This window comes from Apium graveolens, chromosome 6 (genome assembly GCF_009905375.1).
Source record: "Apium graveolens cultivar Ventura chromosome 6, ASM990537v1, whole genome shotgun sequence".
NCBI lineage: Eukaryota > Viridiplantae > Streptophyta > Magnoliopsida > Apiales > Apiaceae > Apium > Apium graveolens.
Genome location: NC_133652.1, coordinates 300,840,750 through 300,912,838, shown reverse-complemented (window position 1 = coordinate 300,912,838; position 72,089 = coordinate 300,840,750). Strand labels below are relative to the sequence as shown.

Below are 72,089 nucleotides of genomic sequence, written 5' to 3'. Positions count from 1 at the left end.
AAAGGAAAGGGTCAGTTTTTTTTGTAACGGTAGGGAGCTGACAAATCGCAGAGAAAAAAAAATATAAAAACTTCAACGGTCGGCTACAGGCGCGTGAAGCGCAATCACCAAGGGGGTGTCGCGCATTTCGGAAATGCGTTACACACCTGTTGCGCATTTAGCGAATGCGTTACAGCCCTTGTAACGCATTCATGTAATGCGTTACAGCCCGTTTGTCCACATTAAATTTGATTTTTTGGGAGTTTCGTAACTCCGTTTTGGGCGTGCAATATATCATTGGATTCGTTTTTCCGAGACGGATCTAATGGGGTGGTCAAATATTTTTTATATATAAGTTTTGAACTGTTTATATTCCCAAAAGTGTATTAAAGCATGTTTTAATTATTTTAATTGCTTTTAAATGCTATAATAAATCCATACATCATTATATCAATGTGTGACATGATATTACTTGCATGCTTACTTGTTTATTTATTTTTATATATTAGAGATATGCCTATGTTTATCATGCGATGATAAATTTAGGTGAACTTAAATCAAAATAAGGCGTGCTCTAGAAAATCTAGAATATGATTCGTTTCTTGCCTTAACAATAATATTATGAATACAATCATGAGATTCTTGTGTTTAGGAAACACGTAAATAAATATGAATTTTCAATATTGAGAGAAAGGATGATTCTGTCAAAAGCAGATTTCGATCTATAAGAAAAGGGTATTAAGTGACGCTTCTTGACAATGCTCCCACCGATCTGGGAATCATCTGATTATCGATTATTGATTTGAAATATTTAATTTAAAAGGAAGAATCTCTTTATAATATGATTATGATTGTAACATAATATAATCCCTCTAAAATTAAATAATCTCAAGTAGTAATTGGCCAATGACACAACGAGCTTGTGCGGTCATAGCCTTCCAACATGGTAGAAAGTAGTTCTTATTTTTAAATCATTATCGTTTCGTGCTACAGCCGAGGGATTTGAATTCGAAATAATAAATACTTGTCTATTACATAGAGATGTGTACATTGAATTAGAATCGAAAGGTCGTTACGTGCTGCAGCTGTGGGCCGTTGGAGACTGATTCAATTGTACGAAATGTTGGATTAGACTTGACTTAGAATATTGAGTCTGTCGTGCTACAGCCGTGACTCAATTATTCAAGAGGCTAAAGTTTTATTAGGGAATAACATAAGATGTAATTGACAAGAGTTGTCTGCCTATTGAACATCACATGACATTTCGTGCTACAGCCGAGGTTGTCTGATGGAATGTAGGATCCCTATTCCCACTAGCATTATGAATGCTTAATTTTTCACTTAGGGGGTTGTATAAATTAGATAAACTAGTGGGAGCCACTTATGAATAAAGACCCGATTCATATAGTGTTTTGAAATGAAATTGAATATTTGCTAAGTGTTGTTATATGTTCATCATTTACAGATTTACTATATACGTTATATCTTCTGCACCATTACTCTGGAGTATACTAGATGCTCACAAGTTGACTGGTCCTAATTTTGCTGACAGACTTCGAAACTTGAGAATTGTTCTCAGGGTTGAGAAGCTGGAATATGTGCTTGACTCACCTAAGTCTGCTGAACCTGCTGACGATGCACATAATGATGAACATGTTGTGTATCGTAAGTGGATAGATGATGCAAATGTTGCTCAATGTATCATGCTAGCTTCCATGAACATTGAGCTGCAGAAGCAGCATGAGTATATGGATGCTCACACTATCCTTACGCATCTACAAGAGTTGTATGATGTGGCAGGGAAGACAGCTCGATATGAGATGTCGAAGGAGCTGTTCGGTTGTAGGATGTCTGAGGGATCATCTGTGAATGACCATGTACTTAAGATGATCAATTTGATTGAATGTCTTGGACAACTTGGTTTTAACATGGATGGGGAACTGACTCAAGACTTGGTCTTGCAATCACTTCCGGGTTCATTTTCGCAGTTTGTTGTGAACTTTCACATGAATAAGCTGGAAGTCAGCCTGGCTGAACTCCACAACATGTTGAAGATCGCGGAATCGAATTTTCCCTCTAAGAAGAGCTCTGTTCTTCTAATTGGTGAAGGTTTCAATCCTAATAAAAGGAAGAAGAACCCTTATAAGAAGAAGAAAGTAGGTGAGAAAAAGCCGGTTCCACCAATAGCTGAAGACCCCAAGAGCAAAGCTGTTTGCTTTCACTGTAACAAGGTGGGGCACTGGAAAAGGAACTACAAGGTTTACCTTACAGAATTGAAGAAGAAGAAGGGTAGTGAGACTACCACTTCTATTTCAGGTATGTTCATGATTGAAGTGAATATGTCATTAAATCAAATTTCTACTTGGGTATTAGATACTGCCTGTGGTTCTCATATTTACAATTCGTTGCAGGGACTAAGGAGAAGTAGGACTCTTGAGGAAGAGGAGGTGATTCTACGGATGGGAAATGGAGCAAGAGTTGCTGCTGAAGCTGTAGGATCATTTCATTTACATATGCCTATGGGCAAGACTATTGTTTTAAATAATTATTATTTTGTTCCCTCGATTGTGAGGAATATTATTTCTATTCCAATGTTAGACTTGGCTGGATTTTCGTTTGTTATTCAGAATAATAAATGTTCAATTCTTAGAGATAACGTTCTTTATGGAAGTGGTATTTTAAATAATGGTCTGTATGTATGTGATGTAGAGCATAATTTACTACAAATTGAACATACTAATAAAAGAAAAATGGATGATGAAAGTCTCACTTTTTTGTGGCACTGCAGACTTGGTCATATTAGTGAAAATAGACTGCGGACATTGCATAAGGAAGGGTTACTTGACCCCTTTGATTTTGAATCATATCCTACATGCGAGTCTTGTCTATTGGGCAAAATGACCAAATCTCCATTTAGTGGACATGGAGAGAGGGCTGCAGATTTGCTAGGATTGGTACACACAGATGTATGTGGACCAATGTCTACGCAAGCCATGGGTGGATTTTCATACTTCATTACTTTCATAGATGATCGATCTAGATTCGGATTTGTGTATTTGATGAAACACAAGTCTGAAGCCTTTGAAAAGTTCAAAGAATATAAAAATGAACTGGAGAAACTAACCAAACATAGTATTAAAACTCTTCGATCAGATCGAGGTGGTGAATACTTGAATGGAGAGTTTCTAGTTTATCTCAAAGAAAATGGTATAGTCTCCCAGTGGACTCCTCCATATACTCCACAGTTGAATGGGGGGTATCTGAAAGGAGAAATCGAACTTTGTTAGACATGGTTCGGTCCATGATGAGCTATGCGGATCTTCCAGTATTCTTGTGGGATTTTGTATTGGAAACCTCAGCATATTTACTGAATAAGGTGCCTTCCAAATCTATTCCTCAAACTCCATATGAGATATGGAAAGAAAGGAAACCGAGTCTTAAATACGTTGAGATTTGGGGATGTCCAGCTTATGTCAAGAAAGTTGACCCTGATAAGCTGAAATCTCGATCCGTAAAATATAGTTTTGTGGGAAATCCTAAAGAGATTTTAGGGTATTACTTTTACACCGATCATAGGGTGTTTGTCTCCCGACATGCTACCTTCTTGGAAAAGCAGTTTATCCTTGAAGGAAACAATGGGAGCAAAATTGAACTTGATGAAGTTCAAGAAGCACAAACTACTATGGTTCAAGTGGAAACACCTCTTCAGACTGAACAACCTTCTGTGGAACAACCCATTCGTAGGTCAGGGAGAGTGTCTCGCCAACCTGAGAGGTATTATGGCCTTGTCATTGAGAATGACAATGAGTTGTCAATCATTGATGATGACGACCCTATGACCTATAATGAGGCTATGAGTAGTGTTGACTCAGAGAAATGGCAAAGTGGCATGAAATCTGAAATGGAATCTATGTATACCAACCAGGTATGGACTTTGGTTGAAGCACCTGAGGGTGTGAAGCCTATTGAGTGCAAATGGGTATACAAAAGAAAGATTGGAGCAGATGGCCAGGTGGAGACCTATAAGGCCAGGCTCGTGGCAAAAGGATTCGGACAAAGGCAAGGGATTGACTTTAATGAAACTTTTTCGCCTGTAGCCCTGTTAAAATTAATTCGGATTTTGCTTGCGATTGCTGCTTACTACGACTATGAGATCTGGTAAATGGACGTAAAAACGGCCTTCCTCAATGGGAAACTTGAAGAGGAAGTGTATATGACACAACCAGAGGGTTTTCTTTCCAAGGGAAATGAACACCTAGTGTGTAAGCTGCTACGAACCATATATGGTTTAAAGCAAGCTTCTCGTAGATGGAACATCCATTTTGATGAGACAATCAAAGAGTTTGGTTTTAGAAAAAACATAGATGAAGCATGTGTATACAAGAAGGTTAGTGGGAGCGCGGTAACATTTCTTGTATTGCATGTGGATGACATACTTCTTATAGGAAATGATATACCGATGTTGTAATCAGTCAAAGTGTGGCTATCGAAGAACTTCACTATGAAGGACTTGGGAGAAGCATCCTACATTCTCGGTATGAAGATCTATAGAGATAGATCTAGAAGAATGATAGGTCTTACCCAGGGTACATACATCCAGAAAGTGCTTATTCAATTAGTGTGACGAGCAGATATCAGTCTGATCCAGGTGAAGACAACTGGAAAGAAGTGAAGAACATCCTTAAGTACTTGCGAAGGACTAAGGATACTTTTCATGTTTTTGGTGGTGGATCTGAGTTGAAAATAGAGGGTTATACTGACTCTAGTTTTCAATCAGAAAGTGATGATAGCAAATCCATGTTAGGGTACGTGTTTACTCTGAATGGTGGTGCGATTAGTTGGAAGAGTTCCAAATAGTCTACAACGGCTGACTCCACAGCGGAAGCAGAAAATATAGCTGCAAGTGAGGCTGCAAAAGAAGCCATTTGGATGAGGAAATTTGTTTCTGAGTTGGGAGTTATTCCTAGCATTGAGAAGCCTATTGTGGTGTATTGTGATTACAACGCAGAAATAACACAAGCCAAGGAACCTAGGTCTCATAAAAATTCCAAACATGTTTTGCGACGCTTTCATTTGATTAGAGAAATCATTGAAAGAGGAGATGTCAAGATTGAGAGAGTTGACACACATAACAACGTAGCAGACCCACTCACAAAGTCATTGTCTCAGATTCACTTTGATCGTCATAAAGAGAAGATGGGTATTAGATACCAGGATGATTGGCTTTAGTTCAAGTGGGAGATTGAAAGTGTTTATCCTAAATCCAATCATGTATGATGAGTTAGCAAGACCTTTCTTGTATTCCTATTTGATTTCATTGAAATTAATAAAAGACTTGTTTTGGTTTTATTATGGGCTTTATCTATTTAAAGTGTTTTAAATAAGATGCTCCATAGTTTAGAGTAAATCTTCTAGAATTATAATGAGATTATAATAGTGAGATCTAGAAGATGATAAATCTAGACTTAAACAGTTCCGGATCATAGGATAACTAATCGGATGTTAGTGGATCCACAAAGATTGGTACATACTATGCTTGCTCCCTTCAGGAGGATGTATGTTCTCATAGGCATTTGTGTGGTGATACTATAGCTAGTATGTAGGTGCTTGTTAGGGAATAAGTTCACTGAACATGACTCGATAAGTTGAACAACTAATGGAGATTACTCACGTGTCAATAGTTATTCACTGAGTGATAGTTGTACAAGTGTCCTTAGACTTGAGATCGTTAAAGTTGTCTTGTATATAATGAACTGTGCTTTGGTTTAGTCCTTAGTCTCAAGGACATCCATTAGGTATATTCTGGGCAGAGGGATTTGTGTATAGAGATAGTTAACGTTAATAGAGGATCTACCCCTTCCAGTATAGGAAGAGAATATCCTATGTTATTTTTAGTAAGCGAGTTCTGGAATCTCTGGCCAGAGTGTATGAAATTGGAAAGGAGTTTCTAATTTGCATTAATATGAATTTTGCATTATGAATAAGAAATCATATGATTAAATTTGATAGGCCTGACACGAGATCCATGCCTTATATTTAATTGGGATATTGTAAGGGTAGAAGGAATTCATTGTATGGTAACTAGTCACTGACAGGTTCTTGGTATTCTAAGCAGTGAATTCATATCATCCGGATAGTCACGATATGTTGAGAAACATCACTTACGATGTAGAATAAATATAACTAATCAGCTAAATATATTTAGGGAATTTTAGTATTCATGTAAATAATTAATAAAAGTTTATAATTATTTATTTCTACTACTGGCATAATTTTGAACCTACAGGGTCACACCATAAAATAATATTTTCTTTGATGAAATAATGAGAGAGAGGATTATTTTCTAAATAGTTTAGAAAAAGAAATAATGATTTATTTTATAAAGATAAAATGTGGGGCTAATATATATATATATATAGATATAATATAAAACCCTAGGAGAGCCTTATAAATAGAATGAGATGGCTTATTCTAAAGGCACACTTGTTTTTGTGAAAAACCTAAGAAGAAGCTAGCCTCCATCTTCTTCTTCTCTCTCTCTCTCCCAAAACTCCATTTTTATAAAAGCTTTATTTTATAAAAGCTTCATTGAAGTGGATTATTCTTGGTGGATACCGGTAGAGTGCTTCACACACTGGGAAGCAACTGCTAACAACCATTTTATAAAGTTTCAATTTTTAAGGTATGGTTACGATTCCTCCGCTCCTTTTGATTTATACGGTTTTCTATATGTGCGATACATGGTTTTTATGGAATAATTGTTATATCACGCTTCCGCTCATCCGTAAATTCCTTCATGTATAAGTAAAAGAGAGAAAAGATTTTAAATCTTTTATCTAATTTTGTATTCTATACTCTCTCTCTTTTCTTTTATTCTCTCTATATTCTCTGAACGGTTATTACACATGCATTTTACCAAACACCTTTCAGGCATTCTTATTTCTCACTTCTTTTACAATGGCACCTAAGGATGTAATCTTTAATGGAGCAAAGTTCATCCCCAACAACTACACTGCCATTCTAACCAAGAGTGAAGTTCCGTCGGAACTTCATTTTGTTCAGGACTTCTTGGCTCATAGTGAAATAGGGTTCGCTTTGACGCATCCATCCATTTTATCAGGAACTCAAGTTCTGACGTTCTGAAGAACGGGACTTTATGATGATGGTGGTAAGGATGGGACTCCAAGCATTGTTTTTACAGCAAAGGAGGTGGAGTATGTTGTTACTCCGGCAACAGTCAGGAAAGCTCTACATCTACCTGAGAACTTCCAGTTCAGTTCTGCTGTTGACGAGCCATTGCTACAGCAAATGATGGCTAATTTAGGGTATGAGGAGAGTTTGGCAAAGTTGGGCCAACTTAAACGCCCACATATTCGAAGAGAATGGAGCTTTTTCTTCGATTGGATCACCAAGGCTTTCGCAAACAAATGTTCAAATTTTGACGTCATTCCAATTCTGACTCAACAAATTGGGTATGCTCTCCTAAACCAGTCTCACTTTGATTATGCCAAGACTGTGTTATGTTTTATAGGAGATAGAATGGAAGAGGACAGGAATGTAGTTTACTTTGCTAGGTTCTGTCAGTTAATTTACAGTTACTGTACATCAGATGAACCACAACTAGCAAGTGAACACATAGAACCTTTTAGGTTAGCAAAAAGGGCTTTTACTGATCTTTTAACTGCTGATAACAAAAAAAAAGTTCTAAGGCCCCTTAGAATTCCTTTAGCAGTAAAGCAAGCCCTTGTAAATGTTAATGCTGATACTTACTCTGTATTATATCATGATGTTCCACAACAACAACAACCACAACCACAACAGCCATCAGAACCTACTACTACCACTCAATAAACATACACATCAGAAGATGTCAGCCAGCCATCAGTACATAATCAAGTGAAGCCTTCTTCTTCTAGAGCAAAGAGGACTAAGACAATACCTCAGGCACAACAGAAAAAAGAAGAAGATGATTTTAAGAGATGAGTCTGATGATGAGGTACAGGTTCAACCATCAGAACCTGTTGCTGAAGTAGCTGAGAAGGTTTTTTCTCAGAAAGCTCAAGAAACTGGGAGTACTAGGCCTCTAAAAAGGCTTAGAAAGCTAATCTCTAATGATCAAGCTCCTATAGTCTCTCCACCAGCTAAGAGACTTAAAAAGCAAAAAGCAAGGTGGGTTGTAGAAGAATCAATCTCTGAAGAAGGAATGGAAGCAGCAGCTGTGGAAGGGGGTTAGGAATCTCTGATCCCACAAGAACCTACTGTAGTTGAATCTCTTCCAAGAGCTGAGCCAGAACTTCCTGAAGCTCACAAATCTCCAATCCAAAAGTCAGAGACTACTCCAATGCATACACCTCCTGTGTCTCTAATAAACTCTCCAGTACATGCTGACAACCCAGGCATAAGTCCTGAAATTGATATCAACAACTTGGATGTGCCTGTTGTCTTGTATCTGGAAGCTCCACCTACTTCAAATCTTTCTTAGCACACTCCACCAACAACTCCACTGCTAGATGATGATGACCATGCAGATGAATCTTCTATTGCTTCACATACAATCATTCTATCAAAAGATGATGATACTGAAGATTCTGTAAGTTTTGTTGAAGAAAATACTGGTGAAGCTGCTACAAATATAAATGCTGATACAGCTGGTCCTTCTGGACATGCAACTCCACAAACAGTTGGTAAAGCTGATTTGATTAAGAAGTTTGTGAGAAAGGATGCACCAGTTCCTTGGAGTGAAACTCGCAGAGGAAGAGAGTGGATCAAGGAGTGGAACAAAGTTAATTTTGTTCCTACTGCAGATGTTCTTGCTGAGCACTTGGCTAAAGCTGATGAAATGCTGATGAATGATGACTTCAAAGCACAGCTCAGAGTTACTGCATTGAGTACCAGGAACCTTCAAGGTCAACACTTAATAACTCAAGCCAAGGTGGACCAAATTCAAGATACAGTGACTAAGCAAACCATGAATGTCACATTGGACAAGAAAAGGTTTTTTAAGCCAGCCTTTGACCACATTGAGTATATAGAAAAGACTCAAGAAAAGCAGCAAGCTCAACTATCTGATATTTTAAAGAATCAAGCTGCTCAACAAAACCAACTCAATGAAATCCAAAACTCTGTGGAATTGCTTGTCTCCCTGCTTCTACCAGATGATGCCAAAAAGGGGGAGAAAGTAATTAAGTCCAAATGCACAACTGATCAACCACTGAAGGGTAAGGATGATGATAATGAAGACCAGGGAAACTCTGAAAGGAGTAGAGGTTTAAGTCAAGGCAGGGGTTCTTTATCAAGGGAAGCCAGAACTATAAGTCAAAGAACAAGTTCTGATACTGGTAAAATGATAAGTTCTGATGAACAAACTCTGAAACTTGATGAAGAGATCTCCAAAAGGTTGTTCCTAAAGGATAATCCAGGCATGGATATTGAAAGTCTGAAGGAAGAAGAGATTAGACTGAAAGCTAAAAATGACAAATCTAAGTCAAAGTCTAAAACTCAAGTCACAGCAAAGAAACCACCTAAGCCTAAGGGCATTGTGATCAAAGAGAGGACAAATACTGAGGCATCTAAGGCCAAGTCCAAATCACAGGTGGAAGTTGATCATAGATTCAAGGGTAAGGCAAAAGTTTATGAATCTGTAAAGATATATATGCCAACCATGGATCTGGAAGTAAATGCTGATGAAGATACAAATATGATTTTGAAGAAGAAAAGGAATATTCAAGCAACCTCTGACAGAGCTCAAGTTGTCTTGACATCAGAAGAAAAGGAAACCTCTGACATTGCTCATGTTAAACCTTCAACAGTTCTACTACCTGGATTTACTAAAGCTCAACAATTTTCTCAACCTATGAAGACTTCAACAAATGTTTTTCAGGGTAGATTGATCCAAGGGAAGGAAGCTAGAGATAAAAAAGGACTGGGTAATCCTGATGAGAAAAGAATAAATAACTCTACCTCAGATCCTACATCCCTTACTGAACCAGGAGTAGGGACAACCCCAGAAAGACTAAATCAATTAGAGTCTGTACAGATGGTTTACAACTCCAAGCTGAAAGAAGACATAATGCTTTATTTTTGACAGATGGGAGAGTATTCCAGATAAGAAAGGATGCAATTCGGTTGAAGTATTATGAAAAACTACAACATGTTTTATTTCTACTTCAAGTGAAGAACAGGTTAACAGATAGTGCTGCCAGATACTTAATATATGATATTCAAAGGCAGAAGAAACTTTACTCTGTAAAGTCTGACAGACCATACTATCCAAAGTACAGAGATCACAATGGTGATTTAGTTGAGATGAAGCCTAATATTGCCAAGATCACTACTTTTCTGGGTATTAAGGGTGTTGAATTTAATCTGGAGTCTGACAAAGATTATCTGATCAGACTGGATCAGGAGATAAGGAAAGCAAAGATTAATGATCTCAGGGCTGCTATCTTTTAGACAGGAGAAGATACAGCTGAACTTAAAGATGCTAAAAGGAGGATGATAAATGAACTTGAATATGCTGAGAGAACTCTTCTGAAGAACTATCTCAGAACAACTCCTGACATACAAGAGATCACACACTGAAGCCAAGTCAAGGACTACAACTATTAAATTTTGAAGGATATACAGGCTAAAGTTGATATCAGACTTTAAGGATGGTAAAAGCTACAAGGACTGTGAGTTGTAGTTATCTAGTCAAATTCGCATATGCATTTGTACTTAATGTTTTTGACATTATCAAATATCTATTGAACATGTATATTATGCTAATTTACAAGTTGGGGGAGATTGTTAGATATATTTGTGATGTTATGTCTAATAATGATTTGTGTTTAGTTTCCAGATCTTGACTAACAGGACAAATCAGGACTTAACTGGAAATCAGTACTTATACTTAAGATATGCATGGAGAAGAATTCTGTGAAGAATAGAAGACTTGGAGGAAAAGATAACTAATAGATATATTTTAGAATACATAATTATATTCCATCTCAATAATAGATTATCTTGTAACTGTGTGTTTATATAAACACAGCATAAGGTTTACACTAGAAGTGTTATCATTATCGAGAATATTATTCATTGTAACCCTAGCAGCTCTTAGTGATATTGTTCATCACTGAGAGAGAACAGTTCCATTGTAATACTGTTTTATTAATAAGATTATTCTTTGGTACATACTTGTGTTCTTAATTCAATTTGATTGTATTATACACTGTATTCAACCCCCTCCTACAGTGTGTGTGACCTAACAATCTAGTAATACATCATTGCTACCCAAGTAATAATAATTGAATCAGTGATCGATTAAACTTTTCGTGAATAATGTACAATATAATATAATCTCTTCAACCAAATATTATAGATTAAACTAGAGGCATGTAATGTGTCATCCTCATCATATTTTAATCCAAGTTTCCTTGATCAATGAGTATACTATCATATCAAATCAACATTTGAGCGTGGTCACGCATTTCATAGTCTAGCTCACACAAGAGGCCAATAATATCACTCCTAAAATAGGAGGGTTCAATCACATCTAGATCATTCATATTTCTCATACGATTCATAATATACCCAATGTCCACTTTTATCATTACCCGATCAAGGATAAATTTTAATGGAATCAATGTATATTAATTCTCGTATAAAAATATAATGACTTCAGGTCTAAGGACCATTACATCATTATCACTGTGAGAATTACTTGACACAACAGACATGTAGAATCTCACATCGGGTCTGTCCAGCACCATGTACATTTACATATGCCTGTATTTTCTACTTTAATATCACTATACCTATGATCAATGAGATGTGATCATCAGTCAATAAACATACCAGTCTTAATGCATTATTATTGTCCCTTAATAATAATACTCGACAAGGGACCTTTAGGAATATTGATACTATTCTCATAATCTTATTTCTAAGTCACGTAGTTAGAGATATAGAATTACATATCATATTTCAAGGACATTTATTAATCTAACATTTATATCGCAGTAAATTAAGAATTAATAAATTATAAAGGGAATAATCGATAGAACATAAACATTAATAATCCTAATTTCTTAAACTAAAACATCATAGTGTTGTCTCTAGGGCACAAACACTAACAATCTCCCATTTGCACTAGAGCCAATCACCCATGTATCTAATACTCATGGAACTAGTATGGCCATCGTGCTTCTGCTGCGGACAAAGCCTTAGTCAGTGGGTCTGCAACACTATCATTACTATGCACTTTACATTTATATCTCCTTGATCATTAATCTCATTAATAAGGTGATATCGCCTAAGGACATGCCTAAACAGTCTCCTTAGTTGTTTCAAAATATCAATATATCCGGCTTCCATTATAGAATCATCAATGTTCTTGCTGTGAACTATTCCAGCTAACATCACTTATGTTTAGACAAAACACAAAACAGACATAAACACGTAATCATCCTTGTCTGTCCAAAAATTAGGTCCAGAAACTAGCATCAGTGTAACCCTTTACAACTAGTTCCCAATCTTCTCCATACACCAAAAATAAATCTTTAGTCATCTTTAAGTACTTAAGAATATTCTTGAAAACAATCCAGTGACCCTCACCTGGATTAGACTGGTATCTGTTCGTCATGCTCAAAGCATACGAAATATCAGGATAAATACATATCATTGTACACATTATAGATCAAGTTGCTGACGCATCTGGAACTTTCTTGAACGGCCCTTATCATCTAATGATTTAGGGGGCAATTATCTTTTGAGATCATTATCCCATGAGACATCAAAACATATCCTTTCTTTGTCTCTTATATCATAAAATGATGTAATACTTTATCAATGTATGTACTCTGACTAGGTCGATTAATCTCTTAAATCTATCTCTATAGATCTTGATCCCTAATATATAGGTAGCATCGCCTAAGTCTTTCATCGAGAAACTATTTCTCAACCAAGTCTTAACAGCCTGTAGAGAAGGTATGTCATTCCATATATGTTATATGTTATCTACATATAATACTAGGAATGTCACATGGCTCCCACTAACCTTCTTATAAACACATGGTTCATCTTCGTTTTGAATAAAGCCAAACTCTTTGACCGTTTTATCAAAATGAATATTCATTCTCCTTGAGGCTTGCTTCAATCTATAAATAGATAGAAGCAACTTACAAACTATCTTAGCAAACTTTGGATCAATAAAATCCTCAGGTTGTATCATATATACATCATGTTCAAGGCTCCCATATAAGAAAGCAGTTTTGAAATCCATTTTCCAAATCTCATAATCAAAGTAAGCAACTATTGCTAACAAAATCTTGATGGACTTGACCATAGTAACCGGTGAAAAAGTCTCATCATAGTCTATACCATGAATTTGTTTGAAACTTTTTTTTGCCACTAATTGCGTCTCATAGGTCTGTACTTTACCATCCATGTCAGTTTTCTTCTTGAAAACCCACTTGCACCCTATAGGTTTTACCCCTTCGAGTGGATCAACTAAAGGCAGTACTTTATTTTGATACATGGATTCCATCTCAGATTTCATGGCCTCTAGCCATCTCTCGGAGTCTGAACTGTTCATAGCATCTTGGTAGGTGAGAGGCTTATCATTATTCGTAAGCATCATATCACCATCTTGAGTCAAAATAAATTCATAATTTCTCTCGGGCTCATGGTGAATCCTACTAGATCTACGAATAACCTGTGTTTCTTGGACATGATTACTTTCAACATTTTGATGTACATCCTGATCTTATTCCAACTCTGGTTCAATGTTATCATGTGGTTCTCGAACTTCATCGAGATGTATTATCCTCCCACTGATTTTCTTACAAAGTAGTTATCCCTCAAGAAATACAGCGGCCCGAGCAACAAACACTTTGTTCTCGGAAGGATTATAAAAACTATACCCTAGTCTCACTTGGGTATCCCACAAAATAACATTTATCTAATTTTGGTCCAAGCTTGTCAGAGGCTAAACATTTTACAAACGCTTCACGTCCCCAAATTTTCATAAATGACATGCTATGACATTTATCAGTCCATATCTCATATAGAGTATTTTGAACCGTTTTAGTCAAAACTTGGTTAAGTGTAAATGCAGCCGTTTCTGGAGGATAACCCCATAAACTGATTGGAAGATCCACCTGACTCATCCTCGATCTCACCATGTCGAAAAAGGTACGATTTCTCCTCTCAGAATCTCCATTCCATTGAGGTGTTTCAGAAGGAGTAAGTTGTGGTACAATATCACACTCCTTCAAGTAACTATTGAATTTGAGGCTTAAGTATTCTCCTTCACGATCTGATCGTAAAATTTTTATACTTTTCTCTTATTTGCTTTTCTACTTCGGCCTTATATTCTTTGAACATTTTAAAATAATCAGATTTATTCTACATAAGAACCACATATCCATATCTACTGAAAATATCAATAAATGTTATGAAACAGTATAAGCCACCCCTTGCCATCATACACATTCGACCACATACATCATTATGTATAAGTTCTAATCGTTCGGTGGCCCTTTCACCTGATCAGGTAAAAGAAGCTTTAGTCATTTTGCCAATGAGACAAAGTTCGCATCTTCCGTATGATTCCAAATCAAACTTATTCAAGTATCCTTTTATATGTAACTCAGAAAGGCGTTTCTCATTAATATGGCTTAACGACAATGCTAGAGGTAATATTTGATTTGAGTCATCTTAGAACATATAAATTGTTAACTAATTGTGCAACATTATAAGCCTTATCATTAAAATAGAATAAACAACTATTGTTTATTTAATTAAAATGAAAATCTTTCTTGTCCTGACAAGAAATTGATTTAATGTATCCCCTAAAGGCAGGCACGTAATAACAATTTATCAAGTTCTCAATCTCGCCTTATATGGGCAAAATTAGGTATCGAGTTCCTTCAACTAGAGCAACAACTTTTGCTCCAATTCTAACCGGATACCTGAAGCTTGACCATTGCTAGTCTTCTTCTTTAGATCTTCCAAACAAGCTCGATAATTTAACTTCCAATCATCCAGTTATTTCCACAGAAATGACAATCATCTCCTTTAGCAACACCACTATCAAACTTCAAAAGCCCTTTGGGATTAGACTTTGGTTTGGCACCGAATAAGATCAAATCTTCACCTTTCCTGTCCACTTTCCTTTCCCTTTTACATTCCATGTGTACATCATCAATATGGACGTAATTCATGACTTTACCGTGTTATTTTCAGCAGTTTTAAATATGCTTAACAACTCAGTGAGTGTTCTGTCTATCTCATTCCTTTTGTTCTTAACAAACTAAGAATAGAAGTTATTTAAAGATTGTTTGATCAAATCAAGCTGAGTCTCTAGACTATTCTTGAAACCTAAAATATCGAGGTACATATACCTATCATCTTTAGAACATGTGGTCCAACCGGATATTATTCTTCCATTAATACAAAAGTATGGTGCCTTATTATTGTCAAATCTTTATGATGAGCCTATCCTTCAAACATCCTTTGAAGGTGCTCAATCATATTATAAGCATCATTATTCTCTTATTGCTTCTAAAGCTCGGCACTCATAATTACAAGCATGAGACATGAAACATCAGTTGCTTAATCAATTTGCTTCTGGTAAGCACTTTGTTCAGAACATGTTTCATTCTTAGCTAGAAGAAATAAGGGAGGGGTTTGAGTGACATCCTTGAACCTGAGGACGATCCTCAAGTTCCCGTGTCAAATGAGGAAATTATTTCATGTCATCTTGTCCTTCTCAAGGACTATTACATAGAAAAGTTATTTGTGTTATTTGTCATTTGATATCTACAATATTAAAGTGCATAAAATGACTTAGTCTACAGATGATCATTAAATTATGTTCAAGTGATTATTCATATATATATATATATATATATATATATATATATTTAAAATATATATCTCCCACTATTTTTATCAAATCAATAGCCCTAACTATTAATTCGGAAAGAATATCTTCCATATCCTTTCTAGTGAGCCAAGATCCATATTTCACCATGTGTTAGGTCAGCTTTGGTTTTTCTCCTAAAACATGATTATTTTGGTAGACAACATTTGTCAATTATATCAACTATATAACTCTTGGATAGCTTGGTGGAACAACATTTGTTCATATTTATCTAATAAATCTCGCCAAACTCTATGCCTCTAAGTTCACAATCCTATTGTGGTAACTTAGTTAAGTCAAACCCAATAGTCAAAAGTATCAATATACTTCAACACATCTCCCACGATAGATGGGAGTACTTCGCTTTGGCGAACCCACTCCTTATCGATATAGGGTTAACGCATTAGACTTATTGGAAGGCATCCGATCAACTTAATATTAACTTTAGGGTTTTGTTAATTTTAAAATGATCATGATCCCATCATAAAGAGATTCCCAATTTTTCCTTGAATAAAATACTTCAAATCAATATTCGTCAATGGTTTGATTTCCAGGTAGTGAGGGAGTCACAACGGTCTCGCTTAAAACACACAACCTTACAAGTTCAATGAACTCACTTTTGACAAAATCGCCCCATATAAGAAATAAAGAAAATTTGTATTTTATTCCGTGTTTCATAAACACGAGAATCTCATAATCGTTTGTTCATTTTAAAATCTTGAGTCGTTACAGATTTTATCTTGTTTAGCAAGTATGGCATGAGTATCGTATCTAATACATACATCCTTAATCTAATTAAGCATGCATCTTTATAAACTACTCTACACATACGTTCATCATATGCGCATATATATATGTAAAGTACAATAAATAAACGTGGTTGGTTATTGCTTCATCCTATGTGATCTTCATCAAGCTAATGACAAAGATCTAGGTCAATCTAAGGTGAAAAATAAATACAAGCTAACTATTACATGTTTTCTTTCTTGTATTACTTCCTTGGATAACCTCCATGTTAGATTACTATTCCTTGATCTTCAAATCTTCATGTCTTCATGTACATTATACGAATGAAAAATAAAAACTAATCTAATGTACTTACAATAAGGACTCGAGTTATATTCGAGATTTAATAATTACAAGATTAAACGACATGCAAGTCGTATTTAAAAACAAACAAAACCATTAACCTAAGGTCATAAGCCATAACCATCCACCATGCTCAATTAACACATAAGAACATATTAAAACACATAATACGATCTTAACATATCATACCCATCATTATCTAATAAGAAAAACCAAATATGGAAAAAATCATAAAATTCGAAATTAAATTTGATAACAGTAAATCGCATATTACAGGGCCTAAACGATGTCAAACGCCTTACAGATCAGTCGGTGATAGCTAAAGCTATCTGTTTCGTTCAGACACTCGATTCCATATGAAATAGCGTATTCGTTCGCCAAAATTGGACACCCAACCCAGATTTCAACAAATCTGCTGCATCCGATTAAGAATCGTATCAAATACGATTCATATAATAAGAACAAAAACAAAACATGTATATATCAGTATATATACATATTATATAATCATCATATGATTATACAACTCTCATGAATATCATATATTTAAAATATATACATACATATACATATATAAACATAACAACATGTAAAATATACAAAATCGCATACATAATAGTCATGGAATATTGTATACATGTTATCATCATAAAACCAATAAACACATAAATAAATTAAACACTTTTCTCAAGTAGCTTTGATGCCATTGAAGGGTTTCGAGCACATAAACGCAACGAAAATAGTAATTAAAAAAGTGCAAAATCAGAATTTTCGAAACCCAATGCAGGATCCATGCGAAAAATAGATATTTAATTTGTAGATCAGGTTGTTTACCTTAAGAAGCTTTACACATTGGTTGACTAATGGAGATCCAAAGCTTGTTCAATCACCACACATCCCGCTCTCGCGATCTACGCTCTATCGGTATCCCCACGAATGCTTGAACACAAGGATTGAATGTGTACTAGCACAAACTCATTTCTTCTTGCTCTCTCCATCTTTTCCCTTGGTGGCTAGGGTTTTAGTAAAAGTCTTTTTGCACACACAAAAAATCAGCCACACAAGAGATATTATATATAGAGTAGAAAAACGAATTATAACTCTTAACTAATTAGGAGTTATTATTAATTCAAAATTCCTATTTGTATTATAATTAAGTCTCACTTAATTATTTAAAAAATAAATTTAATAATTAATATTAGTAAATTCAAATATCATTATTTATCTAATTAATTAAGTCATACTTAATTAATATTATAAATAATTCGAATTACTTTAATATAATTTAAATCCGATTTAAATTAAATAATCCTTCAAGCATTACCCGGTCAAGGATAATTTTTAATGGAATCAATGTATATTAATTCTCGTATAGAAATATAATGACTTCAGGTCTAAGGACCATTACATCATTATCACTGTGAGAATTACTTATGACACAACAGACATGTAGAATCTCACATTAGGTCTGTCCAGCACCATGTACATTTACATATGCCTGTGTTTTTGACTTTAGTATCACTATACCTATGATCAATGATATGTGTTCATCAGTCAACAAACACATCAGTCTTAATGCATTATTATTGTCACTTAATAATAATACTCGACTAGGGACCTTTAGAAATATTGATACTATTCTCATAATCTCATTTCTAAGTCACGTACTTAGAGATATAGAATTGCATATCATATTTCAAGGACATTTATTAATCTAACATTTATATCGCAGTAAATTAAGAATTAATAAATTATAAAGGGAATAATCGATAGAACATAAACATTAATAATCCTAATGTCTTAAACTAAAACATCATAGTGTTGTCTCTAGGGCACAAACACTAACAGGATCAAACCTAGGAGAGTACTGACTTTAAAAAGTAAGTCATGATAAAATTTGATATGCATTCTAATATGAATTTATATAGGATTATTAGAAAATGGTAAGTTCAAGTCACATTTTAGACGTGTTCTTGATGGAATTACTGGAAACTAATTGTTGGAGGTTGTTACTTGTAATGAGGACTTAAACTTTAATGTTTGGATCTAAGTCATTTTTTTAGTGTAATCCATATCGAAATTAAGTTGAAGTTAGTAGTTTGAAATGGGTTGTGTTAATTTATCCCATATTGATAAGATAACAAGAGGTTGTGTGCTTTATATAGTATCATGTGCAAGAGTAGTACATAACTATTAAGGCATGTGGGTGTGGATGGTGTTAGTTGAGTAACCATCAAACCTTAGTCCTCCCGCCAGCCTAAATTCTGATACCATGTTAAGGAACCAGTCGATCTAAAATCTTAAGTTGGTAGAGGAAGACCATTTCTAGGATCTTATATTAGTATTCTAACATGGTGGGACTCGTGTGCGCACTCCGCGCCAATTTTTAATTTCATGTTCACAATTTTCTGCTCAATGATTTGTTTCCATGAGCTTCGTATGAGTTATTTAAATGCATATTCTTTCATCTACGTGCAAATGAACTCTAATGTCAAAATGTATGCAAGAAACATATAACTTATTTTTAAATTCCTTTCTCAATGTTGCCTCCAGTGCCAGATTTTTCATGGTCCTGAACATGTCCAGTGGTTATATCACTTACCAGGTAGTGATACGACATGCAGAGTTGGTTGATAATCTCACACACTTAGATGTTAGATTTTGTCACAAGATCTCATAAAAAGAGCTAGAAGCTTTTTGAAAGCAATGTTGATTGTTAATTAACTTAAAAGGGAACATGACACCACCAAATCGAAGAACTTTGTGTTAGAAAATGGAAAGTTTGAGACTTTTTTTAAACATTTTCTTGATGTAATTTCCTATAACTAATTGTTGGAGGTTGATCTTTGATATTAGGACTTAAACTTCCATATTTGGGTGTAAGTCATTTTCTTAGTGTAATCCATATGAAAATTGAGGTGAAGTTAGTAGCTTGAAATGAGTTGTGTGGGTTTATCCCACATTGATAAGATAAAGAGGGGTTGAGTACTTTATATAGTACCATGTGCAAGTGTAGTGTACAACAACAAAGGCATGTGGGTGTGCATGGTGTTATTAAGTGCCTCGCGCACGCGCGCGCACACACGCGCGCCGCCGCCTTGCCTCGCCACGCCACGACTCGACTCGGGTCGGGTCGAGATTTGGGCGAATGTCTCGGCGTCTCGCGTACGCGAGGAAAACTTGGCGAGGAATTATACTACCTGTTTAATTAAAATATATTTGTTGTTGGTAAATATTGATGGGATGGCCTATCTGTGCCAGGATTTGACAAACACTGATACTAACTGTTATATTTCTGATTCTGAAAATATTCTATTGAATGCAATATAAGTCGAAATATTATTATTATTTTTTTTTTTTGCTAAATCGAAATATTTATTTTAAGTAATGTAATATCTTCACTTATGTTTTATTTTTGTATTATATACATATCTAAATATACATTGAATACACAGACATGTGAAACCCTGGCTGCTACTTCTCTCTTTTTTCTCTCCACATACATACAAATTAAAGCATAGGTTTTCTGGGCGAACTGAGGAGCAGGTCGTTGTTGAGTATTACGTGTCTGTGAGCGGAGTGCTTTGTGTTATTGTATCTTGGAAGAGATATTGTGCAACCCATCACAACGTAAGTGGGGTAATAATCACTTCAACAACAATCTAGGTTTCTCGAAGGCTAGGTGCCTCAGTTGTTGATAGTTCTTTCAGATTTGTTAAAAGTTCTGTTAGAGCTAAGTGTCTTATTCTCTTTTTGTCAATTAAGTTACTAATTATATCTTGTTGTTTTTCCTTCGTATTTTGTTTTGTTATTTGGTTTATTGCATGTTCTTTCTTAATCCTGATTATATAATTGTCCCATTATTGCGCGTAGTGATAGATTCTGCCCAATAATCTTGAAGTGATTATCTGTGTTATATTGAAATTAGCAAGATGGTTAACAAAACTGCTAATGTTACTAAGGCTATTGAGACTAGTTCTAGTTCTAGTGGTATTGCTTCCATTGATTGGACTACAGACCATTTTCCTCATCCTATTGATTTAACGGGTATGCCTCAGTGGTGGAGCTTCTTTTTCTCGTTGGCAGAAAAAGATGAAACTCTGGTTAACGGTTAAGGGTCTATGTCCAGTAGTGCAGTATGATCCTCATGTGTTGGATCAAGAGAAGGCTGAATCTATTAAGGCTTATGCTTTATGGGCTGAGAAGGATAGGGTGGCTAGGGCAGCCATATTGGCAGCTTTGGCGAACACCTTGTTCGATATTTATTCATCAGATGCCTATACTGTTAAGGTCTTATTGGATAAGTTGGACCAAACCCACAATACTGATTCTAAAGGACTTGAGAAGTATTCTCTGGCTAGGTTTTTTGACTTCAAGCTGGTGGATGGAAAATCCATGACTGAACAAGTTCATGAGTTTGAGATGGTTCATGCTTTGGGTGAGTCCGGAATGGTCTTGCCTGAGAAGTTTCGAGTTATGTCTGTGATTGAAAAGCTCCCTAAGTCTTGGTAAGAGTTTTATCTCTCCTTGAAAAGACAGAAATGAGAGATCACATGGACTAACTTGATGTTGGACATCTCTGTACAGGAGCAGCACAAGTCCAAACAAGGACATGTGATGCTTGCTGAATATGGGAGCTCGAAGGTGAATATAGTGAATGTAGGACAGAAAGGACAAGTAGTCAATAAGAAGGCTAACACTAAACCTGAAAAGAACAAGGCTAAGAAATAAAAGGCAAACAAACCATGTTGGTCTTCTGAACAAGTTGGTCATTGGAGCAAGGATTGTCCTAGTAAGAAAGCTAAGAAAGCTGGAGTGGTAGCTCAAGCAAATAATGTGCTTGGACTTGGAACCATGAGTGGGACTGTAGCTAACATGGTTGTTGGTGAGGTTGTTGCCTCTGGAACCGATGACAGGTATCTTATTTACAATCCTGTACTACTTTCCACTTATCTGTCACATGAGTGGTTGATTGATACTAGAGCTAATATGCATATTTGTGTTGATATTGATTTGTTTATATCTTATCAACAGAGTCATGGAATGACAGTGACGATGGGGAATGCTAGTGCTGCTCAAATGCTTGGAATAGGAAATGTGGACCTGGAGTTTGCTTCTGGACGGATTCTATCTTTCACTAGAGTGCATCATGTTCCCTCTATTCGTAGAAATATAATAAGTGGAAGTTGTTTAGTTAAGAATGGCTTTGAACTTTTTTTGAAATGTAATAAAGTAGCGATTACTCACACTGGTACATTTTTTTGGCAAGGTTACTTGTCCGATGGTTTATTTTTTATAAATGCTGAACCCATTTTTGGGTGATTTTATTAATGATAGTGTTGCACCTTCTGTTAATTAATGTTGAATCATCTGATTTGTGGCACTTACGACTTGGTTATATAAATTTTGATGCTCTAAAGAATATGATGAATTATAGTTGATTCCAAAGCATGCCATTGATAAGAAATCTAAGTGTCAAGTATGTGTTACTGCTAAACAAACAAGAAAGCGTTTTCATAATATTGTTAGGTATTCAGACCTGTTAGATTTAGTACAATTAGACATATGTGAATTCAGTGGTGTTTTGAATAAGGACCACCGTAGATATCTACCTTTATGGATGATTGTAGTAGATATTGTTATGTTTATTTGCTTAAACATAAGGATAAAGCTCTAGATAAATTCATTATGTTTAAAAATGAAGCTGAAACACAAACTGACAAAGTACTTAAATGTTTAAGGTTTGGTAGAGGTGGTGAGTATACGAGTACCTTGTTTAATAAATTTTGCGCAAACAATGGTATAGTTTATGAGGTCATGTAACAGCCCGCACTTTCGGACTTTGAATTCAAAATCAAAAGTAATACAATATACAAACTATTTGTCGAAAATTCAATTACAAAGGAGGATATTACAAACGCGCAGCTAAAAGCGGAAGTCCAAAAGTCAATCTACGCCAAACCTATGGTTCTCGAACTCCAATGTTATCCAACTCGAACTCTTAGACAAAATCTGAAATTGTAAGTAATGAGCTATACAGCCCAGCAAGAAAACAATCGATCCAACTAGTTGGCCAAGTAACACATACACATATAACAAAATACAATAATATATACGATACGATATGTGAAACAAACACTTGCGACATATTCTTATTCAATACATATGATACACATAGCACATAAACAACAATAATTCAAAATCCAGTGACTAGTCCTAAATTCACCAAGGCATGTGGGTGTGCATGGTGTTATTGTGTGCCTCGCGTGCACACACACGCAAAGTCATGAAGCTGGATGACTACGCTCGAGCCGATGCGCGACGTCTCCTCGCCACGCCATGCCACGACTCGCGTCGGGTCGAAGGGAGATTTGGGCGAATATCTCGGCGTCTCGCGTGCGCGAGGCGACCTGGGCGAGGAATTTTACTGCTTGTTTAATTAAAACATTTACTGACTTATTATATTGCTTTGATATGAATATTGAATCTGTGTAAAATGGAATATCAATATTTGCTGATCAGGATTTACACACTCTGATTTGGCTGGAATAAATACTGATCAGGATTTGCTTAATAAATCCTGATGCTTGGATCAGAATTTGCTGAGACTGAATAAATGTTGACGTCTGGATCAAGAGTTGTCGAGGTTGAGAAAATCCTGACCTCTGAATCAGGATTTGATGTTGGTAAATACTGATGGGTTGGGCTATCTGTATCAGGATTTGATAAACACTGATACTGATTGTTACGTTTTTTATTCTGAAAATATTTTATTGAATGCAATTTAAGTCATAATATTTATTTTAATTAATGTAATAACTTTAGTTAAGTTTTATTTTTGTGTTATATACATAACTAAACGTTTGGAAAAAGATATACACTGAACACACAGACTTGTGAAAATCCTGACATCTACTTCTCTCTCTTTTCTCTCCACATACATACAGATTAAAGCATAGGTTTTCTAAGAGAACTGAGGAGTAGGTCGATGTTCAGCATTACGTGTCTGTGAGCGGAGTACTCTATGTTGTTGTATCGTGTAAGCGATATTTTGCAACTTATCACAGCGTATGTGGGACAATAGTCACTTCAAGAACAGTCTAAGCTTCTCGAATATTAGACGCCTCAGCTGTTGATAGTTCTTTCAGATTTGTTAAAACTTCTGTCAGAGTTAAGTGTTTTATTCTCTCTTTATCAATTCAGTTATTGATTATATCTTGTTGTTTTTTCTTCGTGTTTTGTTTCGTTATTTGGTTTATTACTTGTTCTTATTTAATCCTGATTATATAACTATCTCATTATTACGTGTAGCGATAGATTACACCCAACACATCCATTCAAGAAGCAAATTTGAAATTCGTTGTGGTCGCTTTTCTAATCTTGGCCTCAACTCTAAACGTGCTAAATGCAAGGCACTTGAATATCTTAACATTCGCAAATACTAAGCTAGTTATTACTAGGTTTGGTGAATTTGGTTTGAGGTTGTATTGGGGTTGGGCCAGGCCCAAGGTTTGTTTTTTGGGCTAACAAGTTGGAATGATATTAATTTAAGAATTATTTGTATTTCCTTCTCGCCTCCATTTTGGATTGTAAATGAATCGGATCAGAAATATTGCATAACATGATTCATTTAATAATATCACATTTGAATAGGACATAACCCATGATTTATTTAATTTTCCCGAATTCGGATCATAACTGAATTTTCAAGGACCCGTAGGATTGCGAAATTTCGGATGGGTGGCTTCATTTGATTCGTTAAGTGTGAACAAGATTTCAGCGTTATTCTTAATCCATTAAACTTGTTAGTGGTTGAAAACATATTAAAAATTAGAATTGTCTCACTCATGTCTGTATGAGTGAATAGAATAAATTCGCAAACTATAAAAAAAACATGTGCACATTTCATCCTTAATACTCGATTGGGTCAAAAAGAATGTTCTCAAATGGAAGGTTCTATTAACATTTTGACTCATTAGTATTCTCTTTGTCCCACAGTTATATATATTTTTTTTCGATACTCGATACGTATTTTAAGGTGAATATAAAATATATTTTCATAATTTATTTTTAAATTTTTCTTTTTTTTATTAAACTTCAGACAACAAATTTTTGTTCAGAAGATAAAAATTTAAAAATTATTTACAAAACTATACTTTAATGGAGTTTTAAAATGTGTGCCCAGACTCCCCTTGATATATGCAATCCAAGAGTAAGGTATAAGAGCATCTTAGCACTTGCTTTAAACATTGCAGTCCCTTTGACTTATTTTATTACTGATTACTAACTTTTTTATATTCACATTTGGATATGTAAAACTAAGAACACGCAATTATTTTAATAAATATAATGTGAATAAAAAGTTAGAATTTGATTTGTGAACAAAGATCATCTCATTAGGAGTAAACAAGTTTAATGAAAGAGCGATTTTTTAAAATTTTATATTTATTCAGAATTACAAAATGACGAAATCGACTGAAAATTATATATATATATATATATATATATATATATATATATATATATTGGCCTTTACTCCGTGAAAAACCATTTTATAAGGAGAACCGTGGAGAACCATTGTTTTTATTATAGAATCTCATCACAAATTGTAAAATTTTATTTTAAAAAATATAAAATTCGATGCTAATCTAGTATAATAAATATAATAAAAAATTTAACAATAAAAATTTGATAAAATTACTTGATTTTAAATTTGATTATACTGTGGAATAATTTTTAATAAGTGTGATTTTATTGTGATTCTGCTATAGAGCCAATTTAAACTTTTTCAATAATTTCAATGATTTTTTAAATAAAAAATTGTGTAACTTCAATTTTTAACTTGATAATTAAAATTTACAAGTATATATGATGAAAAATAAAATAAATTATATATTTTATATTTTTTAAATAATAATTCTCCATGATTCTCTATATAAAAAGGGTACTACATGGAGTGTTACCCTATATATATATACATACGTGTGTGTGACGATTTTTAGAAATTTGATTTAAAAACATGTTTGTAATATATCATTAAAAATATAGAAAATATTATAAGGGCTGAACTTGAGCGGACCCTGAACCCAAACTCTTTATGCTAATGAATGGGGCACTTAAAAAATTGAGTTTTTAAGGGCATATTTTATTATATACATGAAGGAAAAAGAAAAACAATTAAAAAAGTATAGGTCGTTAATCGGCCACTTTGAAAATTAATCCGACCAGTTTAGGAGTGAGTCGACTGCATGAAGAATTGGTTCCCCACTCTAAAAAGTTGGCTATCTTAACTTACAATTGTCAAGTTAAGTATGGGTGTTTAGTGTGGAAGGAGCCAGCTAGGCTAATACATTGGTCCAGCTGATTTGAGTAGTCACATTGGGGTCAATTTGTCATAATTTAACTTGCTTTGATGGATTGGATCAAAATTGGATGAATCAGCGTTCGAAATATAAGATTCTATTCGGACATTCCTTTCTGTTACCTTAAAATTTTAAAATGACTGATTTCTTAGAGTATCTTCAATGTTTGTTGGCTAAAATGATTGGGTAAATAGTGTGAAATACTGATTATCAAAAATTTATTGAATCTGTAAGAAATTTTTGTTCAATGAAGTAGGCTATAATGATTAAATATATTTTAAAAATAGATAGTTATCATTATTTGAAATCGTTATAAATGGAATATTTTATTTTGATATGGTAACTTAGGATGTGGTATTTGGCTACAGATTTGTAGAGGTTCAGCAAATTTGGCCAACGTCAGGAGGTTGGCTATATTTTTAGCTAACAGGAATTTATCATTGGAGTGAATATTTTTTTACAAAATCTTTATACTTGATAATTATGGCATGCCACCTATGTTTTTAGCTAAGGGTTTTTTAGCATTGGAGATGCTCTTAATATGGTATCAAAACTCGATTTAGAGAGAAACTCAGATTCAAGTCCTCCCACCCTCATTTATTAACTTAAATTTTATTGTTGATATTGATATTGAGAGTAATTGTCGTTTCTTAAGATTTTAGAGCGACTATTTACTTAACACGGATTTACTTATTAACAAGAGTAATTCATCGCAAGCAATCCAAATCCGAGCAGGCTACTGAATCGAACATGAGAACTTGTGTGGTAAATCCCTAAAGTTTTTTTGATTTTGATATTATCAGTTCTCGGTCTTTTCTAATTGTTAACATTTTGATTTGGAGCACAATATTAGAAAAATAAAGAAGACGAAAAGTAATTTAATATTTACAAAATTAATTTTTTTTAAAGTACATAAACAAGAATTTAGAAATCAAATTTAGAACACACGCAAAAATTAATTGAAAGTTAAGATAACCTTTGAATATCACATATTATAAACTGATTTTTGAAGATAAGCTAGGCTCTAAATTAGTTATTCCTAAAATAAAATCACAAGGTTAGGCCTTGGTTTACTGAAGTGTATTACAATTTACAGAATAATTATTTTAATTTAGTTTAGTGTTTTTAAAATCTAAAACAAAATCAGTTAAATGCAGTTTGGAGCAAAAAAAATCCATGTTAGAGAAAAAATAATTTTAAATTAAATAACTTGTCGCCCATTTTGTCCAAAAAGAAGATGCCAAACTACAAGGCATAAAGTATGTATTTTAAACAGAATAGTACAAGTCCTTTCCAATTCACCATAGTTGTTCCACTATCAAACTTTGCTAGTACAAAGTATCATATTGTATAAAATGTTGACACCTTTCCATTCATCCATGCTCATTTTTACTTGGTTTCAAAATTTAATAAACATAAATCAGATTCATGTCTTCAAAATTGGCATCAAGATCTATCATTAAACAAGACAAAGATCAATGGTCTCACGTTCCCGACAGATAATTGTTACAACAGATAATATGTACGATAAAGTGAAAATCCTAAAAATTTGTCTTTTTTTTCTTGAAATAGGATAAGTGGGTAAAGTGTGCTATAACAATTATTGAACAGGACACTGATATGAAAATATTAGTAAAAATTTAGTTTAGGAACAATGAATAAAGTGTGGAACATCAAAGAATGTTGATGGTTTATTTAGCTTCATCCGTACAAATCCTAAAAGTTTGTCTTTAAGTAGGATAAGTGGGTAAGGTGTGCTACAACAATCATCGACCGAGAAAGATATGAAAAAACTAGTAAAAATTCTAGTTTAGGAATAATAAATAAAGTGTGGAACACCAAAGAATGGTGATGATTCATTTAGCTTCATTTGTACAAATCCTAAAAGTTTGTCTTGAAATAGGATAAGTGGGTAAGGTGTGTTACAGCAATCATCGACCAGGAAACGATATGTAAAAAATCTAGTTAGGAACAATGAATAGTGTGGAACAGAAAAGAATGGTGATGATTTATTTAGCTTCATCTGTGCCCAGCAAATCTAAAGTTGATGCTGCATTACAAGATAATGAAAAAAGCAAACAAGTAATAATTGTACAAATAATACTGATATCTCTGATGGAGAAACAGAAAACAGAAGGAATCATACACTCTTTTGTTCTTAGCCTTTTGATTGGGAATTAGGCTGATACCTTTTATCTCATAGCAACAGATAGCTAACAAACCAATGTCTTTTGGCATCTCCACATCAGTCTTCAACTCATTTTAGGCTGAGCATTAGATTGGTTGGCCCCCTGCTGCATTACCAATCATACTTCTTCCCCACTCCTCTACAAGGCACACATATTCAACGTCGAATTCACGTGTTATCTGGTCCACCAGAACGAATCGATGAAAGTCCTTGATGTCTGAAATTCGACAGCAATTGAGGGGGGGGGACGAGATCAGTCGTGTCATGTATGCATGGTCTGAGCACTTAGCGGTCCTGTCAAAGGAGACTGGAATGCCTGCAGAGACCGCTGAGAACTCGACACCATTTCTCCAAGTAGAAAGAATATCCTTAAAATTCTAACCAGAAAAAGGCAGATAATGTGGTTGCAACTGTGTGGAAAAGCAACAAGATTTGTGAAATCTTTCTTTTCCCTGACTTTTTCTACTCAACTTGGCATTTTTGATGGCTTCTCCTGGTTCAAATAAAGCCCGAAAAGGAGAGTCTCTCTCGCGTACAAGTAGGCAGTCCACATACGCGATTCTTATTGCCATTGAATACAGTTGACTCTCCCACCAAAACTCTCTTTAAAATCCTTCCACAACCTTTCATTTCTTTGCCACTTCTAAACCTCTACTTTTACAAACTTATTAAGAAACAGCACAACAGGATCTTATCTTTGCTTTTCGATAGTAAATTCAGAAACATAAAGCAATGATCTTACCTTGTGCAGGCTTTCTCATTCAAAACAACATTCTTTTCGTCAAAGGCTTGATGATCTTGTTTCTCAGTGTTCTAGCAATCAAGCTCAACCTTTGTTTTTCTAGTTTCCCTTTGTCATCAGAGAGTATTTGTCTCGAGGGGCGTCTCAGTTTTGTTAATAATGAATTTGCAGCAAGTGATTTTGGACACCGATATCATTACCTCCCGTTAGCAGTCCTCCATCCAAAATCAGTTTCTGACATATCGAAGATATTAAAGCATGTCTGGAGAATGGGTCCAGAGTCAGGGCTCAAGGTTGCAGCTAGAGGACATGGTCACTCACTGCAAGGCCAGTCACAAGCTGATCGAGGAATCGTGATCACCATGGAATCACTGAGAACACCTGAAATGCAGGTTCACAACGGGAAATCCCCTTACGTGGACGTTTCTGCTGGCGAATTATGGATAAATATCCTACATGAAACACTCAAATTTGGGTTAGCACCAAAATCTTGGACAGATTACCTGCATCTGACTGTCGGCGGTACTTTATCAAATGCAGGGATAAGCGGTCAGGCATTTCGACATGGCCCCCAGATCTGTAATGTACAACAGCTTGAAGTTGTTACAGGCATGTTTACAAATTACAACCTCTAAACATATATTACATATTAGGTGGAATTTATTATAGATCATGAACAAAAATGAACCACAGAACATTATATCTTTAGCTTGTCTCATGTACTAATACCTAATTTCCTGTAATAACAAAACAGGCATAATATCACTTCTGATCACATGATAATTTACCAAGTGCAGGAAAAGGAGAAGTGCTAACTTGTTCCGAGAAACTAAATTCAGAGCTCTTTCATGGAGTTCTAGGAGGACTCGGTCAGTTTGGCATAATAACTCGAGCAAAAATTTCACTGCAACCAGCACCTGAATCGGTAAATAAAACATGGCATTAAGAACAACTCTGCAAAAATGTTTATTCAAACCCCTTGTATGGTTGTACTAAAACTCAGTGCTCATCAGGTAAAATGGATCAGAGTTCTGTACTCAGACTTCGCCACATTCTCGAGAGACCAGGAGTATTTAATATCTGCAGACGAAACATTTGATTATATCGAAGGATTTGTCATTAAAAACAGACCAAATCTCATAAATAGCTGGAAAAGTTTCTTCGACCCTCAAGATCCTGATGGAGCCAGTGACTTTAAGTCAGATGGTAAGGTACTATTTTGTCTTGAGTTGGCAAAAAACTTTAATCCAGACAAGACTGATGTAGTTTCACAGGTGAGACCAGGGCAAAGCAATCTTGAATTTAGCTTCATAGCACTATTACAAAATGAACCAAACTAAGAAGATTTGTTTGCTTTGATGTAGGAAATCAAGAGCTTACTATCTCAGCTAAGCTACATTCCCTCCACTCTTTTTATGTCCGAGGTTTCATACGTGCAATTCCTCGACAGAGTTCACACCTCGGAGCTCAAACTAAGACCGAAAGGGCTGTGGGATATCCCCCACCCCTGGCTCAATCTCCTTGTTCCGCAAAGCAAAATAAAAACCTTTGCTGCAGAAGCTTTTGGCAACATTCTAACAGATACTAATAACGGCCCTGTAATTATCTACCCGGTTAACAAGTCAAAGTAAGAAATGAAGGAAACTCTGGTTTTTGTTTTCTAAATAGTATTATTCATTACATATTCCTAAGTTAAGTGATCTGTGATCATCTCAGGTGGAACAACAGAACTTCTCTGGTTCTTCCAGATGAAGATATATTCTACCTAGTAGCATTTCTTTCCCATGCAGTCCCTTCGGCTACAGGAACAGACGTCGTGGACCTAATACTGAATCGCAACAAAAAAATTCTAGATTTTTGTGAGGCAGCCCACCTAGGGGTAAAGCAATATCTGCCACATTATCTCAACCAAGAACAATGGAGGGGTCACTTTGGTCCACACTGGGAAACATTCAGAACGAGAAAATCGACGTATGACCCTCTCGCAATTCTTGCTCCTGGCCAAAGAATTTTCCCTACAAAAATATCCTACTTATGACCCTCAGTACAGTTAAGTAGAAGGATCAGAATGTGAGGTTGCAAGATGGATACGTCCGCAGCTTCTGCAGATCTCACAACTTCAAGTATAGACAAAGCCAGTCCAATATTTGATTAGGCTAAATACTTGATCATTTATGCAAACGAACTACCAAAATGGCCTCTACAGTGGGATTCAAAACTTCAGATATTAATATCAGAAGACTTTATATTCTTTGTTTTATTAATGATTAGACCAATGTCGGAATAATTAGGCTTATATTACAAACGAGTACATGTTCAAACAAATCTCGGGATGGGTGTGAATGAAGAGTAGGGACATGGGTCAATGTGAGCCAAAATAGACTGCAATTTTAAATTTAACAAAGATATTGACTAAATTTCATTACAGATGAATATTTGTAAAGTGCAGCTACAATGTTAAAAACTGTAAAAATTGTACTCTACATTGTATAAAGCACCCAATTTGACATGAGCCCATCACCTACTGATCAGACCAGAACTTGAGGGCTTGTTCATTCTTGAGGGCTTGTTCATTCTTGAGGGCTTGTCTTAAAGTTTCAGGCCTTCAGGGCAGGTGTCAAAGGCTTGATACATGGTATCAGTGTGAAGGCCTTGGTTTTCGGAATTTTCAGCATTGAACTATATTTAAAATTTGATCCAGTTTCTTCTCCTGTAAATACTTTCATGTAGTTTCACAACACTAACAATACAGCGACAGAGCTCATTACAAGATTTGAGCGGCTCAACAAGTGTGATGACAAGTATATCAAGCTAAAACTACTTTTACGACTAAATGTCTGCAGAATACGAACAGTTACATAAAAAGCTATGCATAATCATTCTTACCACAAGATACATTCAAGATTAATAATCTAGGAAGTGTGTTTTGACAATTAAGTATATCCAGACTAACAAGTACTATCGAATTTGCAAATGGAGAGATCTGCAAGCTTTACGTTCTTGAAAGATTTACAGCAAACTATCACAACATATTCACTAAAATATATATAAGCTACTCAAGCCAGGACCCCTAATCTGTCTCAACTCATTATAAGTAATCCATCTGTCAATGAACTACAATTTTCTGCAGAATTAATATTGAGGCACCTAAATTCACAATTTCAAGCTGCGCATACCCATGCAACAAATCCGTAGGTAAATAGGTAATCAACATAGATTCACATACTTTAAGGAAGTAATTCAACAAATATGTTATAATACATCATTTATGTACACAACTCTATCTATTTATGAATCAGTGCCATCAGCTGACTTCTTCCACCATCTGAAGTTATAAAGAGATCACAATCAGATCTTGTTTTAAAATCATAGCAACAATTAACAACAGTAGAGTAACTTACACTGCCTGCTCAGCTACATGAGGAAAGTCTAAGGATAACTTGGTCAAAAAAGAGCCAATACCTCAAAATATAGACACCAAAGAGTTCGGAGAAGGCACCCTTTTTATAAGAGAGATCCGTAATTGCAAGCTAGTTGCATATCCTTCTTCCTTTAAACAATTTTTTTTATCGTAGTGACCTGATTTTCTCCATATTTTTCAATCACTGTCATCACTGATCTCAAAGACTAAATGTTTTACAACAGAAGCTGATTTTTGGAGTGCAAGTTTTTGCCGTCTTAACCTGCAAATGGAGGCATTGGTATTTTGCTTACTCGCACAGATTCCAAGCTTACTAAAAGCCAGGACAATATTATTTCCAGGTTTAATTCTTTTGGACTTCTTTCCTGATATTAATGACCTTGGCTGAGTAAAATCAGGGGAAACTGTCACTCTTTGAGGTATAGAGCCTATCCATTGTGGTGTCGCATTAATTTTTATGTTTGAGCAACTATTATAAGTAGTAGCCTTCCGTTTCTGGGAAAATGTACCAAATGTTCTTGAGTTGATTTCTGAATCAGAAGTCACTTCATCACAACTGTTGAAGTATTTCTTTATAATGTTTGACACTGATAACGTATCACTAGCAGTCTCCGCCTGTGAACTTGTGCTCCTCTCTTCTCTGTGCTTTCTGGCAATGTTATCTGGAGTGATATCAAACCTTTCTTTCTCCATCAAACGTTCTTCTCCTAGCAAATTTCCATCCTCAAGTCCTTTCTCCAGGTGACTGGGGAAGCACTTTCTCTTTACTTTTTTCGTTCTTCTCTTCTTTTTTAGAAGTCGAGCATCAGGAAGATGTTTTGGTACTCCAGGTTCCATGGAGACATTATCACAATCATTGCTTGTAACACGGCTCACAGGGTCTAATCGAGCAGTAACCTGGGCATCATTTATCATATTCCCCGCCATTTGTTTACATTTAGAGTCAGACGGACATGTTTTCTTATTACTGGTCAAAGCACTCGCTTCTATGTGGATAAACCGAGTCTTTTTAACAGCCCCGAAAGCATATTTCATAGGTAAAGACTCGGGCAGGCAGTAAAAGCACGACTTCTGTTTCACCTTCTCAGAGCACCAAAATATTGACAATTCAAATGTAAGTATCACATAATTAAAACTCAGAGCATAGAGCAGACAAGATGAAAGAACATACCATCAATTTATTTATTCGTATCTCTCCAAGATAAGGGAAACATTTCAAATGCTCAATCTCGAGTTTTCCTACACAACATGAAGTGATAGGTGTATTTATCTGACATGTACATTCGAGAGCTTAATAATAATATGCTGGTCAGTAGCCACTATTGCTAAAAACAAGAGCACATTACCAGCTTATGAAATTGTAGACAACCAGAGTACACTACCACATATTTGAAAATCTCTAACAATCAAATGACTAATATTATTAATTTACATCAAACATAAACATAATTATCAATATGTTTTGCTCTGACATACAAAGATGAATTCAACTACTCACTGAAAACCAGCTAAAACTTGATCGTTCAACAGAACAATACCCTATTTTATATGTTCTTAAGTGAGTCAATATGTAAGGTGGCGGCACCATTATGTTCCACGTTCTGTGTACAACTTACATGGGCAAAAAGTTGCTACAAAAACAAGGAGCTGGAGGCACCAGAGTTGTAATTCAATGGTTCACTTAAAACAAATGCGAAGCACCGGCACTAAACAGCTGAATTAATCAAAAAGTGTTTGCAACTGCGGGATTCCAGGTATCAGCAGACGACAAACGATACAGACACTAAAAAGTCACCATGTTAAGCTACCAACCAATCTAGTGCATTTCTCTAAATCCCCGGTTTCCCTTTACAAAGTTGCCTCAAGAAAGTAACTTTCGACATAACCATCAACATTCCAAACTCGAATCGGATAAACATTTCAAGCAAGTCTCCCCCCTTCACAAATCACATTATCATAGCTCAATTAACCCATTCACTTCACCATTCTAACCAAAATTCATTTAAATCCTGAATTATAAAATATTTACAAATGCTCATAAAGAAACAATCTTTTTCAAGATTACACAAAAGGGTATTCCCAAACAAACATAAAAATATCATAATCAATACTCAAGGACATAAATTTCACTTAAAAAATCAATTCTTGAAAAAAAAAGATAGCTTTTTTTATTTTCAAGAACTTAAATGTAAGTAAAGGACTTACTTGCAAAATGGGCAGCAGTGAGAAGTGGAGAGATAGAAATGGCAATGTGAGTACCCATGTTTGTGTCTGCAAATACAGCAATTGAATCATCCTCTTCTTCTTCTTCTTCATTGTTCTTGTTATTATTAATATTATTATTTTTATTATGTATATTATTAGCTCTGTAAGAATCACAACAAGAAGAAGACATGGGTATGTGGGGGGTTTTGTCTGAAACAGTGGATGTTCTTTAGGATTCAAAGTGGTTTCAACTTGTATATAACAGACATGACTAATACACAGTGTTCTAAGTCGGACGAGTACTCCGACCTATTTCCGATCCGGTCATAATTTGATTTTTTTACTTACTCGGGTCAAATTCGGATAAAACTGAAAAATTCGGTTTTAAAAGAATTGTTTTTAAAGATCAACAATGATCTAAAAAAACTCTTAAGTGGGTACTATTTTGTAATAACGAAATACAACTTTTAATTATTTTTAGTGGCAAAATGACTATAAAATGATAGACAAAATCAAAAAAATGATAATTAAATATGTTATATTAATTATGATTTAAAAACAGGCTAAATTAAAAGTTACCGGTCGTTTAAATTTTTTTAGTTTTATATTGAGTAATTTTTTGAGATATTCAGAAAAATAATTAATTATACTTTATATGATTTATAAAATACTTTGAGTTAAATAAGTATAAAAATTAAAAATTAATATTTTATTTTATTCGAGTACTCATTAATCCACCTATTCGGGCAGCAAGGGGAACCGAATACTCTATTTTTTAATATATGACGTTTGACTTTTTGGCACACATATTTAGGAAGGTTGACCACGTAGTTAGAATTATTATTTTTAAGAAATTCGGTTATTGGTACTGGTACTCGTACTGTCTTACTGGTCCGCTCTCTTAAAGGCCCAAATATTGAACCGGGCTTTTTCTTGGTCCGGTCCAGTTCTCAGCCCAAATGAAACAGAGATTAGTAATTTTTCTTGTAAACAATATTTTTTCCCAAATTCCTTTTACAAATAATAATATGTTCAAAAATAATTTAATTCGTAAAAGTACTCCCTATAAGTTTCAAAATGTCCACGTTAGAAATATAAACTATATTTCAAATTGATTGTCGGCTTCAATTTCAATGTGTATTTATATTTCCAAAATAAATTCTATTTTACAAATATCTTATAATTATATTATTAAATTAAATATCTGTATTAATTGAGTTTACTTTTCTTATGACTGAATGCTTTTGTTATCTTAGCCGGGTGTGGTCTTTGAACAAGATGTAGATAGACTAGTTACTAAAATCAAAGATTTAGATCATTCAACGAGTAGTTTACTCGAACATATATTTCAGATAATTGATCTTACTTCTTTTTTTTTGGTATTCTAACTATCTTAGGCATTATTATTTAAATTTTCGGGGGTCATCATGACGTTCGGTTAGATGATAAACTTTATTGTATAAAGAAAACTCATTTATTTCTTATTTTATATCTCGGTACAATCTATATTCGAGATTGCATATGTCCGACAAAAAAATTATATTTTGAATATCAACCGTATTTCACATATCATATTTATTTAATAGAATTAATACAACATTTTCTTTTCTTTTTTTTTTTTTGACGAAAGGCAGAGATTTTATTAACTTAATAAATCTTTCTCAATACAAGTTTGAATATAGATAAGAATAGACCACCTATCAAAAATACGACCTGGATATCTATATGATTCCCTAGCAAGCTGGTGGGCAACCATATTTGCAGATCGTTTTACAAATAACAATTGAATATTGTTTAAACGACGCACAAGATTCCGACATTTCGAAATAACTTCTCCAAACCGGGACCTCATGGGAGCAGCAGACCTAATCGCTTGGACCACAACCAAGCAATCAGACTCCAATATAACCGGCAACCATCTCTTCTGATCTATCCAACTTAATGCTTCTTTCACTGCTATAGCCTCTGTAAGAACTGGGGCAAGGGCCTCTGCCTGTGTTAGAACTTTAGCTTCAAGAAGCTGTCCATCCGAATCTCTAGCTACCATTCCAAAACCAGCTTCGTTTCTATCTTCAAAGATAGCTGCATCAACGGAAACCTTAAATTTAATAGAATTAATACAACATTTTCTTATTAATATTAAATTTTCTTAAAAAAGTCAAGCCTCTTAGCAAACCCAAGTAATTTTTGCATATTCACTTCTTTCCTACCGGCCTTTTATCCATTTTATTTAGCCCAACCATTTTTTATGGGCCTTCCCTCCATTTCGGCCCAAATAAGCCATTCTTGTGTTTTTTGTTTTTTATTAATAAAATTGCAGTGGCATTATTGTTTTATATTTCATTTCGAATGCAAAAGTTATAATGTATTTTTTGAACCAAGCATTTTGATGTATTATTAAAAAAACAATTGCAAAGTGTAATTTCAGTTAATACCGATCAATTTCATTTGATTTTTTAGAAAACTTGCATAATCGAAAAATTAATTAGAAAATGAGAAACTAATTATTTTTGCCAGAAAAATAATAAAAAATTGCTATTTATTGAAAAGCCTCTATTTCTTCTATCTTCTTTTTATCTGTTTCAGGTGTAATAATTTATGAGTTTGTATAGTCTTCTCGTAATTTATGAATTTGTCTTAGTGCGTGCTCGTGTGATCACTTTAATAATAATTATTTGATGAGTTTTGTAATTTTTTTTATTAACCGCAATGATGAGTTTTGTAATTTTTATTAACCCGAATTTTCTTAGCAAAAAAAAAACCGGATTTTTTGTGTAGAGAGAGCCCCATTATAATTATCAGGCAACACCTAATCAAAATGCGACACGTAACTTCCGTCTTCTTCCGCTTTTACGTACACTATTTGCACGTATTTCAAGATTTTAAAAAAATATAGTTTCATATTTTCAGAATTTTTTTAAGAAAAAATATATTATGAAAGTATACTTTAAATGAGCATTGAAAAGCGTGTCGAAAAGTAACAAACAATCCGGGGGCGGGGACCCGAGGGAGTATAATTTATGAATTTGTCTAGTCCGTGATAATTTATGAATTTGCATTTTCACACATTTTAACAACGATTATTTGATGAGTTGCGACGTTCATTTTCACACTCATATGAAATCCAAGATGAACTAAATTCTTGAACAGAATTGATAAAAACAACTACTGTTGTTAAAAAAACAACATACAAGGACTAATCTTGTAGCCAAGATCATCAGCTTCACAGACCCCTTCATTGCAATTTAACACGAAACAAGATCTTTAATAAAATAATTTAATCGTGTGCGTGTGCGTGTGCGTGTGCGTGTGCGTGTGCGTGTGCGTGTGCGTGTGCGTGTGCGTGTGCGTGTGCGTGTGCGTGTGCGTGTGCGTGTGCGTGTGCGTGTGCGTGTGCGTGTGCGTGTGCGTGTGCGTGTGCGTGTGCGTGTGCGTGTGCGTGTGCGTGTGCGTGTGCGTGTGCGTGTGCGTGTGCGTGTGCGTGTGCGTGTGCGAAAAAAATAACTTAACTAAATTGTTCAACGGAAATTGATAAAAACAACTACAGTTGTTAAAAAAACCAGATACAAAGACGCCTCCAGTAGCCAAAATCATCAACTTCAGACCCCTTGATATTTCATTAGGGTGATCATTGCAATTTAACACGAAAAAAGATCTTACCCGAAATCAGTAACTTCTCACCGATCACTTACCGTATGATCAATGCAATTAGGAGTCTTTAGCAGCATCGGAATTCTCGGTATGGGGCATATCCACAGGCGGAACATGTCGATCAAAAGGGAGCTTTATTCGACGAAACGACTCTGCAGGAACGAGCTTCAGATTCTCGCAATTACAAATCTCGATCATGAATCCATCGGGGTCTTTAAAAAAGAGCTGATCAATGGCTGCACCTTCTTCGTCTCCCACTGTTCTTTTCATGTACTCTATATGCATTTCCTTTAGCTTTTGCTCCATTGCTTCCATGTCCTCGCACTACATTGGATAAACATACCAAATGCGCGGTTTTTATTCTAATTTATCCTAATATGATTTACCTTTTTAGGCAAATAATTTTATAACATTACAAGGCGAGTTTCCAACAAACATTTAAACTAAAAGAGAAAAATAATTGTAAATTAGCTACTGCAACTTAAATTCGATGAATATAATTTAACCTCGCGATTAACATCTAAACATTAATGCCGAATATAATTTAACCTCAATTGACATCTAAAAATTTACGATAAATTTTTCAATTTTGGAACCTGGTTCCATCCAGTTCAAATTTATACGTGTTGCACACTGTTCTAAAAATCCCCGATTAATCCCCGATTAATCCTTAAAAAATATTTGGCCGATCTATTTTTTGAAATCCGATTAATATTTATAAATTATTTTTGAATTATATATTTCATAATAAATAAGGTAAATATATTAAATATTATTAAAATATTTATATATATCCGTTTTTGTTCCAATTAATCCCTCCGATTAATCCCCGATTTGCCTATTAATCCATCATCGGTACCCAAACCGATTAGTGCCGATTACCGATTTTTACAACCATGGTGTTGCATATTTAACAAATTTATAGATAAGGAATTTCAAAATTTTGGGGTTTTCAAGTGTGGGGAGGGCTCACGCTCAACGGATGAAAGGTTATCCAAAAGGGTCGGTCCTGAACTTTACGGAACCTAATCAAAATCAAATTTCATGGCCCTAACATCCATATACGTTATACATTGCATATTTAGCATTTTTACAAATAAAAAATATCAAATCTTCGCGGCTTTTCAGTGTCAGATGCCCTAGGCGCAGATCGTGTCACTCTAACCCCAACAATTTTAATACTTTTTTCATTCCGCTTGTTTAGAAATTCCATAGTTCCGATCTGATTCCACCACTAGGAAGATGTAACAAAGGCTATCAAATTTTTACAAATAAAAAATATCAAATTTTTGTGGCTTTCGAGTGTCAGAGGCCCTAGACACATATCTTATTAGTCTAACCCCAACAATTTTAATACTCTTTTCATTCCGCTTGTTCAGAAATTCTATAGTTCCGATCTGATTCCACCACTAGGAAACAAAGGCTATAACAAGAATTAAACAAACCAAAAGAAATAGAACTGGGAAGACCAAAAAGGATACCTGAAAGGAGATGTGATTATCCATGGGATCCAAATGATCATCAGAACAAGGCAACTTATGTGCATCTTTAGACTGCACCAAATGAATACCAACTCCATAATTGAAAAGCCAAGCTCCATCAAAATCAAAAGACTGAGGCCTCTCAGTCAACACAAACCCTAAAACTCTAGTATAAAACTCAACTGAATCTTTCACTGATCTACACACTCTTGACACATGATTCAAGGCCATCAATGGAGGCTCATGTTCTTCATCTTTACTGTTCTTCTCCATGTTTTCTGTAACTTTCACTTGCTTTTATTCGTTTTTGGCAAGTGCTGTAGAGTTATATGTGAAGAGGGAAGTCAAAAGTGGTCAATAGAGATAGAGAGTATGGCGGTGACACGTGGCAGTGTGTTTGCATGGGAAGGGGTACGTGTTACATTTTAAAGGAGGGAGCACTCATTGTGTGTTACCTTACCAGGCGCCTTTGTCAGCTTGTGTACAAGGATCAATAAAATCTTATTCAAAAATTAAGGAAAATATTGTTAAATTCAAAACTCATTTTTAACATATTTTTAACATACTGAGCAAATAAGTTATGAAAAACTAAATTATCCTTCGTGTATATCAATAACCCCGAAAATTTAAATGTGAGGGTAATACTGTCTTTTCATAACATATTTGTTCTGAAAATTAAAAAAGAGCTCTGGATTTAACATTTCCCAAAATTAAACTAACTTACAAAAAATTGATTTCTAACATATTCTTATGTCCTTTTTTAATTATCACATTTAATTTGACTTTTGTGTAGCGAAATTGGCCAAAATTTATATAAAGTTTGTAAATATTTTATAATTAAAAATTTATTAAATTACTTTAATGTATTATTTTCAGTTTTTTTAAATAGTAGAAAAGTATTATTTAATCTTTGATAAAAAATTAATCAATTATGTCGATAAAAAAAAATACGACAACTAAAAAAAGACAAATGAAATTTATTATAGCTTCCTTATAAACAGGTGTAAGTTTCTTTCAAGAGATATTTATTTGTATTAATATATTATATTAATTTTATAAATTTAACTTATTTCAATTTGCTCATTTATTTAATATTGTTGGACATAGCATATAAAAAAATTATACAAATCAAAATATGCTAAACTTATAAAATTCGGTGATTAACTTGTACACCTGAGAAAACACTACACAAACTCTATATTTATAAAATTTAGTAATTAAAAAACTATTTCAGGAATTTAAAGAAAAAAATTAGGATAACTTTTTTAGTTTAATAAGTTAGGATAAAACTCGTACTCTTAAAAAACGAAAATAAACCCATATACTATAAAAAAATCAGATTTTAAAAAAAATATAATTGTTTCTAGTGAACTTTAAAAATAGGTAATGGGATAAATTCAAGTTTGGACCGGACTGACGTATGACTTCATGATAATTATATTAGTAGACATATATGTTCATAACTTTTTAGAACATTTAAACTTATTTAAAGCGATGGTATTGTTAAGGGGGAAAATATTATTATAACAAAATTATTATTTTATTGAGGGTAGAAATATAATATCTCCATTATGTTGGAACCTTAAAAAAATATTATTTTAGCATGGTGATTACTTAATCGATTAATTATAACTCTATAAAAGATATTTTAAAAAGACAATATTACTGATTGAACGATATAGTTTTATTGATAATTTTATGTGTATTTTAAAAGAAATAATATTTATGTTTTAATTAAAATTTGATTTTCTAGTTCATATCAATAGGATACGAATTATACCTAGTATAATATTCATTTGATTTATCTCGGATCAGCGGTTTACATTATTTTATTTTAGCTCAATGCCCAATACACCGACCAAATCAAACTAATTATTTTAGTGTATTTTTATTTTTTTTAAAGTCTGGATCAATAAGATAATTTTGTTTTAGATTGAATAATTAGTATACACGATTTTATTTTTGTTGGTCGAATTGTATTTTTATTTTAGTTTTGTGTTAGTCTGAATTAATTGTATAATGCGTTTTTTATCCTATATAAGTAAAATATATTATTTTGTTTATCCAAATTCATTACTGTAATTTTTAGGGGAATTGATAGTATTATTATTTTATCTTAACCCGACTCACATTATATATCAACTAAATCTTAAAAATTATATTTAGTCTGCTTAAATTTAATTTAGCCAGAAGTAATAAATTAGAATAATATAAAATTCGATATGAATTAAAATTTAAATTGGTATAAGAAGTTGAATTTAATATAAATTATAATGATATAGAGTTCAATATAAAATAGAATTAAAATTGGTAAAACAATAGAGGAAGTTGACTTCAATATCAATTAAAATTGGAATTGAAAATTAGGTAATAATAATATTACCTAATTTTCTATTGAAATATATTCATACACCATAAGTGATAATAGATACATATTGTTTATAGATGAATAACAAAGAAGAATAAGAAAGGATGATAAAAATGTACAAAATTGTAGAACTGTATTCATTAACCGACTATATTGTGAATCAATTGATCTATTTTGAAATGAAACTAAGCGGGGTTGAATTTATAACCCAATACCTACTCAATACATAGATCAAAATATTCTTATATTTTATTCTTTAACTCCTCCGTGAGCTAATGAGTGAGAACAAAGTGAAGCTATTATTTTGTATTATTTTGGAGATAAAAATTGGTACGCAATACTCTATGTTTTTTTAACTGATAACTAAGACGACATGTCTTGGTTTTACTTTCTATCAAAGGATCCTTACTTTGATTGTCATTAAATGTATTCTAACTTAACTTGTCATCAGAGGACCGACTTAACTTTTCATGTGTCCTGACTTCACTTTCCAATAGAGGAGCATGACTTTGCTCTCCTTGATTTGTTTGTCATTAGAGAACCGCCTTAACTTTTTACGGGATATTTATTTTTTATTAGAGGAGTCTGACTTTATTAATCATTAAGGTCTTCTGAATTTGCTTGTTATTGGGGGACTGTTCCAAGTCCTGACTTTACTCGTCATTAGAAGATTTCTGACTTTACTTGTCATTTGGAATCCTGATTTTCTTTGTCATTAAAGAACTATTACTCAAAAAGCTCAATAAGTACGAGTACGTACGAGTACTCAGTCATTTCAATGAAGTGATCTCTCAATTTCTAACAATCCAAGAGGCACAATTTTGAGTAAACAAGGTCCATACTCGATAATTACTTAACATTAGGTTCCATGACCCAGAAATTTTGAGTCTTGCAGGTTTCTAAATGAATTACTTATGGAGTTGAGGTAGCCCAATCTCGGTGCAATTTTTGGGCATAACAATATTAATTTGGCCATTTGATACTCTGGTAATAGAACTGCCATCCCTTGTAGTTTGATTAAATTTCCTTTTAATTGATTACTTGACCGATCCAACACTGCACAATTTTATTGGCAATAGAATGTCGTTAGGAATGAACTCAAAAATTTTATTGGTGCTAAGCTTTGGAGCTCATTAACAAAATTAAATCCAGGAAATTCTACGAACAAGTCAATATAATTGTATTTATACGCAAAAGACTATAATATTTTATACAAAACAAAATTATATATGAATGTTACTTTTTAAGAAATTTAATTTTTAGGAATATTTTAAAAAATACATGGGTTCAATTTTTATTTTGCACAAGTACTATCATTTTTTTTAAAAAAAATTTTGTGAACATATTTTTTTTTCAAAAATATGATTTTTCTGCTATTCGTAAAATCTCTACGGATTTTTGTAATCTTGAATACAATCAAAAATCTCGATACAACTAGTTATATAATTGACGGATTTGAATTATACGATATATTTGTAAATATTTTTAAAAGACGATAAAATCACACAAAACTAGTTTTTTTGAGCTTTTTTGAAAAATACCCAACACTAAAAACATTTTTGCAAAAATACTATAATTTTTTTAAAAAAATCGTAAAAATACTTTTTAATTTGCAAAAACATTTTTTTTCAATTTTTTTTTGCAAAAATACGGTTTTTTGGCAACTGGAATAAACTGGATGCAATTTTGACGGGTTCCTGCAAATACATGCAACCTCTAATCAATCAAAAAAACTTTATTCAACTAGTTCAATATCTGATTGATTTTTGTTTGATTATGGTTGATTTCGTATTTTTGCAAAAAAAATTAGAAAATAGTAAAATCGCAAAAAAAAATCAGAAAAGTTGGTATTTTTGGTAAATTTTCTTCTTCTTTTTTTTATAATTTTGGTTAACAATAAAAGAAAAGGATAAAAGAATAGGAATAAAAGAGTAGGGTTTAAAGTCTTTTGGAGAAAAAGAATAAGATTAAAAGGATAAGAAGGAAAAACACAACTTGGTCCCCAAGATAAGAAATGACTAAAGCCAGAAAGGCCAATCCTATAAGTAGAAACCTGTAAAACAGCCAAGTGTACACAGCAGATATATACGGGAAAAAAGTGGTCAATTGTAAATACACAACTTCAAAGCTTTCCCTATCAGTATAATTACCAAAAAACCATCGCTCCTTGCTATATTTATTTTCAAGATTACTATAGGGAACTTCCTCGACCATAGTTGGACGCAGGGGCGTAGTCAATATATAGTCACCGAGGGCGGCTGACCCGGTAAACTTATAATTATTCTGAAACGTATGTATAAAAAATATTTTCTAACAAAATATAGAGTAAATTTTATTTTTGACCCTACTCAAAAATAATACCCCCTCTGTCCCATTAAATTTTATACATCACTTTTTGGCACATTTTTTAATGTTTCTTTAAAACATAACTCCACAATATTTTTAATTTTTTTTTTCTGAATAAAAGTTTTATGTTTAAATTTTTGTTAATTTTTTTTTTAAAAAATTTATGATACTATACTTTATAGAAATCTCGAAATACGTGAAAACAGTGCATGTATACATTCTACCGGGACGAAGGTAGTAATTATAATTTTGACTTCAATAACCGAAATTTCTGGTTACGCCGCTGATTGGATGGTATATAACTCTCGTAATATCTTATTACGATAATCCTCACATATGGTAATGAATGAAACATTGCGACAATGCATAAATAAAATATTGTAACTCGTCGAAAAAAATATTTTTCACCAATAAAAAAAAGGAACAAATAGGAAATGGGACCCACTTGACAGAAAAAAGATTCCTAAAAGGGTGTCTAAAGAAGAGGGTGTGTCATGCATAAAATCTATTGCCCCCCATGCAAATTTGCCGTTTTTAGCTCTAATTTCTCTGTTTTTGTATTCTATTAACGTCTCTTTACCTTCTCTCCTTTCCTCCAATTTTACTTACATATATAGACCCAAGCTAGGCAGCCCAGCCCAGTTCTTTCTTTTCCTTATTTAGAACTTTATTCCTGAAAAAAAAACGAGGGTTTCTGTATTGTGTGCCTATATATAGATAGAGAGATTCAGAGAGAGAGAGAGAGAGATTGAGAGAGAGAGAGAGAGAGATTTTTGGTGAATTACAGTGAATAGAGAGATGGGTAGGGGAAAGCTTGAGATAGCAAAGATCGAGAATGCTAATAGTAGGCAGGTGACGTTTTCCAAGAGAAGGGCTGGGTTGATGAAGAAGGCTTATGAACTCTCTGTTTTGTGTGAGGCTGAGATTGCTGTTATTGTGTTTTCTAGTACTGGGAAACTTTTTGAGTATGCTAGTTCAAGGTCTAATCTCTCTCTCTCCCTCCCTCTCTCCCCCCTCTCTCTCTCTCCCTCTCTCTCTCTCTCTCTGTCCCTCTCAATCTCTCTCTCCCCCCTCTCTCTCTCCCTCTCTCTCTCTCTGTCCCTCTCAATCTCTCTCTCTCTCTATCTCTCTCTCCCTCTCCCTCTCCCCCTCTCTGTCTCTCTCTGTCCCTCTGAATCTCTCTCTCTGTTTTGCTTAATTTAGTTCTATTAAAAGAGTATATGTTTGTGTGTGGTTATAATTTGCTACTGAATCTGATTTAATTTGACATGTCATCTTTAATTTATTGTCTTTGGTTGCTAATCTTGGTTGATAAGGGGTTTTAGTTTAATAGATATATTTGTCGGTTTTAATGATTTTATGGGCAATTTGGGGCTAAATTGATGAAATCTTGTGGTTGTTGTACAATATGAGCAATGGCATTCGAGTGTTCAGACAATTATATAAGATGGTTTGATATAGATGAACAATGTGTTACTGTGTTGCTCTGTGTCAGTGAGAGTCAAACCCTATATAATTGAGCAATTTTTAAAGTCAGAGGGACAATTAGTTGACAAGTTTCAATGGTTCAAAGTAACAAATTTAACCTGAGAAGGTATCTGAATGATTAATGTTTAATAGACAGGATAGCAATTGAGCTTGATAATGAAGGCTTTTTACTGAAGATGTTTTGTTTGGAGATCAACGTGATCTAATATTAGTAATATATCAAACTTTGTTAGGCGGTTGGGGCTTATAATTAACCAAAATTGTCTCTTCTTGAACCTTGCATTGTCGGAGGACAATTTCTCAATGGAGAACAGGGGTGGATTCTTAGTTTTACCCAAAGATCTTTTGCCAGAGTGATATATTTTACAGTTAATCTTGTGATCTCATCGTTTCAGTAGTTGACCTCTATATGAACCTTGCATTGTTTTAAAGCTTCAGATCCTAACCAAATCCACTCCCTTTGAGGCGCTACTTTGGTCAACAATGAAATAATCACCATATTTCATTCCTCGATAAGCCGATGGATTATTCTCATCCTTAACAAATTTGGGCGTTGGTACAACAAATTTATTGACTTCGGGTCCATAAAAGTCACCATTGATATCCTTGAAGTCTTATTATTCACTACCACCCTGTAAACAGCACCCTTCTATTTGCTATTGGTCAATATCTATTACATATATAATATTCATCATAATTCTAAAAATTGAAATTAATGTTATAGAATTTAATATATGATTTTCTAGTTCTCTGGGTGCTTTTTGTGGTGACATACGTGTATAAGTTTATTAATTATGTCAGATGAAATAAACATACCCCATATGATCTGAAAGGCTGACCATCAAGTAGTGTGAGGGGATCTCACCATTTAACCACATTCCATTTTGTTGTATCTGAAGGCCACCGACCCCATTGGCAGTAAGAATAATCAAGAGCCCAAAATCTGTATGAGGAGATAAATACACAGCAAGTTCCGGCTGCGGACATGGCGGGTATATGTCCATTACAAATAGGTCCAGCCCCCTATCCATTTCAGCTATATTGTATAGATAGGATTCCTCAACTTCCAAGCTCTTTGAAACTCCACTAAGCAAGTTCTTCATCACTTGTCTTTGTTTTGTAGTAATCTCCAGCAATGTCTCACTGTTGTGTACATCATACAAGTGAAATCACTTCGAACCTTAAAGAGTTCCTCAGATTTAATGAATTGGATAATGCACTTCTAATTAAGCCAATCAAATATAGGTTTATTATAGGCATATTTCGACTGCATGTACTTATTTTAATTGTAAAAATTTGTACAACTTGGTATTTATACTGCTTGAGGATACATGACAGGTGCTATAGCAATCAATTTACCAACTCAATATAAATCATATATCTCCAGATATATGTGGTACACAATCTAGCTTGCATATATAAAGTTTAAATAGTGCATAATAGAGAGTGAACATACATAGAACCTTCAGGTTTGTTAGGAGAGTTGAAATCAGGATGTATATAGAGTTTAAATAATTTCTCCAGAAGCGTGCTTCAGTTGATATATTAATGCTACTTCAAAACATATTTCTGCCCGTGACATCCTTCTTCAACTTGAAGTCCTGTTTTTCATCATCTTAATTATTCACATCTCGCAAACATTTTTCATGTCGTTTCTCTGATATTCCATGGCCTTTACCTGTCAATGTGTAGCACTTCTGTAAATATCTCAATAGTCATGAAAAGTGAAATGAAATTTTTTATGAATCATGCAATGTATGACGTAGAACTTGTCAATTTATTATCGAGGGGAAAAGAAATATCAGATACGAGCTAATCACATATACATCAAACTTGAAACATTTTTTAATTTGTCAGTTATGGTGCATAATTATTATGACACTGAATAATGGAAAACATATATACCATAAATGACCCCCAATCCCTACAGGCTTTTCCAAGCTGACCGACACTTAGCATACGAAGTTCTTTGTCAATATCGTTGAGTAAATTAGTATAGATTTTGAATATTATCTGTCAGAGACAATAAGCATCTATCCATGTTTGTTTTTTTTGATAATTTTGTGCACAGTTAGTTCTTTTGTTGGTTAGTGTAAAACAGATTTTAAGTATTCTTATCATTTCTTCTCTATTGCAGTATGGAGCAGACACTTGCACGATTTAAATCATCCCTAGAATTGCAAAAATCTGCAGTCAAGCATGAGGTACCGGTATGTGTTATGTTTCTTCCTAATGTTTTTGGCTTTTCACTTCTCTGCCAAGCTCACCTACATTGTGGCACAAATGCTAAGATGAAAATATTAACTTATTAATTACATTTAGATACTTCGGTGAGTAGATGTACCTCAATGGATACAAAATTTGCTTTCTGATTCTTAAATTATTTAATTTCTGCTGATGCGATGCTTCGTTGCTGACCTTAACGATGTTAAGAATACATGGTTTTATTGTTACTACAAATTTAAATAGAAATATCATCTAATATGGATATGAATAGTTTTGTTGGCCCCTTGATCCTAGGATTTACCTAAATCTCTTTAAATGTAAGGTCTACTAGTGTAAGTATGTGAATCAGTAAATTGTTTTTCTTTAAACTTCGTATGGGGATATTATTCCAATTTTATTACATTCCTGCCTATAATTTCTTTTCATGCCCCAGGCGCCTCTTCAAAAGATTGATTTTGTTAGGGGCACAATTTTTTATTAATAAGTGTCATTGTTAAGTGTTAACAATGACGGACTTCTTAATGGTCATTTATAGTACTCTAAATGATGCCTAATTTCCCGATTGATCATCTTTATTCCTCTAAATGTCACTAGCATGTTAATCAAACCTATAAAACAATGTATGAGATGCTCATTGTAGTTAAATATTTCTTCTTTTTTTATTTAATTATAAAAATTCGTGTTTATTTTTATGGTGTAATGTATCTCAGAAGAAGGATATTCAGGAAGTGGAATGTCTGAAACAGGAGATTGCAGATCTCCAGTTGAAAAACATGTAAGTTTTCTTTTAGCTGTGAAAGAGTTAAACACTTGTACTTGGAAGAAGATGCTTATTCCTGTCATGTTTTTCATATTTATAGGCAGATAATGGGGAAGGACCTCAGTGGTTTGGGCTTAAAAGAGTTGCAGCAGTTGGAGCAGCTGTTGAATGAAGGGTTATTATCTGTCAAGGACAAGAAGGTTAAATTACGTGTCTCCCTGTAACTTAATATCTATAAGGTGAATTGTTTAATGTAGAAAAACGGCATTCTTAACAGAGTGTTAAATTGTTTCAGGAGAAATTACTGATGGAGCAACTCGACCTATCTAAGAAAAAGGTACAGAATTACAGTGTTGATAATATATACAGTTATGTGACTAGCTTCGAATTGTTTAATATAAGAAATAATGTGAATGTATAGACTATGGAACCTTAAAGAATGGTTGGATATAAATATGACTCGGATGATTCTAGTTAGCTAGATAACTGACGTCCCATTTAGGTTAGTTTTTCTATTGGCAAGTCAAATTTGTAGATTACTTAAAGAAAATAGTATCCTGCAATTTATTTAGCAAAACCAAATAAAGAATTGTATCTTGCATCTAGTATCAATGTGTAGAAGAGAAGAAGCATGGTGCTAGAATGCAAGAAACTTTAATTAAAATAAATTCTGTAATGTTGTGGCTTTTACTACTGATGAAAGACCGCAATAGGTATTGTTGTATTAAGATAACCTTATTTTTTTTTCACTCCCCTCGCTACTAGGAACAGAATGTCATCATGGAAAATGCTACCCTGCGCAGAAGGGTAAGTCAATTATCCTTCAGAAGAATTCATTATATGTTTCTGTCTCATATACATAATTTCCAAATAATACTGTAACATTATCATTTTTGTTTGATCTATTATTTCCATGTTTTTAATATGATTGCAGATTGAGAAGCTTCAAAGTTTTTTCCCGTTAAATTCGCTCCCTGTGTCAGGCTACCTTCAACATGAAGTGCCAAGGAAATTGTCTCCCATAAGACATGCATCCTCAAGTCAGGATACAGAGTGCCAAACTGAAGCTGAAAATGGAGAGTTGATGACAACCTTATTCCTCGGGTAATTCAACTTCTTAAAAAGTATTGTGCTGTGATTTCCCACAATATCCAAAAAGTATATTATTAGCTCTAGTACGTTTTCCCCGTTTTGAGTTCTCTCAGTCTCATCCACGATAACATGTTATCCTATTCAGCAGTTTAATTTAGTCTTTTTACATGCACAGCCCCCCTCCTGATAACAGTCAACGGAAAAGGAAGAGTCCGGAAAAAGACAATGGGTCTCCTTCTGGTACTTCTGGCAGTCAGATTGAGTAGATGATTTCTTCTGGTATCGCTTGCAGAAGATCATTTTGAAAATGGTAGTTATTTTAAATATGAATTAGTTGTCCGAGGACTACCCCTAGCCCCTCATATGACTCCCTCCCCTTCCGATCAATGATTTTATTTACATAGATGATGATCATTTCATAGCAAAACGTTTTGTGGGGTATATTTTAAAGATAATAGTTGTAGTTCTTTTTTCTGGCCTTCCAGTATTTACTGGCGGGTACATTGAAACTGAGATATAAGCCAATTATAGGCTACTCTTTTTCGCTTGAATCACATTAATATTTAAGAGACACAAGTAGCCCTGCTAGTCCTGATAACGGAACAGTGAAGTAATATGTCATATAGCAAACCAAATATCTCGTGCAAGCTTTCATTCTGCTATGTAGCTCGATAAGATGGTGCAAACCAACCCCATTGAGTAAACTATCTAGGTCTGCAAAAAACTTTAGCCAAAATAACACAAGCAAGCAATGTTGCTGCCATATTCATATGGTGCACAGGCTAATAGAACAAACTTTAAGTATATTGCAATACTTCAGGCCACCTGGACAACAAATAAATATATCAGACCTCTTTTAGATTGAAGGCCAGCTCAATTGATCAAAGTTGCGCACTTGCGGAGCATCTCAGAGAGGATAAAATGTGTGCCCGACACACACTTCATTCTTTGAAAAGGTTACGGAATTACTTTCTATTCATTTTAAAATAATTGTCTACACTCTCTTACAAACAGTAACAATTGGGACAGAGGGAGTACATGATAATTATGCCGTATAATGAATCATATATGGGCTACATTAATATTTTGCTAGCTTGTTTATCGTCTGTGTGAGTTTAACTTAAAAAAGATATTTTGCTGGTTTTATTATTCTGAGACTAACGTCAAAGTTAGTAATGAAACATTTTCCTCTGCATTTTGCTAAGAACATTCCTGTTAATACTAAGAGCAAATCCAGTCTGATATTTTGGCCCAAATGAAATTAGAGTGACACTTTTCTTTTCTAACTCCTCAGGGCATGGATGGTTTTTAATATAGTAGAAAAAAATAAAGAAAATTTCATTTAGTCATTAAATTTTAAATAAACAAAATGCAACAAATATATCAAGATATAACCCAAGAATGTTTATATTTCAATAAATTTACTAAACATTTGTACACTTTACTACTTTCAATACCTTTTATACTTAAGAATCAATTTTATATACTTTATAACAATAAATAATGGTATTATATATTTTGTATCAATATATATGTTCTGCAATATGTTCTGCAACATGAACATTTATGTTCTGCAAACTAAACATGTTTTGTAGAATATATATTTTTACAATGTTCTGCTTGTAAAATGTATGTAATCTACAAGATTTTTGATAGAATAGTGATGTTTGTCGAAAAATAATATGTTTTGCAATATTTTAAGCTATATTTTACTTGCAGAACATATATGGACTCCGAGGACTCCAATTAAAGGTGGACTCCATAGAACTTTACTCTATATTATATATATATATATATATATATAATATTAATATATACAAAGATATCATTAAAAATTAATATTTTATAATATTTGCTATAAGAAAAAGTTAATACAAAGACAACACAAATAAATAAATATTTCTGTATATTAGTATATCTAGAGTATAAAACACATATCATTATAAATATTTAATATTATATTACATGCCATTAGAAAATGTAAATAAATGCATTTTTAGAAATAGAGAAAAAAATATTATGTGTCTATCTATGAATCTCTTTGTATATGAAGACTTGGCTAAAAGAAGGTAATAATGAGTTTCACTTTTCTAGTTCCAGGTCTCTCCCTCCCCCTCTCTCCTCCCCCTCTCCCTCTCTCCCTCTCTCCCTCTCCCTCTCTCCCTCTCTAAATTTAATTCTACTACAAAATGATAAATATTTGGCTACCTGTTACAATTTGCAATTTAATTTGACATGTCATGTTTAAAGAAAAAAGATGAAGATGCCTTGATAGTAGAAGAAGGCACAAAAGGAGTTTTAGTTTGCTAGTTCCAAGTACTCTCTCTTCTTTCCTCTGTCTTGTATGTTTTGTTTTTCTTGATTTAATTCTACTGTGTAATATTATATGTTTGGGTTCCGGTTATTTTTGCTTCTTATTGATAATTTTAACATACATCATAGCTAAATTCAATTAAAATTATACTAGTTATATCTTGTTATAATCTAGTAATTATCCGCTGATCAGATAACATTATATAATACGATTTTAAATCAAAATAAGTCTACATAGTCAAATAATAAAAATACCATCCATCATATATTTCATATGATAATATTAATCTACCATGTAATAAAAGTATATAAACAATGATTTTATCTACCATATCTATTATCCATTTATTAATCAACATTAATGGCATAAGTGGCTAAATATCCAAAAAAATGAAACAAAATCAATTGCAACTACAAAAATTTCAAAATAACTTACGATTATTACAACTGCAACTATATTCATTGTTTGAGATAAATTTGAACTTGACATTTATAATAAATTATAAAATGCAAATGTTGGATTTGTATAATAATTCATAAATTACTAATAACAGATGAAACTAGTGTCATAATACACACACATATAAATTGAAGTAATTATCCAAATGGATATATTTTAATAATAATTTAATGAAATAAAATACGAAAATTTCAAAATTACCTTAGTCATGTGGGATTATTGACACATGATCTTTACAATATTTGTATTTTGAACTCACTTGAAAAAGCGCCCAACTCCCTTTTATCGAAGCATTATCATAATATTTTTTTATACCTAAATATATGATAAGAAAACAAAAAACTATGATTTTAAAAACAAAACTTTGGCGCCCACACACAGGTAGGTATTGAAATTATAATTGGATAAGTATCTTAGTTTTCGGATCAACAAACTTATCATCGAATTGAACTTATCATCGAATTTTTATATAATCATTCTTAATCAATATCTCGTAATCGAGTAAGAGCAATATCACATTGAATTAAACTAAAACAAAAATCTCAACTTATCACTTATGATTTTCAATCAACATAAAGCTCGTGAGTGACATTCATATAAAATTGTAACCATCCTAATTGTAAAAGTATCTAATAAGTCGAAAGAAAATGAGAAAGATAAAAGACCCGGAATCAAGATAAAGATAATCAGAGACCCATGTTATAATACTTTTGTGTTAGCTATAAATATAAACAAAAATGATTGACAGAGATATTTCAGATTTTTGATGAGATGACCGGGATTTATACAAGTTAGAATATTCGTGGGTCGGGTATGGATTAATTTGAGTAGGGTGTGTATATATATGTATATATATGTTTCTAAATATATGTGGGTGTGTGTATCTGTGTATGTGTATGTGTTATTCCCTAACAATACAACAAGAATTACAGAGGGGGGGGGGTTGAATGTAATTATGGTTTTTTTTTTTTGATTTTAAAATGTTCTAACTAAATACATATAACAATGTTTGATTTGCTACTTCACTACTCTATTCCAGCATCTTTGAATATCTTCACATTTGAATGAAAATGGTAATGCTTCTTTGTTCTCAAAATCCGGCTTAACAGACTGCCACGTTCCTTTTGCAAACACCCAACGCATGTGACTGTGTTGTCACTGTCAACAACTATTTGAATTTAATCATCCGTCAGGAATATGTTTGTCATCCGTCAGGAGTCTTGATGATTATCCATAGGGAGCTTTGTTGATCATCCGTCGGGAGTCTTTTAGATCATCTGTCGGGAGTCTATCTGTCACTTGACTCTATTTCATTTACACAGAATTACAAGACATCTCATATTTACAATTGGTCAACCTATTCTGCATATCAATCTAGTAGTCAACATGACTTGGATAACCCTTTACAATCTACTAGACTAAAACATGTTATTTGCAGAGATGTGCTACAGTACTTATTTGTTATATAAGCTACACTCTCGATGAATGTCAAATTGTTATCCGTCGGGGCTATAAACTTCATCCGTCGGGACTATATTAGATCATCCGCCGAGAGCTACAATTTTCACTAAGTTAAATCTACTAAGATGTTTTGTTTGACGTATCATCAAGTTCACAACATATTCCTAACAATCTCCCCCAATTTATGTCTACTGGAATTGTAGCCATAAATTAAGGGAAACTTGATGATAACAAAACATCCTAAAAATGCAGATTAAAAAGTAGTAGATAAAACTGATAAGTGCTATAATATTTATTGAAAATTGAACAAAGCAAAGAGTACAAAGAATTCTCACAATCATTATCAAGGTGCTCCTCTAGTCTGAGCAGATAATTCTATTTCCTTGATTGTCTGGATTTCTTTCCAAGCTTCTTGTTATTTTCTTGTATTTGATTTTGGAGTTGTCTGTGAAATTCAAGTTCATCAGCTTCAGATAGATCCAGCATTTCTTGCATTTCCAATAGAGTCTCATTGCTAGAGATACTCAATTGGTCATCCAGTCTGAAGAATCTTCTAACTCCCTTATCATCCATGAATTCCATCAGCCAATAAGGCCTTAAATGCACTCTCTTTCCTGTGAAGGGAATTATAAGAGTTCTTGGAAGTGCATTTTTGGCTTTATCACTCCGTAGATGTTCTATCTTCTTTAGAACCAACTTCTTTGCAATTATATTGAAACCAAAGTTCTTCTTGAAGGATGAGAAGATCTTAATCTGTACAGAGCAGCTTTCTTGAAGAATCCTGTGAAGTGGCCATGTGATTTCTTTCCCTCCCTTGTACTTGAACACCAGCCTTTCAGGAGAATGTCCGTGAGCATCAATTCCTCTTACTTCTTCCAATTCATCCAAGTAGAGGTTTATTTCAGAAAGCTCCTTGATGTCACAGATGTATAAGAGATCCTCCTTATTGAATGTGGGTTGAGATTTGGTTAGGGTCTTGAATCTAATAGTCACAGGCTTCACTTTCTTGGTTGCTCTAATCTTTGTCTTCTTTGGGTTGTTGAAGATAAGTAAGTTGAATTCAGGAATTGACAGACTTTCCCAGTCTAATGGCTCATCCTTGGGAATAATATCATGAAAGTTCTTTGTTGGATCTACCTTGAATTCCTCATGCACCACTGAGGGTATGGATGATTGAGTTGATGTTGTAGACTTTTTGGGAATGTAGTCCTCCATTTCCTCATCACTAAAGTTCAATTTTATTTTGGAGTGAAGCTTGTATATGATATTTCTTTTCTGTGGAGGTTCATTTTGCATTTGTTGATCTTTAGCTTCAGTAATTACAGGTGGTTTTTCATAAATCTCATTTATAGATTTGACAGCTTGAAGTTTGGCCAAGATAGCAGCTTGCTCCTTCTTTTGTTTGAGCTTCTTAGCATCTAAAGCAGCCTGCTTCTTTTCTTGTTTGATCCTTTCTTTTTCTTCTTTCTTAGCTTCTACAAACAGAGGGTGTCCAACCACCACACAGACTTCCTTATCATTTCTGTAGATTTTGGCAATTCTTTTCTCTTGAACTGAATCAGATGGATCTTTATAAAATGTAATTGACCTTGCCAACATCTTCTTTTCATCTGGCCTAGGTGTTTCAAACATAAGATCCACAGGATTTTTGTCTGAGAGCTTTGAATAGTTCCTTTTAGGCTTCACAATCAGATTAGCTTTTGGAGATTTGATGCATGAAGTTTGGCCTTTTCCAAGTTGCCTAGACTTATTTCATGCACTGAGATATGTTTGACTTGAGAATGATGATGAAAAGTCTTGTCTGGTTTCTGTAGCTGACCAAATTTCTTCTGAATATCTGCATCAATATTCTTCCATTTTTCATCTATTTCCTTCTCAACAGCTACAACATCAAGCATATTTGGATATGTCTTTGAATCAAGTTTAGCAGCTGCTATTTGTTAGTGTTTGTGCCCTAAAGACAACACTATTATGTTTATATTATGAAACATTTGGATTATTAATTATGATTATATAGATTATTCTTTAGTAATTTATTATATCGTTATTTTCTGCGATAAGATGTTAGATTAATAAATGTCCTTGGAATATGATATGTAAATCTATACCTCTAAGTACGCGACTTAGAAATGAGATTATGAGAATAGTATTGATATTCCTAAAGGTCCCTAGTCAAGTATTATTGTTAAGGGACGATAATAAATATATTGAGACTAGTGTGTTTGTTGGCTGATGATCACATCTCATTGATCATAGGTATGGTGATACTAAAGTCAAAACACATGCACATGTATTAAATACATGGTGCTGGATTGACCCGTTGTGAGATACTACATGTTTATAGTGTCATAAATTGATCTCACAGTGATAATGATGTATTGGTCCTTTGACCTGAAATCATTATATTTCTATACGAGATTTAATATACTTTGATACCATTGAAAGTTATCCTTGACCGGGTAATAATAAAAGTAGACATTGGGTACATTATGAATCGTATGAGAATTATGAATGATCTAGATGGGATTTAGCCCTCCTTTATTAAAGGAGTGATATTATTGGCCTCTTGATTGAGTAAGACTATAAAATGCATGGCCGTGCTCAAATACTGATTTGTTTAATAGTTTACTCATTGATCAAGAAAAGAAGGATTGAACGTTAATAGAGGATGATACAATGCATGCATCGACTTTGATCTATAATATAAGGCTAAAGGGATTATATTACATTATACATTATTCACGAAAGGTTGAATTGATCACCGATTTAATTATTATTACTTGGGTAACAATGATGTATTACTAGATGCCGCTCATTGTTTATGATTTAAAATTAGATTTAAAATTGTTGCCAATGTAATAATAACCTAAAGGGTCGCACAAAGAATGATTGGAGGATTATTTAATTTAAATTCAGATTTAAATTAAATGTAGGTAATTCGAATTATTTGTTATTAATTAAGTGTGACTTAATTAATTAAATAAATAGGAAATTCGAATTTAATATTAAATCCAAAATTAAGTTATTGGATGATTAAGTGAGACTTAATAATACAATAATTAGAATTTCAAATTTAATAATAATAATAACTCTAAATTTAAGTTTAGGGTTGGAGGCCCATTAGCTCTTGCCTATATAATATCTTTTTCTAATAGAATTAGGGTGACACGTTTTATTTTGATAAAACATAAACCCTAGCAGCTTGAATAGAGATAGAGAGAGCAAGAAGGCGGCCTCAAGAACGTGCTAGTACACACCCATCCTCCAAGCGATCATTCGTGTGGATACCTTCAAGGCGTAGATCGTTCCAGCTACGGGCTACGTGGTGATCATTCAAGACCTCCATCTTTCCATTAACGTAAAGCTTCTTAATGTAAACATACTGAACTACGAATTAAATATTATTTTTCGCATAGATCCTGCGGAGAGTTTCGATTTTTAAGATTTAAATTTACGTTTTTTGTTGCATTTATGTGCTAAAAACCCTTCAATGACATCAGAGCTACTTGCGAAAAGTTTTTAATTCATTATGTGTTAAACAATTTTCGATATATGAGCATGTACATGATTCACGATGATTTGATGTTGATATAATATGCTTGTATATGTATGGTTTTGAATATATGATATTCATGTGAGTTGTATAATCATAAGATGATTATGTAATCTGTATATATATTGATATAGATATGATTTATGTTTGTTCTAATTATGAGAATCGTATTAGATACGGATTCTGAATTGGCTGCTGCAGATTTGCTGAAATCTGGGTCTGGTGTCCGATTTACGCAAACGAATACCCTATTCGATAGGTAAATGAGCGTCTGAACAAAACAGATAGCTAAATTTATCATCGACTCGTCTGTAAGGTGTTTGACGTCATTTACTGCCCGTAAACAGTGATTCTTGTTTTTCTGATTTGATTCTGATTTTTCTGAATTTTTGTCAGATTTCTTTTTATGATTAGATCGTGGATAATATGATATGTTAAGATCAGATTATGTGTTTTAACATGCTTTTATATGTTGTATGAGCATGGTGGATGTTTATGGCCTTTCAACCTTAGTGTAATGGTTTTGGTTTTGGTTTTAAATACGACTTGCATGTCGTCAATCTTTGTAATCATAAATCTCGAATATAACTCGAGTTATTCTTGTAAGTTCATTAGATTAGTTTTACTTTCAATCATGTAATGTAATTGAAGACTCAAGAAGGCTATCCAATGGAGGTGATTCAAAGAAGAAGACGAGACATACAAGGAGTCTAAACAAAGAAGAAGACGAAGCATACAAGAAGTCTAAACAAAGAAGAAGAGTTATGTAATAAGTAGTTGTATTTATTTCCATCACCACATTAGATTGACCTTGATCTTTATCATGAGCTTGATAAAGATCACATAGGATGGGGCCATAACCAAACACATTTACTTTATTGCACTTTACATATTGATGTATGAATATATATATATCTATTAGATACGTCACCCATGCCATGCCTAAACAAGATAAAATCTGTAATGACTCAAGATTTTAAAATTGACAAACGATTATGAGATTCTTGTGTTTATGAAACATGGAATGAAATACGAATCTTCTTTATTTCCGAAATGGGGAGATTTTGTCAACAACGGGTTCATAGAACTTGTAAGGCTGTGGGTTTTAAGCGAGAACGATGTGACTCCTCCACTACCTGGAAATCAAACCATTGACGAGTATTGATTTGAAGTAATTTATTCAAGGAAAAATTGGGAATCTCTTTATGATGGGATCATGATCGTTAAAATACTAACAAAACCCTAATGTTTATATTAAGTTATTTAGATGCCTTCCAATATGTCCAACGCGTTAACCCCTAGATCGATAAGGAGTGGGTTCGCCAGAGCGAAGTACTCCCATCTATCATGGGACAACATGTTGAAGTATATGATACCTTTTAGACCTTTGGGTTTTAATTTAACTAAGTTACCACAATAGGATTTTGAACTTAGAGGCATAGAGTTTGGTGAGATTTATTGGATAAATAAGAATAAATGTTGTTCCACTAAACTATCCAAGAATTATATAGTTGATATAAATTAACAAATGTTGTCTACCTTATTGAATCATGTTTTAGGATTAAAGCCAAAGCTGAACTAAAACGTTGTGAAAATTTGGATCTTGGCTCACTAGAAAGTATATAGAAGATACTCTTTCCAAATTAACAGTTAGGGCTATTAATTTGATAAAATAGTGGGAGATATATATTTTGAATATATATGAATAATCACTTGAAAATAATTTAATAATCATCTGTAAACTAATTTATCTTATGAATTTTAAGCATTGTAGATATCAAATGGGAATCAATTCAAACAACTTCTCTGTGTGATCAGTCCTTGAGAAGGACAAGATAAAAGGAACAAACTTCCTTGACTGGCAGAGGAACTTGAGGATTGTCCTCAAACAAGAGCGCAAGCTCTATGTCATAGATATCCCTCGCCCTGCACCTCTCACTGAAGGAGCATCCCGTGCTCAACATAATGTTTATCAGAAATATATCGATGATGACACGGATGTTCAATGTCTCATGTTAGCGATCATGAGTGCTGAACTTCATAAACAACATGAGAATATGGATTCTTCTGATATGATTGAGCACCTTAAACGTATGTTTGAAGGACAGGCTCGTCAGGAGAGTTTTGATACTTTTAAATTGTTGCATGCATGTAAGCAGGGAGAACGTGATCCAGTTGGACCGCATGTTCTAAGGATGATTGGGTATATTGAGTACCTTGCCATGTTGGGTGCCCCGATTGCTGTGGAGCACCAGATGGACCTAATTTTGTAATCTTTAAACAACAACTATTCTCAATTTGTGATGAATTACAATATGAATGAGATAGATAAGAACCCCACCGAACTGTTGGCTATGTTAAAAACTGCTGAAACCAACGTTCAAAAGGCATCCCCTGCTCCCATGTTGATGGTGAATAAGGGGAAGGCCAAAGGAAAGGGTAAATGGAAAGGCAAGAGAAAGATGGGATCTAAATCGAATGCCAATCCGAAACCTGATCCGACCAAGGCTTTGAAGCCTAAAGGTGGTGTTCCAAAGGTTGGTGATTGTCACTATTGCAAGAAACCAGGTCATTAGAAGAGGGACTGTCATGCTTATTTGAAGGATCTAAAGAAGAAGAAGGCTGTTGTTACTGCTTCTGATTCAGGTATTTATGTTATAAAAGTAGACATTGGGTACATTATGAATCGTATGAGAAATATGAATGATCTAGATGGGATTTAGCCCTCCTTTATTAAAGGAGTGATATTATTGGCCACTTGATTGAGTAAGACTATAAAATGCATGGCCGTGCTCAAATACTGATTTGTTTAATAGTTTACTCATTGATCAAGGAAAGAAGGATTGAACGTTAATAGAGGATGATACAATGCATGCATCGAGTTTGATCTATAATATAAGGCTAAAGGGATTATATTATATTGTACATTATTCACGAAAGGTTTAATTGATTACCGATTTAATTATTATTACTTGGGTAACAATGATGTATTACTAGATGCCGCTCATTGTTTATGATTTAAAATTAGATTTAAAATTGTTGCCAATGTAATAATAACCTAAAGGGTCGCACAAAGAATGATTGGAGGATTATTTAATTTAAATTCAGATTTAAATTAAATGTAGGTAATTCGAATTATTTGTTATTAATTAAGTGTGACTTAATTAATTAAATAAATAGGAAATTCGAATTTAATATTAAATCCAAAATTAAGTTATTGGATGATTAAGTGAGACTTATTAATACAATAATTAGAATTTCAAATTTAATAATAATAATAACTCTAAATTTAAGTTTAGGGTTGGAGGCCCATTAGCTCTTGTCTATATAATATTTTTTTATAATAGAATTAGGGTGACACGTTTTATTTTGATAAAACATAAACCCTAGCAGCTTGAATAGAGATAGAGAGAGCAAGAAGGCGGCCTCAAGAACGTGCTAGTACACACCCATCCTCCAAGCGATCATTCGTGTGGATACCTTCAAGGCGTAGATCGTTCCAGCTACGGGCTACGTGGTGATCATTCAAGACCTCCATCTTTCCATTAACGTAAAGCTTCTTAACGTAAACATACTGAACTACGAATTAAATATTATTTTTCGCATAGATCCTGCGGAGGGTTTCGATTTTTAAGATTTAAATTTACGTTTTTTGTTGCATTTATGTGCTAAAAACCCTTCAATGGCATCAGAGCTACTTGCGAAAAGTTTTTAATTCATTATGTATTTAACAGTTTTCGATATATGAGCATGTACATGATTCGCGATGATTTAATGTTGATATAATATGCTTGTATATGTATGGTTTTGAATATATGATATTCATGTGAGTTGTATAATCATAAGATGATTATGTAATCTGTATATATATATTGATATAGATATGATTTATGTTTGTTCTAATTATGAGAATCATATTAGATACGGATTCTGAATTGGCTGCTGCAGATTTGCTGAAATCTGGGTCTGGTGTCCGATTTACGCAAACGAATACCCTATTCGATAGGTAAATGAGCGTCTGAACAAAACAGATAGCTAAATTTATCATCGACTCGTCTGTAAGGTGTTTGACGTCATTTACTGCCCGTAAACAGTGATTCTTGTTTTTCTGATTTGATTCTGATTTTTCTGAATTTTTGTCAGATTTCTTTTTATGATTAGATCGTGGATAATATGATATGTTAAGATCAGATTATGTGTTTTAACATGCTTTTATATGTTGTATGAGCATGGTGGATGTTTATGGCCTTTCGACCTTAGTGTAATGGTTTTGGTTTTGGTTTTAAATACGACTTGCATGTCGTCAATCTTTGTAATCATAAATCTCGAATATAACTCGAGTTATTCTTGTAAGTTCATTAGATTAGTTTTACTTTCAATCATGTAATGTAATTGAAGACTCAAGAAGGCTATCCAATGGAGGTGATTCAAAGAAGAAGACGAGACATACAAGGAGTCTAAACAAAGAAGAAGACGAAGCATACAAGAAGTCTAAACAAAGAAGAAGACTTATGTAATAAGTAGTTGTATTTATTTCCATCACCACATTAGATTGACCTTGATCTTTATCATGAGCTTGATAAAGATCACATAGGATGGGGCCATAACCAAACACATTTACTTTATTGCACTTTACATATTGATGTATGAATATATATATATCTATTAGATACGTCACCCATGCCATGCCTAAACAAGATAAAATCTGTAATGACTCAAGATTTTAAAATTGACAAACGATTATGAGATTCTTGTGTTTATGAAACATGGAATGAAATACGAATCTTCTTTATTTCCGAAATGGGGAGATTTTGTCAACAACGGGTTCATAGAACTTGTAAGGCTGTGGGTTTTAAGCGAGAACGATGTGACTCCTCCACTACCTGGAAATCAAACCATTGACGAGTATTGATTTGAAGTAATTTATTCAAGGAAAAATTGGGAATCTCTTTATGATGGGATCATGATCGTTAAAATACTAACAAAACCCTAATGTTTATATTAAGTTATTTAGATGCCTTCCAATATGTCCAACGCGTTAACCCCTAGATCGATAAGGAGTGGGTTCGCCAGAGCGAAGTACTCCCATCTATCATGGGACAACATGTTGAAGTATATGATACCTTTTAGACCTTTGGGTTTTAATTTAACTAAGTTACCACAATAGGATTTTGAACTTAGAGGCATAGAGTTTGGTGAGATTTATTGGATAAATAAGAATAAATGTTGTTCCACTAAACTATCCAAGAATTATATAGTTGATATAAATTAACAAATGTTGTCTACCTTATTGAATCATGTTTTAGGATTAAAGCCAAAGCTGAACTAAAACGTTGTGAAAATTTGGATCTTGGCTCACTAGAAAGTATATAGAAGATACTCTTTCCAAATTAACAGTTAGGGCTATTAATTTGATAAAATAGTGGGAGATATATATTTTGAATATATATGAATAATCACTTGAAAATAATTTAATAATCATCTGTAAACTAATTTATCTTATGAATTTTAAGCATTGTAGATATCAAATGGGAATCAATTCAAACAACTTCTCTGTGTGATCAGTCCTTGAGAAGGACAAGATAAAAGGAACAAACTTCCTTGACTGGCAGAGGAACTTGAGGATTGTCCTCAAACAAGAGCGCAAGCTCTATGTCATAGATATCCCTCGCCCTGCACCTCTCACTGAAGGAGCATCCCGTGCTCAACATAATGTTTATCAGAAATATATCGATGATGACACGGATGTTCAATGTCTCATGTTAGCGATCATGAGTGCTGAACTTTATAAACAACATGAGAATATGGATTCTTCTGATATGATTGAGCACCTTAAACGTATGTTTGAAGGACAGGCTCGTCAGGAGAGTTTTGATACTTTTAAATTGTTGCATGCATGTAAGCAGGGAGAACGTGATCCAGTTGGACCGCATGTTCTAAGGATGATTGGGTATATTGAGTACCTTGCCATGTTGGGTGCCCCGATTGCTGTGGAGCACCAGATTGACCTAATTTTGTAATCTTTAAACAACAACTATTCTCAATTTGTGATGAATTACAATATGAATGAGATAGATAAGAACCCCACCGAACTGTTGGCTATGTTAAAAACTGCTGAAACCAACGTTCAAAAGGCATCCCCTGCTCCCATGTTGATGGTGAATAAGGGGAAGGCCAAAGGAAAGGGTAAATGGAAAGGCAAGAGAAAGATGGGATCTAAATCGAATGCCAATCCGAAACCTGATCCGACCAAGGCTTTGAAGCCTAAAGGTGGTGTTCCAAAGGTTGGTGATTGTCACTATTGCAAGAAACCAGGTCATTAGAAGAGGGACTGTCATGCTTATTTGAAGGATCTAAAGAAGAAGAAGGCTGTTGTTACTGCTTCTGATTCAGGTATTTATGTTATAAAAGTAGACATTGGGTACATTATGAATCGTATGAGAAATATGAATGATCTAGATGGGATTTAGCCCTCCTTTATTAAAGGAGTGATATTATTGGCCACTTGATTGAGTAAGACTATAAAATGCATGGCCGTGCTCAAATACTGATTTGTTTAATAGTTTACTCATTGATCAAGGAAAGAAGGATTGAACGTTAATAGAGGATGATACAATGCATGCATCGAGTTTGATCTATAATATAAGGCTAAAGGGATTATATTACATTGTACATTATTCACGAAAGGTTTAATTGATTACCGATTTAATTATTATTACTTGGGTAACAATGATGTATTACTAGATGCCGCTCATTGTTTATGATTTAAAATTAGATTTAAAATTGTTGCCAATGTAATAATAACCTAAAGGGTCGCACAAAGAATGATTGGAGGATTATTTAATTTAAATTCAGATTTAAATTAAATGTAGGTAATTCGAATTATTTGTTATTAATTAAGTGTGACTTAATTAATTAAATAAATAGGAAATTCGAATTTAATATTAAATCCAAAATTAAGTTATTGGATGATTAAGTGAGACTTAATAATACAATAATTAGAATTTCAAATTTAATAATAATAATAACTCTAAATTTAAGTTTAGGGTTGGAGGCCCATTAGCTCTTGTCTATATAATATTTTTTTATAATAGAATTAGGGTGACACGTTTTATTTTGATAAAACATAAACCCTAGCAGCTTGAATAGAGATAGAGAGAGCAAGAAGGCGGCCTCAAGAACGTGCTAGTACACACCCATCCTCCAAGCGATCATTCGTGTGGATACCTTCAAGGCGTAGATCGTTCCAGCTACGGGCTACGTGGTGATCATTCAAGACCTCCATCTTTCCATTAACGTAAAGCTTCTTAACGTAAACATACTGAACTACGAATTAAATATTATTTTTCGCATAGATCCTGCGGAGGGTTTCGATTTTTAAGATTTAAATTTACGTTTTTTGTTGCATTTATGTGCTAAAAACCCTTCAATGGCATCAGAGCTACTTGCGAAAAGTTTTTAATTCATTATGTATTTAACAGTTTTCGATATATGAGCATGTACATGATTCGCGATGATTTAATGTTGATATAATATGCTTGTATATGTATGGTTTTGAATATATGATATTCATGTGAGTTGTATAATCATAAGATGATTATGTAATCTGTATATATATTGATATAGATATGATTTATGTTTGTTCTAATTATGAGAATCATATTAGATACGGATTCTGAATTGGCTGCTGCAGATTTGCTGAAATCTGGGTCTGGTGTCCGATTTACGCAAACGAATACCCTATTCGATAGGTAAATGAGCGTCTGAACAAAACAGATAGCTAAATTTATCATCGACTCGTCTGTAAGGTGTTTGACGTCGTTTACTGCCCGTAAACAGTGATTCTTGTTTTTCTGATTTGATTCTGATTTTTCTGAATTTTTGTCAGATTTCTTTTTATGATTAGATCGTGGATAATATGATATGTTAAGATCAGATTATGTGTTTTAACATGCTTTTATATGTTGTATGAGCATGGTGGATGTTTATGGACTTTCGACCTTAGTGTAATGGTTTTGGTTTTGGTTTTAAATACGACTTGCATGTCGTCAATCTTTGTAATCATAAATCTCGAATATAACTCGAGTTATTCTTGTAAGTTCATTAGATTAGTTTTACTTTCAATCATGTAATGTAATTGAAGACTCAAGAAGGCTATCCAATGGAGGTGATTCAAAGAAGAAGACGAGACATACAAGGAGTCTAAACAAAGAAGAAGACGAAGCATACAAGAAGTCTAAACAAAGAAGAAGACTTATGTAATAAGTAGTTGTATTTATTTCCATCACCACATTAGATTGACCTTGATCTTTATCATGAGCTTGATAAAGATCACATAGGATGGGGCCATAACCAAACACATTTACTTTATTGCACTTTACATATTGATGTATGAATATATATATATCTATTAGATACGTCACCCATGCCATGCCTAAACAAGATAAAATCTGTAATGACTCAAGATTTTAAAATTGACAAACGATTATGAGATTCTTGTGTTTATGAAACATGGAATGAAATACGAATCTTCTTTATTTCCGAAATGGGGAGATTTTGTCAACAACGGGTTCATAGAACTTGTAAGGCTGTGGGTTTTAAGCGAGAACGATGTGACTCCTCCACTACCTGGAAATCAAACCATTGACGAGTATTGATTTGAAGTAATTTATTCAAGGAAAAATTGGGAATCTCTTTATGATGGGATCATGATCGTTAAAATACTAACAAAACCCTAATGTTTATATTAAGTTATTTAGATGCCTTCCAATATGTCCAACGCGTTAACCCCTAGATCGATAAGGAGTGGGTTCGCCAGAGCGAAGTACTCCCATCTATCATGGGACAATATGTTGAAGTATATGATACCTTTTAGACCTTTGGGTTTTAATTTAACTAAGTTACCACAATAGGATTTTGAACTTAGAGGCATAGAGTTTGGTGAGATTTATTGGATAAATAAGAATAAATGTTGTTCCACTAAACTATCCAAGAATTATATAGTTGATATAAATTAACAAATGTTGTCTACCTTATTGAATCATGTTTTAGGATTAAAGCCAAAGCTGAACTAAAACGTTGTGAAAATTTGGATCTTGGCTCACTAGAAAGTATATAGAAGATACTCTTTCCAAATTAACAGTTAGGGCTATTAATTTGATAAAATAGTGGGAGATATATATTTTGAATATATATGAATAATCACTTGAAAATAATTTAATAATCATCTGTAAACTAATTTATCTTATGAATTTTAAGCATTGTAGATATCAAATGGGAATCAATTCAAACAACTTCTCTGTGTGATCAGTCCTTGAGAAGGACAAGATAAAAGGAACAAACTTCCTTGACTGGCAGAGGAACTTGAGGATTGTCCTCAAACAAGAGCGCAAGCTCTATGTCATAGATATCCCTCGCCCTGCACCTCTCACTGAAGGAGCATCCCGTGCTCAACATAATGTTTATCAGAAATATATCGATGATGACACGGATGTTCAATGTCTCATGTTAGCGACCATGAGTGCTGAACTTCATAAACAACATGAGAATATGGATTCTTCTGATATGATTGAGCACCTTAAACGTATGTTTGAAGGACAGGCTCGTCAGGAGAGTTTTGATACTTTTAAATTGTTGCATGCATGTAAGCAGGGAGAACGTGATCCAGTTGGACCGCATGTTCTAAGGATGATTGGGTATATTGAGTACCTTGCCATGTTGGGTGCCCCGATTGCTGTGGAGCACCTGATTGACCTAATTTTGTAATCTTTAAACAACAACTATTCTCAATTTGTGATGAATTACAATATGAATGAGATAGATAAGAACCCCACCGAACTGTTGGCTATGTTAAAAACTGCTGAAACCAACGTTCAAAAGGCATCCCCTGCTCCCATGTTGATGGTGAATAAGGGGAAGGCCAAAGGAAAGGGTAAATGGAAAGGCAAGAGAAAGATGGGATCTAAATCGAATGCCAATCCGAAACCTGATCCGACCAAGGCTTTGAAGCCTAAAGGTGGTGTTCCAAAGGTTGGTGATTGTCACTATTGCAAGAAACCAGGTCATTAGAAGAGGGACTGTCATGCTTATTTGAAGGATCTAAAGAAGAAGAAGGCTGTTGTTACTGCTTCTGATTCAGGTATTTATGTTATAAAAGTAGACATTGGGTACATTATGAATCGTATGAGAAATATGAATGATCTAGATGGGATTTAGCCCTCCTTTATTAAAGGAGTGATATTATTGGCCACTTGATTGAGTAAGACTATAAAATGCATGGCCGTGCTCAAATACTGATTTGTTTAATAGTTTACTCATTGATCAAGGAAAGAAGGATTGAACGTTAATAGAGGATGATACAATGCATGCATCGAGTTTGATCTATAATATAAGGCTAAAGGGATTATATTACATTGTACATTATTCACGAAAGGTTTAATTGATTACCGATTTAATTATTATTACTTGGGTAACAATGATGTATTACTAGATGCCGCTCATTGTTTATGATTTAAAATTAGATTTAAAATTGTTGCCAATGTAATAATAACCTAAAGGGTCGCACAAAGAATGATTGGAGGATTATTTAATTTAAATTCAGATTTAAATTAAATGTAGGTAATTCGAATTATTTGTTATTAATTAAGTGTGACTTAATTAATTAAATAAATAGGAAATTCGAATTTAATATTAAATCCAAAATTAAGTTATTGGATGATTAAGTGAGACTTAATAATACAATAATTAGAATTTCAAATTTAATAATAATAATAACTCTAAATTTAAGTTTAGGGTTGGAGGCCCATTAGCTCTTGTCTATATAATATTTTTTTATAATAGAATTAGGGTGACACGTTTTATTTTGATAAAACATAAACCCTAGCAGCTTGAATAGAGATAGAGAGAGCAAGAAGGCGGCCTCAAGAACGTGCTAGTACACACCCATCCTCCAAGCGATCATTCGTGTGGATACCTTCAAGGCGTAGATCGTTCCAGCTACGGGCTACGTGGTGATCATTCAAGACCTCCATCTTTCCATTAACGTAAAGCTTCTTAATGTAAACATACTGAACTACGAATTAAATATTATTTTTCGCATAGATCCTGCGGAGGGTTTCGATTTTTAAGATTTAAATTTACGTTTTTTGTTGCATTTATGTGCTAAAAACCCTTCAATGGCATCAGAGCTACTTGCGAAAAGTTTTTAATTCATTATGTGTTTAACAGTTTTCGATATATGAGCATGTACATGATTCGCGATGATTTAATGTTGATATAATATGCTTGTATATGTATGGTTTTGAATATATGATATTCATGTGAGTTGTATAATCATAAGATGATTATGTAATCTGTATATATATTGATATAGATATGATTTATGTTTGTTCTAATTATGAGAATCATATTAGATACGGATTCTGAATTGGCTGCTGCAGATTTGCTGAAATCTGGGTCTGGTGTCCGATTTACGCAAACGAATACCCTATTCGATAGGTAAATGAGCGTCTGAACAAAACAGATAGCTAAATTTATCATCGACTCGTCTGTAAGGTGTTTGACATCGTTTACTGCCCGTAAACAGTGATTCTTGTTTTTCTGATTTGATTCTGATTTTTCTGAATTTTTGTCAGATTTCTTTTTATGATTAGATCGTGGATAATATGATATGTTAAGATCAGATTATGTGTTTTAACATGCTTTTATATGTTGTATGAGCATGGTGGATGTTTATGGCCTTTCGACCTTAGTGTAATGGTTTTGGTTTTGGTTTTAAATACGACTTGCATGTCGTCAATCTTTGTAATCATAAATCTCGAATATAACTCGAGTTATTCTTGTAAGTTCATTAGATTAGTTTTACTTTCAATCATGTAATGTAATTGAAGACTCAAGAAGGCTATCCAATGGAGGTGATTCAAAGAAGAAGACGAGACATACAAGGAGTCTAAACAAAGAAGAAGACGAAGCATACAAGAAGTCTAAACAAAGAAGAAGACTTATGTAATAAGTAGTTGTATTTATTTCCATCACCACATTAGATTGACCTTGATCTTTATCATGAGCTTGATAAAGATCACATAGGATGGGGCCATAACCAAACACATTTACTTTATTGCACTTTACATATTGATGTATGAATATATATATATCTATTAGATATGTCACCCATGCCATGCCTAAACAAGATAAAATCTGTAACGACTCAAGATTTTAAAATTGACAAACGATTATGAGATTCTTGTGTTTATGAAATATGGAATGAAATACGAATCTTCTTTATTTCCGAAATGGGGCGATTTTGTCAACAACGGGTTCATAGAACTTGTAAGGCTGTGGGTTTTAAGCGAGAATGATGTGACTCCTCCACTACCTGGAAATCAAACCATTGACGAGTATTGATTTGAAGTAATTTATTCAAGGAAAAATTGGGAATCTCTTTATGATGGGATCATGATCGTTAAAATACTAACAAAACCCTAATGTTTATATTAAGTTATTTAGATGCCTTCCAATATGTCCAACGCGTTAACCCCTAGATCGATAAGGAGTGGGTTCGCCAGAGCGAAGTACTCCCATCTATCATGGGACAACATGTTGAAGTATATGATACCTTTTAGACCTTTGGGTTTTAATTTAACTAAGTTACCACAATAGGATTTTGAACTTAGAGGCATAGAGTTTGGTGAGATTTATTGGATAAATAAGAATAAATGTTGTTCCACTAAACTATCCAAGAATTATATAGTTGATATAAATTAACAAATGTTGTCTACCTTATTGAATCATGTTTTAGGATTAAAGCCAAAGCTGAACTAAAACGTTGTGAAAATTTGGATCTTGGCTCACTAGAAAGTATATAGAAGATACTCTTTCCAAATTAACAGTTAGGGCTATTAATTTGATAAAATAGTGGGAGATATATATTTTGAATATATATGAATAATCACTTGAAAATAATTTAATAATCATCTGTAAACTAATTTATCTTATGAATTTTAAGCATTGTAGATATCAAATGGGAATCAATTCAAACAACTTCTCTGTGTGATCAGTCCTTGAGAAGGACAAGATAAAAGGAACAAACTTCCTTGACTGGCAGAGGAACTTGAGGATTGTCCTCAAACAAGAGCGCAAGCTCTATGTCATAGATATCCCTCGCCCTGCACCTCTCACTGAAGGAGCATCCCGTGCTCAACATAATGTTTATCAGAAATATATCGATGATGACACGGATGTTCAATGTCTCATGTTAGCGACCATGAGTGCTGAACTTCATAAACAACATGAGAATATGGATTCTTCTGATATGATTGAGCACCTTAAACGTATGTTTGAAGGACAGGCTCGTCAGGAGAGTTTTGATACTTTTAAATTGTTGCATGCATGTAAGCAGGGAGAACGTGATCCAGTTGGACCGCATGTTCTAAGGATGATTGGGTATATTGAGTACCTTGCCATGTTGGGTGCCCCGATTGCTGTGGAGCACCAGATTGACCTAATTTTGTAATCTTTAAACAACAACTATTCTCAATTTGTGATGAATTACAATATGAATGAGATAGATAAGAACCCCACCGAACTGTTGGCTATGTTAAAAACTGCTGAAACCAACGTTCAAAAGGCATCCCCTGCTCCCATGTTGATGGTGAATAAGGGGAAGGCCAAAGGAAAGGGTAAATGGAAAGGCAAGAGAAAGATGGGATCTAAATCGAATGCCAATCCGAAACCTGATCCGACCAAGGCTTTGAAGCCTAAAGGTGGTGTTCCAAAGGTTGGTGATTGTCACTATTGCAAGAAACCAGGTCATTAGAAGAGGGACTGTCATGCTTATTTGAAGGATCTAAAGAAGAAGAAGGCTGTTGTTACTGCTTCTGATTCAGGTATTTATGTTATAAAAGTAGACATTGGGTACATTATGAATCGTATGAGAAATATGAATGATCTAGATGGGATTTAGCCCTCCTTTATTAAAGGAGTGATATTATTGGCCACTT

General features: G+C 33.7%; 5 protein-coding genes across 10 annotated transcripts; 2 read left to right on the top strand and 3 right to left on the bottom strand.

Moving 5' to 3' along the window:
• Nucleotides 1-28,922: 28,922 nt before the first annotated feature.
• On the top strand, nt 28,923-31,520 carry LOC141668527 (cytokinin dehydrogenase 1-like). 2 transcript variants are annotated; one of them, XM_074475430.1, is made up of 5 exons: nt 28,923-29,876; nt 30,065-30,192; nt 30,281-30,478; nt 30,632-30,894; nt 30,984-31,520. In XM_074475430.1, the coding sequence occupies exons 1-5, from the start codon at nt 29,258-29,260 to the stop codon at nt 31,303-31,305; spliced, it is 1,530 nt and encodes a 509-aa protein (XP_074331531.1). In that variant the 5' UTR covers nt 28,923-29,257; the 3' UTR covers nt 31,306-31,520. The 2 variants fall into 2 exon arrangements, with proteins under 2 accessions (XP_074331531.1, XP_074331530.1); XM_074475429.1 differs by having other exon boundaries at nt 28,924-29,876; nt 30,281-30,541.
• Nucleotides 31,521-32,463: 943 nt separating this feature from the next.
• Nucleotides 32,464-35,238, bottom strand: LOC141668528 (uncharacterized). 2 transcript variants are annotated; one of them, XR_012553080.1, is made up of 4 exons: nt 34,894-35,238; nt 33,860-33,927; nt 32,669-33,768; nt 32,464-32,592 (listed from the first exon to the last, which is right to left on the bottom strand). XR_012553080.1 is itself a non-coding variant. In XM_074475431.1 (3 exons), exons 1-3 carry the CDS (start codon nt 35,081-35,083, stop codon nt 32,866-32,868), a joined length of 1,161 nt encoding a protein of 386 aa, XP_074331532.1. In that variant the 5' UTR covers nt 35,084-35,238; the 3' UTR covers nt 32,464-32,865. The 2 variants fall into 2 exon arrangements, 1 of the variants encoding a protein (XP_074331532.1); XM_074475431.1 differs by having other exon boundaries at nt 32,464-33,768.
• A 1,297-nt stretch (nt 35,239-36,535) lies between these two features.
• LOC141666310 (uncharacterized) lies at nt 36,536-37,118 on the bottom strand. The gene is made up of 2 exons (XM_074472301.1): nt 37,104-37,118; nt 36,536-36,991 (listed from the first exon to the last, which is right to left on the bottom strand). Exons 1-2 carry the CDS (start codon nt 37,116-37,118, stop codon nt 36,536-36,538), a joined length of 471 nt encoding a protein of 156 aa, XP_074328402.1.
• Nucleotides 37,119-38,386: 1,268 nt separating this feature from the next.
• LOC141668529 (glyoxylase I 4) lies at nt 38,387-40,335 on the bottom strand. The gene is made up of 2 exons (XM_074475432.1): nt 40,026-40,335; nt 38,387-38,868 (listed from the first exon to the last, which is right to left on the bottom strand). The coding sequence occupies exons 1-2, from the start codon at nt 40,296-40,298 to the stop codon at nt 38,602-38,604; spliced, it is 540 nt and encodes a 179-aa protein (XP_074331533.1). The 5' UTR covers nt 40,299-40,335; the 3' UTR covers nt 38,387-38,601.
• Nucleotides 40,336-45,249: 4,914 nt separating this feature from the next.
• On the top strand, nt 45,250-50,768 carry LOC141668526 (agamous-like MADS-box protein AGL15). 4 transcript variants are annotated; one of them, XM_074475425.1, is made up of 8 exons: nt 45,250-45,719; nt 48,365-48,431; nt 49,164-49,228; nt 49,314-49,413; nt 49,509-49,550; nt 49,979-50,020; nt 50,148-50,317; nt 50,481-50,768. In XM_074475425.1, the coding sequence occupies exons 1-8, from the start codon at nt 45,538-45,540 to the stop codon at nt 50,569-50,571; spliced, it is 759 nt and encodes a 252-aa protein (XP_074331526.1). In that variant the 5' UTR covers nt 45,250-45,537; the 3' UTR covers nt 50,572-50,768. The 4 variants fall into 4 exon arrangements, with proteins under 4 accessions (XP_074331526.1, XP_074331527.1, XP_074331528.1 ...); XM_074475426.1 differs by having other exon boundaries at nt 48,365-48,437; nt 49,985-50,020; XM_074475424.1 differs by having other exon boundaries at nt 45,252-45,719; nt 48,365-48,437.
• The last annotated feature ends 21,321 nt before the right edge of the window (nt 50,769-72,089 follow it).

Coding starts and splice junctions, on each gene's coding strand:
- LOC141668527 (XM_074475429.1), top strand. CDS start 29,258: ATGATCTTACCTTGTGCAGGCTTTCTCATTCAAAACAACATTCTTTTC. Junction 30,193..30,280: donor TGCAACCAGCACCTGAATCG/GTAAATAAAACA, acceptor AGTGCTCATCAG/GTAAAATGGATCAGAGTTCT. Junction 30,895..30,983: donor TACCCGGTTAACAAGTCAAA/GTAAGAAATGAA, acceptor TGATCATCTCAG/GTGGAACAACAGAACTTCTC.
- LOC141668529 (XM_074475432.1), bottom strand. CDS start 40,298: ATGGAGAAGAACAGTAAAGATGAAGAACATGAGCCTCCATTGATGGCC. Junction 38,869..40,025: donor ATAATCACATCTCCTTTCAG/GTATCCTTTTTG, acceptor TATCCAATGTAG/TGCGAGGACATGGAAGCAAT.
- LOC141668528 (XM_074475431.1), bottom strand. CDS start 35,083: ATGTCTTCTTCTTGTTGTGATTCTTACAGAGCTAATAATATACATAAT. Junction 33,928..34,893: donor CACTGCTGCCCATTTTGCAA/GTAAGTCCTTTA, acceptor CATGTTGTGTAG/GAAAACTCGAGATTGAGCAT. Junction 33,769..33,859: donor TACGAATAAATAAATTGATG/GTATGTTCTTTC, acceptor TGCTCTGAGAAG/GTGAAACAGAAGTCGTGCTT.
- LOC141668526 (XM_074475424.1), top strand. CDS start 45,538: ATGGGTAGGGGAAAGCTTGAGATAGCAAAGATCGAGAATGCTAATAGT. Junction 48,438..49,163: donor CAGTCAAGCATGAGGTACCG/GTATGTGTTATG, acceptor AATGTATCTCAG/AAGAAGGATATTCAGGAAGT. Junction 50,318..50,480: donor ATGACAACCTTATTCCTCGG/GTAATTCAACTT, acceptor TTACATGCACAG/CCCCCCTCCTGATAACAGTC.